Consider the following 72,089-nt stretch of genomic DNA (forward strand, 5'->3'; position numbering starts at 1 on the left):
TTGGAAAAGACCTCTAAGATCACCAAGTCTAACCATTAACCCAACACCACTCTACCAACTAAACAATGTCACAAGTGCCATGTCTACGCATTTTTTGAACACCTCCAGGGATGGTCCCTCAACCACTTCCCTGGGGAGCCTGTTCCAATGTTTCACCGCTCTTTCAACAAAGAATATTTTCCTAATATCTGTTGTATCGATACAGTAATAAATAAAACAAATGACAGACCTACAGTAACTGTTTCACTTGTGAAGAAAAACAAAACAGGTCAAAATAAAAGAAGTGTGATTTGTTGGTGTATTTACTCAGTGATAATATTTAAAGGATTTACAGTAAAGCTCTTGGAAATCAAGTGAAAACTAGTTTCTACAGAATTATAGACTTAAACCCCTCTCTTTTCTTAAAAAAGGAAAAAATTAATGGTACATTGGAAATGCTTTTGTAATACTTGGACCCTTTACAGAAAAAAAGCAGTTTCTAAACAGTGCAAGGCCATAGCTGATAATATTTTCTCCACTCCTGGCACAAATGGTTTTCCTTTGTGCTAGACAAGCGCACTTAAAAGTTATCATCATCTCATTAAAGTACTTGGAGGGAATGAAAAACATGAAGCAGCGGCTATCAAAACCCTCTAACAAATGTCAAGTGGGCAAAGGTATTCACACGTGATCACTCAGAAACTCAACCAAATATCCCTGACATCAAAAGGAAAGCTGGAAAACAGTTGTTCAAAACAGCTCCATGATACATACATGAATAGTTCTGACATATGGACAAACAGACCATATCTGTGCCCTGGTGATTCCTGGGGAGAAACCTTTGTATTTATTTATTTTAGATGGTAAAAGGTAGATGCTTTCATAGATTAGCTACCATGATCTCAATAGCCTTCAGGTAGCCCCAGGCATGTCAAATACCCAGAGAGTGGCTACGCAGATACTAACAAAAGAAAAAACACAGGGGAACATTCCCAAGCGCAAGAACACAGTTGTCAGTACCTGTATAGGCTATCCCAACCAGTGTTCTGCCAAACCTTTCCTAGGCGAAGTTGAGCAATGCAAATATGACAGTTTCTGTTATGTTTGGGGGCCAGCAGTCACCTTAGTTATAGGCAGTATCAGCAGTGCAGATGTACTCACTCTGTGGTTTGGACAGCTGGCAAAGAACCAACTGGTTTTAGCGTGTACCAGCACAAGGTAATTTAGAAAAAACCTGAGCGAGGTGCTTTGAATTTGTCCCTGGAGAAATCCCTGCCACTACATTGATTCTATAGACAATCCAAGGAGATACAAGCCCTAACTATAGTCATCTGTGTTTCAGAAGTAAATGCATGCTCTGCCTCCCCATTGTAGCTGTGGGAGTTTAATTTTAGATTTCGTATTTCTCTACTCTACATAGACTTTTAACACATGCAAGGAAAGAAAGGCAATTGAAACACAACATAATGACAGCCATCAAGCCAGGAAGCTTCCATTGTCTTAACATATCCACCAGCTGCACCAGTCTCAATTCATAGCTTAATGTTTTTAAAAATTAAAATAACACAATAATACTAATAAAGAGTTTCTCATAGTATTTCAATGTTTTCCCTCCTTTTACCCAGGAGAAGTTTGGACATGCCAAAAGTCACGCAGTAAAACTATATTAAGAATATGGCTGTTATGATTGAGTTGAAGCCTGGGCTCCAGTAAACATCTGTGTAAGAATGGTTCTGGGTTTCATTTTACCCAAGCCTGATGACCTTGAAAGCACCATATTTTTTTAATAGAGTGTAAGTTGTCTGATATTACAGAAATTTCATAACCCAGAATACCTTCTGGCAACAGATGCATCATTTTACAGAGTTTCCAAAGCTGAACTGTAAAATCAAGCCTGGTTCACTGATCGTTAGATATTAACCATCTATACAAGATCACATTGCTATACGTCCTTGAAAAAGCATACCATATAGGGATATGAATGATGTTCCAGAGAAGGCACAATACCTGTTGACTTCAAGATTCTCTGTGTTGTTGGATAAATGTAATATGTTCAGATCTAAAAGGGAGATGAACAAACTGAATTCTAAATTGACAGTAGTGCGACTCCACTTTAACCCACTCAGTGAAATTCTGTTCTTGCTTAAAACCCAGTTTACCACCAGGTCATTTATTTGATGCTGTGTGTCTTTGCTTCTGAGTAAAACTTTCCAGGGACGTGTGCTCCTGACCACTTCCATATAATTCCATGTAATTCTATATAATCCATTCCATGAATGCCTGCTGTTGACCATTCCTGTTCCTCTGTACCCTGTCCAATCCTGCAAGGAGAGATGTCCAGGTCATAGTTGTTGGCAGAAGCACAGAACCAGTTAGCTACCTCAGTTGTAATGGTCTTCAGATGGACGTCAGCCCTGTTGTGTGTAATACCATGATAAATTACTCTATATCTCAGAATCTGATACACAAACTAAGCACAAAATACACACAGAAAAGTAGAACAAATGGAAAGAAGTGGCACACTGCATAAAAGGCATCTGATACGTGGATTTTATTAGCATTTAAATTGATTCATTCACCTTTCACCTTTGTTGAACTACATCCACTACTGCCTGGTTGAATGAAAGGTCTTCAAACTTTCCAGTTACTGTGTTACAAGATTTATAGATTTTGATGAAAAAAAGAACCTCAGAAACTCGGTACACTCCACTTTTCATCATCTCCTGAACTTCCTTCGTGCTCTAAACTTTGCTATGAATTGCCCTCATTGTGCCTTTTCCTCTGTTTTGTTTCTATTCTTGTTCTAGGGCAGGAATTAAGCAGCTTGTGGGAATTTATCAGCGTGGTGATACTATTTGCCCATTTTTGTAGCATTACTAGAAACTTCTTTCCCCTCTCTCTTCTACTCCTTTACACTTCATTTTCAAGGTCCTGGGAGGACCTAACAGATAAATCTGGTTAACCTCTTCTCCTTTTAGTTTATGGTCAGTTCTCTTTTTAGAGGGTGTATCCTTACTCCTGGACAAAAACCTCGAGGTACCGTCTATGAATTCTTTTTCTATTTTTTTCAGTCATTGAAAACAAACAGAACAATGTTCCTTGGAAGCATGGGAGCCAAACAGCAACTCTTGGCAAAGAGTGGCTGTTAAGTGCAACTGCTGGAAACAGCCATATTTTTGGCTTTTTTTTCCCTCTAAGCTCAATGGAGCACTTGCAGGAAACAATCTATCCAAAAGTTGGATGTGACTATGAAAATGATAAGCTGTAGCACACATTTGATTTCCTTTGGGGATCTCCAACTTTTTCTTATTTCACCATTTCACGTTATTACTTAATCAAGAAGAACCTGGCATGAATTAAAGGGGAAAGGGGGAAATAATGGGCCTGCCCAATTTTGTATCCCATCAGCGTTGTGTGGGAAGAGAGGTCACTTGTACTGTGAATGTATATTCTGTCTTGAAGCCAGATCTGATTTATTAAAAAATGTTTTAGCATTGTTCAAGGAGTGAAAGAAGAGCTAGGTTATTTTTCTGTGTGCTGTGTTGTCATGGTAGCATAAAATGTTTATTGTGATACTAGGGAGTGGACACTAGTACTTCTATGTTTCCTGTAAGAAATCTGATCTCAGCTCTGGCTGGTCATTAGCCAGGCATGTGAGTGAATTTCAAACACTTATTTAAATCTGTGAGAGCCAGAAAGATCTGTGATATGCAAATCTGACACAACACCTCTGTGGCTAAGCAGCACTAACTTTGCTACTGCTGGTGAAGTCTGGAAAGTCATAGAAACATAGAATGGTTTGGGTTGGAAGGGACCTTAAAGACCATCCGGTTCCAACTCCCCTGCCATGGGCAGGGACACCTCCCACTGGATCAGGCTTCTCAAAGCCTCATCCAACCTGGCCTTGAACACCTGCAGGGATGGGGCATTCTCTTGGTAACCTGTGCCAGTGGGTCACCACATTCACAGGAAAACATTTCTTCCTCATATCTAATCTAAATCTTCCCTCTCTCAGCTTAAAATCATTGCCCCTCATCCTGTCCCTGCATTCCCTGATAAAGAGCCACTCCCCAACTTCCCTGCAGGCCCCCTTTAAATACTGGATGGCTGCTTTAACGTCCCCCTGGAACCTCCTCTAGGCTGAACAAGCACTATTCTCTTAGCCTGTCCTGCCAGAACTGTGCAGTATGCAGTGAAACTCTGGTTTTCATACCTTGTATTCCTTGCTAATCCATGTTAGTTCCTTTCTGTTAATTTTCAAGGTGTACTTTGATGACTCTTTCTTTGTATACTTTATTGATGAGAGAGACATGAACTTACAGACTGAGATTTATCTGCCAGAAGTCTGAAGTCTGTGTTCAGCTTTAAGTTAAATTTATTCTCATTCTTTCCATTAACAAGGCTGACAGATTGACATCTTTTTGTATTAGCCTTTGTCTGTTCAATACAGAGAAAAATGCTTTATGAATCTAGGTTCACATTTCCATTTACATGGCTTTTATGTGAAAGACTGGATGAAATGTGAAAGTTTGCTACTGAAAAAAAACCCCAAAAAATAAGACGTCTGCTCTTGGGGTTGTTAAGAAAACTCTTGCCACACACTGCTGGGGGTGTTAACCAAAGGTGGCCATAGACTATTGTACTTGGAAGAAAACCTTTTTCTCTAAGATGTTCCTTAAAACAAAACAAAGTATCCCCAAAGATCTACTCCAGATGTGGCATCAGAGTCCTGGATTAGATCCTTCTCTTCTTCACTAGCCTGACAGGATGTGCTGGAACACAAGCTGGAACCACCTGCATCACAGTTAGTTTTCTAGACTCAGACAGTCCTTTAACTCTGCTCATCACCAGAACATTTCTACTCAACTCAGGGCTACCCTATGTTCTCCCTTTCTCCTAGAGGTCCACACCTCTTCTTTCAGACCTCATCTACACTAAGAAAATTAAGAACAATGCTTTCTAACATTGACCTGATACTGCCCATGCTCTCAGTTGGTAGCAGGCACAACTTGACTCCTTTCTGTACAGTGCAGGTCAAAAGGTAAGGATGCCCCTATGTTCTTCCAAACATGCAATTTGGATGAAACCACCTTGGACTGGGAGGAGGAGAGTTTAGCTGTATTGCTGAAAACAATATCATACTACTTCTTCTAGGGCAGGTAGGCACTGGAAGGTTTTATTCAGTGATACTAACATATCCTCAAATAAACTAACGTCTTTTTAGGGCAGAATTTCTTACTCTCACCTGTCACCCACCTATATTCAGTGAGTATACAGAAATAGACTTTTAGAAAACTAAAACCTAAGAAGGTGAAAGACAGTCATTGGTCTTTGATAAGAGTCTTGGTCCTCTTGATATGGATCAAGTGTGATCTGACAATACATACTTTTAGAAAACTTACTCGGAGAAATCAGTGATTTCTGGGCTTTGAAAGGAGTGAAGTTCTGGATCTGTTTAGAACTTGAACTTTAGACTTAGAGCAATCTCAAAGACATCCTAGGCTCTGTGTAGATAATTAAGTGATCTATGTGTTCAAGTTCTGTTTATGTCCTCTTTCAATTACTTTTGCTTGTCACATGAGGACTTCTCACATAACTTTACAAGCACTTTGTGCTTCAAATGCATCTGACCTTTTGTCAAAACATCCAGAGTGGTTAATTATTATCGTTTTCACTGTATGAACAATAACCTCTTTCTTTCCTTAAACGATTGTTTGTCCAATTAGTCAGTTTTGTGCAATATTGTTTAGAAGCCTTGACTTTGGCTTCTTGATAAATAATAGCTGCTTCCTGAGTCCATTCAAACATTGAAATCATTGTTAAATTTTAATAATGGTCTCAGAAATGCTTTAGGATTTCACCAGTATGCATTTATTCCATGTATTAATCAGTGTAAACCGTTTAAATGGTGCCTAGTCCTATAAGCATAGCTTAGTAAATTCAGAGGAATGTTTTTGATGCATAAAGAAAATGGAATAGAAGTGGAAGAGGTGCAGGGTCTGTAGATTTAATTAATTGGCAATGTATGAGATTTAGTGATTGCTGAGATATGGAAAACAGTGGGATCACACTCTCTGTTGTGGTAGGCACACTGTGTCAAGCTAGATTCCTAGACTGGTGAACGACTTTCGTATGACTCAGTAAAAAGTGTGTATGTGTAAGTGTATAAACTCTAATGCATGTAGACTTACATATGGAAGAGCATTTATATAGGCCAGAGTTATATAAAATTATTCATGGGTCTCCGTGGAACGTATTTTTCCAACTCCTGTTATCCCAGGGAAAATGAAACACAGTTCTTGGGTGAGTTTTGGTGAAGACTCAGCTTGCAGTTGATATTATAATCATAGGCATAACTTGGACAGATCTTTTTTTACTGTTTTGTCTTGGTTCTGCTCTTCTTTTTTAAAATCTTGGGGGTTTTTTTCTGTGGGAGAGAAAAATATTTTCATATCGAATAATGCAAATGTTTTGAATCATGTTATTATTTTTAATATTGAGATGTAGTGTAATTCTGTTGTTCCAGAGAAGATTGTTTTGACTCACAAGCCAAGCCATATAAATTTAGATGTTGGGAAGGTCGGAATCTACATGTGAGGTAATCTTCTAAGCACCCATTAAAGTCACCACAGATCTACTGAATTCAGTTAGTGAAACATGAAGAGTTATTCATATGACAAAATTAGAGTTAGCTGAGAAAATGGAAAATTCCCTGACAATATTGATGAGGTCTTGATAAAGTCTAACAGAGATCTGTCTCCTTTGTTTATGCCTATACACACACACATGCAAAAAGAACACCAAGACAAGATCTGTAAATTTAAATAAAATATTAAAATTTCATAATATTTTGAGCAAAAATAAAAGAAATCACAATACTTCACAGTGATAATTGCAGTCCAGTTTTGAACTTACTATCTCACTTTATCATGTAAAGGATGAATATATATATTATCAAAAATAAAATATAACTCATTGCCAGCATGAATGTTAAGCACAAGAGAAGACATTTAATGTAGTCTTGTCAAGAAAGAGCGTTGGATGGGAAAGAAGAATTTTGTATTCCAATGTGTCAACTGCCTCACAATCACATCCAGATTTAGACAGAAAATCTTTGCCTGTACTGTAGCAGAAATCCAGAACACTAACATTTCGGTATATAGGTGTTTCTATACCTATTTCTATAATCTGTTTCTTAGACTGGTGGAACCAATCGTAGTGTTCTATAAAGATTTTCAGGATCTCAGTCTTTCATGAGACGTGAGGCAGGACAGATAAGGCAAATCGGACATTCCCTGGGAATGCTTGGAGCTAAAATCTGACTCTAATGGAGATTTATGTAGGAAGGGTTTATATGTAAGAGAAACTTTGAACTTGAGTATATAAAGTAATGTTTCTAGCAGGAAAGCAAGTGAGTTTTCTGAATCAACAGCTTTCTCTGTCCATATCTTCAACATTCACCTAAAGCCAAGAAATCTTTACCTGAAACTGATCTGAAAGTTCTATTTTTCTATATCTTCCCTACCCAAATTCAGCTGATAATTCACTCAGTTGGCCTAACTGCTGCCTGGTGGCTACATATTGAATTGTGAAGCCTCCCAGTCCCTCCCAAGTTGAGATTTCATAGGAATGGATTTTCTATTAAACATCCTCATTTACACAAAATCAGTCCTGCCTCTTTCTCTGTTGCTTTTCAGTTCCTCAGGATCCCAGTGATGCTAACAGGGGGCTGTGCTGCTTTATGCACTTCTGTTTAAGGCAATCCCCAGAGGAGTGGTAGCTAAAGAAAACAGTCAGCAACCTGGGGTTTTAAAAATAGAAGCAGATGGCTGGAACGCTGCAACCAGCTGGGCTGCAGTTAGCAAAGGCTCATGAAAGATTTTAAGGTCAGCCCTACACTGTGGGAACAAACAGGCCGCGATGTGTTTGAACTTCAACCTGAAAAATAAGCCACAGCGGGAGCTGTTCTCCGATTCTTTTCAGATACCTTTAGAAAAGTTGTTCTGCTTTATTCCCTTCAGCTAAGCAGACTGAAGATGGGATTATTTGCTGCAATATGAAGAACATCCCTTGTCAAAGTGATGCATCTTTTTTGCATATTGATTTTTTTCCCACACCTCATAATATTTCTATCCTTTTTTTTATCTCTGTTCTTCATGAACAACAGCATGATTTACTTTTCCTCCGCTTCATACTGGAATCTGTCATTGGATCGGTCCCATTTTTACTTAATACCCAGTCCTGCTGCTGCTGATGCATTCCACATCTTTGCTGCTCCATTAATTTGCTCTCCCAGCTCTGCAGCATCTTTCCTTGTTGACTTTCAAAGCAGATGTTCTTCATTCATCAGCATACCATACAAACAGGAACTGGGCTGCTCAGCTCCTACCCTTCTCACAGGGCTTCTGGTACCTCTGTATTTCAGGACATAACATCTCCTTTGTGCACTCTTTGTGGCCTGGACTTACTCCACACTGCATCAAACACCTTTCTGAAATTGAAGTGTTTTTCTCTTTCTTGCTCATCCTTTTTGACCTCTGTCAAAGTCAAGGATCAAATCCCAGGTGATCACTGGGATCTGCAATTCCAGCATACTCCTGCTTGGCAAAGAACTTAAGCATAGACTTCGATTTAAACCTAGACTGCTGAATGGAGACATTTGGGAGTAGGGAAAAATAGAAGTCAAACATTGGGGTAGAAAAAGAAAAGGAAGGATAAGGATGATTAGGATTTCCTGACGCTTGGCCTGAAACGCAGTCAGACTCTATGGAGGAGCCTAGTTAACATAATAAATTCAAGGCAGTTGGTGAACAACCTGACTTTGAGAGACATTTATGCTTTTTTCTCCTTCTCTCAGGTGCTTTCTTCTAATGTTTTGTCATTTGCTGGATATGACACAGCTCCAGGTTCCCAAGTCCAAATTCCCACTAATCACCTCCACAAGTGATACAAGAAGTAATATCAGAGCCTGAGGAGTTATGGGAAAGGAAAAGTTGGACTCAACAGGGGAGAAAAGTAGCAGATGGAAATGCACAGTCTAAATTTGGATTCTGCTGAGGTGTGAAAGAGCAGCATCTGGGACTAACTGGGGTGTATGGCAGTATAAATAGTTGTCTTGAATCCAGTCTGGTCCTGTTAAGCTAGTTAAAGCTTTGATGCAAATAACATATGCTGTCCTTTGAGGAACACCCGTTATTACCATATAAACGGAAGGTGCTTTCATCTTATGTTTTATCTTGCTGATTTCTTGACATTATAGTATAACTGCGTGTTATAATACGGATATTTCAGTAAGAAAAATATCCCTGCTCTCTTCCTCCTGAAAAAAAGGTAAGAGAAATTTGGTTTATTAAGTGCTATCTAACTACAGAAGGTACAAGATGCAGGGGAGATGGAGGGAGCAGATGACTAAGACGAGGAAAGTGGACAGATAGGCCACTTTGGACACAGAAGGCAAATAAACAAAAGCTTAAATTGATGAATTTCATCTGTCAGTTCCTAAAATGTTCTGAAGAACACAAGATACATGTGAATATATGTATCTGCTGCCTGTGTTCTGCTTTGCCGCAGACATTTTTTGATGGTGCTATGCATTTATTTATCCTGGATCAGCCTTCTTTCTCATTTTCTCTGCTAAGAATTTCAGTAGCATTCCCAGATATACAGCTTTGACTTGGACCTAAAAAGGATGGAGCCTTTCTTTTGTTTGTATTGTGCTCTTCATCTTGATTTTCTTTGATTTCTTTTGGCATAGAAGAAAGTATTTTTCCTTAAATACGTCAGGTTTGAAAAAGGTGCCCAAAATCATTTTATATAACTTGTTTTCCTAGCTAATTTTTATCCAGGGTTTTCCATAGCAAACTGTAGAAGTTACTAGCTGCCTCACAGCTGGCTTAAAATATCTGGATATCCTGATTTATATCTCGCCTTTACCCAGCCCTCTTGTTAGAAATTGAAGTGTGCATGAAGATTAGGCTGATATACAAATGGGAACATAGCACAACCTTAAATACAAATACTAGTCATTGGACAAGATGTAACTACAAAGCTCACATCTTGTCCGGTGACTGAAAAACATTCAATGAAATTGCAGTGGTGAAGGACATGCAAGTGATCTTCTTGGGGACGGAGGTCTGCAGGGCATTTATGTTGGACAAGCATACAGAAAAAAACACATTCCCGATCAGTTGGGGCAGGATTTGAAGCATGTGAGCCTTTTGCACATTGTTACTGATGCGATCTGCGAGCAGCAGAATGCACACCGTACAGTGGATCCATCACTCAGTCTGTTCCTTGCTGGCATTATGTCACTGGGGAACACACCTCCTCGTCTGAGCTAAAAGAAGGGTAGGAAATCTAAAATCAGAATTTACTCCAACAAATATAATCTGCAAACATTTCCTCCTTGCATTAAAGTCGTTTAAGGCCTTGTGAACCCAGTGCAGCTTTGTCAGACAGCCTAAAAACAGTCTTTGTCTGAAACAGGGCCAAAAGAAATGACGACTGCTAGACTAGGTTGCAGTTGTGACTGAAAGGTTGACAATGGTTGAGGTGGGAGAGGGAGGCTCGAAGAATGAGACCAACGGGGAAGTGTTGCTGCCCACACAGATAAGTCATTTGAAGCAAAAGCTTTGCCAAGTAAAGGCTTACTGTAGTGGAAAGTGCATTGTATTCAGACTTCACATTCTGTGAAGTCAGAGCTCTGTGAGACAATTGCTTTCCTGCATTATGGGGATTTATTACATTTATCTCCTTTGGGTCTTTCTTGCAAAGCATCCTTTTTACTCTCTGGGAAAGAAAGATGAACAAAACATACTGTGATTCAGCAGAGGAGAAATGCCCTTTGAAGGCAATCAAAAAGCAGCCTGAAGATAGTGTGAGGGGACACGATCAATAGAGCTTGCCAAGGTAAATTGCCACAATGTTGGCCTAAGTATGTTGGACACAGTGATGTTTCTCCCAGGAGTTGTCCCTCCTCCTCTCCCCAACTTTTAGCAAAGGCAATGGCTAATTCTTAATCTCCAAGTGTGAGAGAGACTGTCTGGGGATGGAGATTTCCCTCCTCCCTCTCCCAAGGCTGGCTCCGATGAGGTGCAGAGACCTTTTGATGACTTGACAAAGTGCTTTCAGTGCCATCCAAGTGCATTTCTCAGTTAAGCCCTTCTCCCTCTGAATGAGGGCAGCCAATCTACTTTACAAAGTGGTTCTGTGTTGTCCCTTTGGCACCCAGAGACACAGCTTGTTACCAACCAGTTTGAAGGGTACTGTTCTTTAAAAACAACAAAAAAAAAAGTTCTGCAAACAAGCAGAATAAGGAGACAGTGAGACACAAGTGACTTGCCAGGTTATTCAGATGGGTAGGGTGCCTGATATTTCTCCACCCCTACTTGCAAAGAGTTGGAAAATGGGGCTGCCTGCCCTTAACAAATAAAGCCAGAAAAGAAAGGAGCTTGGGAAGGAAGGGATATCACCAGAGTTGTGGCAAAATAAAAGGAAAAATAATGATTTCTAAAATTTGATTTAAAGATTTGGAGCAACTCCCTTATATGAACTCACTTAACGTTGGTCTCTGAAAGGCTTCAGTTTCCTTACGGCCACCAAGAGTAGAGACTGGTGTTTCAAACTGGATTGAATAGATTTTAGGCTTCTGTATGTCTTCTGGAGATTTTCTAGTGCCTTCTATAGCTGTCATATCTTAGTGCTTGAAATAGTGTGCTGGTGAGTGTGCGTGCACTTGTGTATATAGGAATGTTTGCATGTATGCTTAACTACAGATATAATTTCCTAGCCAAGGTCTAGAGTGCAGAGTGCCAGCTTGGCATTAAGTCAATATTGTAGTGTTCTGGGAAAGCACACATCAACAACTTGTATTTGGGTTATGATAAGACTTCAATTTAATCACAGCAGAAACCATCCCAAATTAAAGGTTAATGCAGACTGTGATAGCAATGAAGGTACAGCATGTAGTTTTAAAAGAACATGAGCTAATGTCTAGAAATGAGAATAGAGGAATGGCCCTCAATTTTGCTTCTGGCCCCGCCACCAATTCCATTTCTGGTTACTAGGCAGTATTTGCTATCCTGAAGAAAAAAAGAAACTATATCCAAGTAAGAGCTGTTGAAAAAGAAATCTTGGAGGATGTTTGCGGAACTTCAGAGTACTTTAGTGTCAAACCGTAACATGCACCTAAATATGAATGTAGAAAAACACCCATGTTTGATTGTTCTTGCCCTGAAGTGAGATTTTCAAAGACATTGGACTGAATTAGTAAGTCAACTCTCAACATTATTTTCTGAGGACTTCTGTTCCTAGTTCACTCATATTTCTGAAAACTTTGCCTGTAATTTGTCAGTGCCTCAGTTTCCCTCCCTCTGATTAGGACAGAGCTTCTATGCTGAAAGAGAGGGATGCGTGTGGAAATTAATTGTATTTACACAGCAGTTACAACAGTAGCAGCAATCTCTCTGAGTATTTTAATATTAAAACTGCAAAAGTAACTTTTTTTTACTTCACAAACATTGTTATATTTAATTACTTACTGACTTGCATGTACTCTGAAGTGTGGTTTTCAGGCTGACTTTATTGCCATTATTAAGATATAATTACATGGGATGAAGCTATAGCCAATATTTCTAGTTCAAGATCAGTCTTTTTGGCTTTGAGAGCTTAAACACGGTCCTTGTTACAGTGTAGTTCTGAGGGATTTTTTAATATTGTGGAAAGATATGGCAAAGATCAGGCAATGCCGTAGCAAGGTCTGCATTATACAATATAATGTGTAGCTCATTAAAATGATACTTTGGTGTCCTACTTAATCTGAGGGACCCAATGCTGGAGCAGGGGAAGTGAGGAGGAAGGAGTGGCAGAGACAACCTGTGATGAACTGACTGCAGCACCTGTTTTCCATCCCCCTTTAAGTCAGGCTCAGAAAGAAGGGAGGGATGGCGGAAGGTGTTTTAAGATTTAGTTTCTGTCTTCTTGTTGCCTTATTCTGATTTTGATTGGCAATATATTAAACTAATTTCACCAAGTCAAGTCTGTTTTGCCCATGATGGTAATTGCTGAGTGATCTCCCTGTCCTTATCTCAACCCATGAACATTTAGTTATATTTTCTCTCCCCCATACAGCTGAGGAAGGCGGTGACAGAGCAGCTTTCATGGACACTTGGCATCCAGCCAGCTTCAAACCACCACATTTATCTATTTTATTGTTTTATTTTTAAAAAAAGATTACTCAAAACAGTGTTCTTTGCAGTGGTGACCGGAAGAAGACCACAACATGTTATTTACTGAGTGCTGTATCAACGGTTCTCTTGAGAGGCATTATCAAGGAATACAAAAGAAGAAACAATAAAATGTTACTCTAATTTCCTATTCCAACCTAGAAGAACAGAAAAGAAATGAACACCGTATATCTGAGTTTTTAAGACTCCTGACTTTCTCTGACAGCACTGTGATCAGGTACTTCTGCCCGCTTTGAGAGTTATGAATACTTTTTAAATAACTATCTCACTCTCATCGTAAGGGCTCCAGGGCAGATGAAGATACTATTTTTATTGCTGTTATTTTTAAACACAGTTTTCAACTCACTCATGCCCTTTTACAGCTATATTGGCACTGCTCTGATCTCACCGACGGTTTACTTTAAACTGTGCTGTATAAACAGTTCTCGCTCTTCCTTCACAGCTGTTCCTCTTCACCCTTTCGAAAGAACTATTGCTTAAACTCTCATCTTTGGTCACAATTTTTCCCTGAGTTAAGTGGAATGAACATAAGACCTTTGTGAACGCCCAGAAGACAGATCCAGTACTAAGGGACACACAGACACATTCTTGTGAAACCATCAGGGCTGCAAATTTGTCACCCAACAACTAGCAATTGCCCTTGTATGTATTGCTAGTGTGAATAAGATGAATACAACAAAGAGTGAGTCACCTTGCATTCATAGCTGGTGAGAACACATCTTCCAGATTTGATCTTGCAGCAAAATCATTGAGCCTTTTGCCGCAAGGACTAGATCTTGGTTTGAAAACTGAAGTTTGAGAACCTTTTCTGCTTGAAAACCATTGGACTTCAGCTGATTATTGAGAATTCACAAAATAGTACACCTGGGGTTTTCTGAGCTATTCTCACTTATGCTGCCTTATGATGGAACTGAAGGTCAATGATATTGCTTAACAGTATATACCTGCCCTTTTTTATCAATGAAGTGATGTGAAAGCAAGAGATGTAGTTTATGGGAAGCAGCAGAAAGGTCAATCCTTGCTTTATTTTTTGGCAAATTAGATTCTAAAAAATTAATAAAAAAAAAAGCTGTTTATTGCAAGTGGAAAGTAGAGTTGGAAAAAAAAATCTGTATCAGTCACACAGTCTTGGGAAAAAGGTTCATAAAGGAATATAGCCAATGTGTCCTATGGTAACACCAAAGGAAAAACAATATTATTTCCTTAAACAAACAAGCAAGCAAAATACCAACAAACTCTCTCACTCCAAGTTAAAACTGTTTATGCGTGTATTGTGAGGGGGAGACAACCCCACACCAAAATAAAAAGCTGAACTCTTCATCTGGGTTTCCAACATTTATATTGTACATTTTACCACCTCGAGACAACTTCTTTCTCTGCTGATACTCCATATAAAGGAGCCATCTTTCTCAGGGTGGGAGGAGGATCTTTACCTGGGAATTTGCAGGGCTTGTAGAGAGGGCTTTAAACTAGATACGAAGGTGGAGGGGGTTAACACCAAGCTAGCCCTTAACAGAAGGTGGACGGATAGGTGTCAGGGGTCAGGTGTTAAGGAGGAGACTTCTCCAAAACGCCTTATAGGCAAAAGAAAGTCCACTGGGAAGGTGACGCAACCAGCAGCCCAGCTTAAATGCCTTTCCACTAATGCACGAAGCTTGGGTAACAAGCAGGAGAAGCTGAAAGCTACTGTGCTACTTGAAAGCTATGATCTGGTTGCCATCATGGAAACCTGGTGGGATGAGTCCCATGACTGGAATGTGGCTATCAATGGCTACAGGCTGTTCAGGAGAGACAGACTGGGAAGGAGGGGTGGAGGCGTTGCCCTCTATCTCGGGAAAGGGATAGAATGTGAAGAGTTGTCATTGAAGAATAGCCACGAACAGATTGAAAGCTTGTGGGTAAAAATTAAAGGTGGAAGAACCAACGAGAATCTTTGGGTTGGTGTATAGTACAGGCCACCCAGTCAAGGTAAGACAACTGATGAAGCCTTCTTCCTCCAGCTACAGTAGGCTTCTTGCTTGCAAACTGTCATCCTGCTTGGGGACTTCAACCACCCAGACATATGCTGGATAAGTAGCACGGCAAGCTGTAGGCAATCCAGGAGACTCCTGCAGTGCATCACGGATAATTTCTTAGTCCAGCTGATAGAGACTCCCACCTGAGGAGAAGCAATACTCAACCTTTTGGTCACCAATACAAGTGAACTCATCAGTGACGTTAGTATCAGTGGCAGCCTGGACTACAGTGATCATGCACTGGTGGAGTTCAAGGTCCAGAGGGATATGGGACAGGTGAGGGGTATAGTCAGGACACTAAATTTCAGGAAAGCAGACTTCCAGCTCTTCAAGGAATTACTCTGTAGGACCCCCTGGGACGTGGTCCTCTGAGACAAGGGAGTGGAGCAGAGCTGGAAAATATTTAAGGAAGCTTTGCACTGGACGCAAGAGGGCTCAGTCCCTGCATGTAGAACATCAGGCAGGAAAGGGAAGAGAGTGGCATGGCTGAGTCAAGACCTGTTGGCTGAACTTAAAAAGACTAAGAAGAAGGGCTTTTCAGGTACATCAATCAAAAGAGGAAGATCAAAGAGAACGTAATCCCACTGATGACTGGAAATGGGGATCATGTATCAACAGATGAGGAAAAGGCTGAGGTACTCAACAACTTTTTGTCTCAGTCTTCACCGATAACTGCTCTTATCTCCCCTCCTGGGTCATGGGACAGCAAGATGGTGACCAGGAGGGTAGATCCCCTCCCACAGTAGAGGAGGATCAAATTTGCAAACACCTGAGGAACCTGAACGTATATAAGTCTGTGGGGCCTGATGAGATGCATCCCAGAGTCCTGAGGGAGTTGGCAAATGTGGTTGCCAAGTCACTCTCCATGATATTTGAAAAGTCATGCAGTCACGAGAAGTCCCTGGTGATCAAAAGAATGGTAACTTTGCTCCCGTTTTTAAAAAGGGTAGAAAAGATGACCCTGAAAACTACTGGCTTGTCAGCCTCACCTCCGTGCCTGGGAAGATCATGGAACAGATCATCCTAGAAGCTATGCTAAAGCACATGGAGGGCAGGGAGGTGATTAATGGCAGCCAGCATGGCTTCACCAGGGGCAACTCCTGTCTGACCAACTTAGGGGCTTTCTATGATGGGGTAACCACAGCAGTGGTCATGGGTAAACCAACAGATGTGATCTATCTGGACTTCTCTAAAGTCTTCAACACAGTCCCACACAACATCCTTTCTCTAAATTGGAGAGATATGGATTTGATGGGTGGACGGTAAGATGGATAAGAAACTGGTTGGATGGTCGTATTAAAGAGTAGTGGTCAATGTCTCAAAGTCCAGATGGAAATATGTGACGAGTGGTGTACCTCAGGGGGACTTGCAGTACTTGAAGGGGGCCTACAGGGAAGCCGGAAGAGGGCTATTCATAAGGGCTTGTGGGGATAGGACCAGGGGGAATGGGTATTAACTGGAGAGGGGCAAATTTAAACTAGACATTAGTAAGAATTTCTTCACCATGAGAGCAGTGAGATACTGGAACAGGTTGCCCAGGAAGGTTGTGGAGGCCTCATCCCTGGAGGTGTTCAAGGCCAGGCTGGATGGGGCCTTGGGCAGCCTGATCTAGTGGGATGTCCCTGCCCATGGCAGGGGGGTTGGAACTAGATGATCTTTAAGGTCCCTTCCAACCCAAACTATACTATGATACTATGATACTCACTCACAGTTTCAGTAGCAGCATGTGAATGTGTGTGATCAGAGGCAAACAGTGATCTAAACCATGTTGAGATGCTTTTTGTCAACACCACAGTCTGCAGTTCTGGAGACACTCATTTCAGTTGAGACCAAACTTGAGATCATGTATTCATTTTGGTGTGAACATTATGTGTAGTTTTGGGGTAGGGAGAAGGTGTCAAGAATGATTCCACTACTTGGAGCTTCCCAGGAAATGAGATATGCACAATGTCATTAACAGAAATGATGAATCATTCTGGAAGGCTGATTTTTCCGTACAATTCACATAAGGGGGAAATGTGCATTTCCTTGCACTCATCAAGAGAAAGTAATGCATCTCACTGTAACTGCTAACCAATGCTGTTTATCGTTATTACACAATGAATGCTGAATCTTAAGTTACTACATGCTCATGCTGAATACTGCACCTCATTTTTATGTGTTGCTGCAAGACATATAAATAAGGAAATTTTGGAGCCTCCCTTCTCATCCTCTAAGAACATGCGAGAGGGAAATCTCTGTTGCCACAAGTTCTGGCATCCTTATAGCCTACACCACTATCTTCCCAGAAGTGGGCTAGGTTTATAAATGTTTTCCTGCTTATGACAATACTTCTCTGATAAGTTTATAACTCTGCTTTGTTTGCAGTTTATTTCTTCCTGTACAAGTCTCTCCCCCCCCCCTGGTATGGAAGTGCTAGCCTGTGGGTGTCCTGACATAGTGAGAGGAGAATGAGAGAGGGAAATTACTACACTTCCCCATTTCTGTTCAGAGAACAAATGAAGCTTGATGACTTTTGCTCTTTCAGAGGTCAATTGGTCATAGTGTCCATTCCCAGTACTATGGTTCAATCATTCTCTACCCTCTCCTTTTGTCTTTATAATGAGCAAACCCAAGAATACCACAAAATCAAGATAATGTCCTCAGTAGGCCACAACCCTCAAATGTGTTAGGGAATGAAGTGAGAGAAATTATTGTAAATGGAGGATAGAAGCTGATCAATTCTTCCCATGTATGGTCTCTTCATTCACACCTTGCCTGGAGGACTTCAACTATGTGAAGGAGGTTGTAGTGAGATGCGTGTTGGTCTCTTCTCCTGAATAACTAGCAATAGGATGAGTGGAAATGGTCCCAAGTTGTATCAGGGAAGGTTTAGATTGGATAATAGGAAAAAAATCATTACTGAAATAGTGGGGAAGCACTGGAACAAGGTGCCGAGGGAAAAGGTGGAGTCCCCATCCCTGAGAGTGTTCAAAAAACATGTAGACGTGGCACTTCAGTACGTGGTTTAGTAAGCACGATGGTATTGGGCTGGCAGTTGGGCTGGATGGTCTTAGAGGTCTTTTCCAACTTTAATGACTCTGGTTCTATGATCCCGAGTTTTTATTGGCATAACTACTAACAAAGAACATGATATTAAAAGAAATTAAAGACCTGAGGCCATATTTCACTTGTGGGTATCCTATCTGGGTATCTCACTTGTGGGTAAGCACGTGTTTCTTTGTTATTTTCTGAGACACCTCAGCTACTGCAGATTCAAGTTCAATGACTTTGCATGAATGAAGGCAGTCCTGCAGTACAGCTTAGATCCTCTCATGAACTCATATCCTCCTCATTTCTGCTGGGCAGAGTTTTAGCTGCAATTTGCCTTCTAAAAGAATTTGTGAAATTCTCCAGATTGTTTGCTGTTCTTTTAAGCCCATATTTGGATGAAGTGTCATGACTCTTGTGGTCATATCGAGTTTTTAATGGAAGAGCAACCTTTGACATGGCATTCAAGAGAATTTTTAAATTTCTGTTACTTATTGGTTTTGTTACAATATGCTTATAAATACGGCAAATTTACCACTAAATAAGAGAGATACAGCAGAGAGAGCTCAGAGAAAGTTGCTAGAAGGAATAAGCTGGGCGAGTAAGATATTAGAGACAAACCTTAAAGAACTGAGTGTGTGATTCCAGAGAGAAAGGGAGACTGATGATTAACTGGGAATGACTAGAAAAGATATTACATAAGAGACAAGCATCAGTTATTCCTTCTCATCATTATGGGCAGATGAAATGGGTTTACAAGACTGCAGGGAGGAATTAGATCAAGTATTAGGAAAAACTTCACAATTACAAGAAAAACTAGGCTGCTGGGTTGGTTGCCAAGGGAGGATGTGAATCACTGTCAATCTTTGTAGTTAAATAGCCATCTTTAACAGAAGAATTAAATCTACTTTGCTGTAGTGTTTGATTAGGGTTAAAATACTTAGTTACCTCAGATATTGCAGGTAGAGTAAGTCTTACAAAACTGATATTCATAGTTTTGGATAATCCAGGAAAGATCTGTGCTTTTTCATTTGTTTTGGAGGTTTTGCCCTGTGGCTATGAGGGACTGTGCAAAACACCAGCTGATACCTGTTGTTTTTCCTCCTATTTAACCGTCATTGAAAGCCACCAAAATATGTTAAATACAATGGAGTAGATGGAGAACATACCTTGTGATATTTTCAATAAATCTCCAAAATCTATTTGTACCCAAGTCAGTTAAGTAAGGTGATGTTTCCTTGTAAGGAATACAGGTGCAGATATGACATTTGAGTCTAAATGACAGTGGAGAGAATGGCAAGGTGCCCCTTTTTTGGGGGGACATGTCCTTAGATGTGACAGTGGAAAAGACACAAGGCTCAAAACTGGTGTTGGGGGGAGAATGTCTTGAGCTAGATTTGCAGCTATCACTATTTTGATATGTAACTATTCCTTTCTGCTGTCTTGCAAGTGTGGGTGGTTTATTACTTATTGAGGCTTTTAGTCCAGGAAGATACATATGTATGGAAGGTATCAGAAGTTTTGCGGAATAAGCAAAAAGAAAAATGTTGACAAATTCTGTGTTTTAGATTTTTAAAAATCTGAGGCTAACCCTATAGCTTGGGAATCAAGAGTGGGAGGGAAGAGATAAAGAGATGGTTATAGAACATATTCTAACCTGTCACACTGAGATGAGGCTCAACTTGATTGCTTCGCCTAGTGTGAGTGGATGCATGTTCAAATACATATACCCTTGGTGAGAAAATATCAGTGTGCAAGTGTGAGCAGTGAGTTCACATCGAGTTTCTTTTGAAATAGAAGAAACCCATGATGGAAACTTTTCATTTATTGACTAAGGCTTACAATGAAGCGATCCCAAAGACAAGTCAGTGCTGAAAAGAGCCCATTTTTTGTTGGTAGGTAGAAGGTGTGAAGGCAAAAAACAATGAAGATTCTGTGTATCAACTCCGAATGGAACTATTTTGAATGTGATTGTAGTTGAATTTCTTAATTTGTTAAATAAAAGGGTTTACAGGCACAGTCGTTTTTTTTTTTTTTTATGGTTGAAACTTGTATAGAGCTAAGGACTGGGAAAATATAGAATTTATAGGAAAAAAACATAGATTTTCACACAGAGAAAACTCTTGAGCCTGTGTAACATCCTGGTTAAACGATGGAGCTAGACAGAGCTAGATTCAGTATAACAATTTGATCATAGATACCCTGAAATCTCTGAGGATGCTGGAATGACTAAAAGAGAGAAATTAATCGGGCTGATCTCAATCACTGGTCTTTCTACTGAGCCCTGAAGATCATTTCAAAATTCTAAATATGTAATCTTCAAAATTAAAACAAAACCCTGGGCTTTCTAGAAAGGCAGTATAAACCCATATGTGAAAAAACATTGAATCTGATGACTAGTTGGAAAGCAGTCAGTCAGAATTTATCCTCCCAAGAAACTTGAAAATGTACAATGGTCATTGTAGTTTAACCCATTTACGCAGTCAACTATACTTTCCTATGCATATATTTCTTGTTTTCCTCCAAACGTTATTATGCTGATGCTTCGCTAAGGTGAACAAATTGTCTGAATTGAAAACTATCTCTATATTCTTTAGGTTTGTAAGGAGAGGTTACTTCCATGTTATTATGTCATTTCCTCAAATAAGGGCCTGTGTTGCAAGATAGAGTAGTTAATTACGGTTCTCTTTTCTCTTTAGTCATTCCTGAATTGCCATGTTGTGTAATTCCTCAGTTACTACTGTGTAATCAAAATAATAATATGTTTCTTACTTTTCTCATTACTACTGTAACCAATGCAACCAGAACCCCTACTTTTTGGCCCAGCAATTTACAGTTCTAAACTATCTGCAGAATAACCACAGGCACAGGCTTATCAGTGTTCCATGGGCCACCAAAAGCAAACACTTGACTTCACTCATCTTGTGCTGCTGCATGGTTGTAGCCATGACCACCACTTGGGTATCACTGACTTAAGTGTTTGACAGTGCTCAGGACTAGATCTTCTTCCAGATCAGCCTCCGATTCTGCTAGGCACTGTATTAATATGGCTAATTTCTAAATCTCGAGAGATTAAAGTCTCAGAGCAAGAAGGATGGGGCATTGAACTCATCCAAGGTTTGAACCATCTTCTAGAGGTGAATCACTTTCCATTTATCCTAGAAGCAGCATGTCTTTTAAGTTAGGGAGAAGACACAGGCTGACATTTGGACACTTTATTTTCAGCTTCTAAACGTATGTATGCAGGGGAAGAAATTCCTGGCCTAGGTGCTTAATTTACTTGTCCTAACATGTTGCTTATTGACATTCAAGAAACCCCATAGTACTGAAGACACCCACGTTGATGGATCTAGGGAACATCTGTACTATTCCAGACCAACTAGATGTTAAGTAGGATGAACCAGAACATCTCGAATATCAATAGCCACATATGTTCAGGTAACTGAATCCTTGCCCAGATGTCTGAACTCATGTAAAGTTCATGGAGATCTTTTCAATATGTCAAGAGGCAATTTTCCATTAAGAAGGAAAAAAAAAACCCAGCCAACGTCAAAAGAAAGATATTCAATCACCTCTAATTGGCAAGAGTCCAGTCACACTGCTGTTCACTCCAGATCAATAAAAAGAAAAAGATTTTTTTAATCAGCAGAGCAAAGTGTAAAGCAGAACCAGAGTCCTGCCTTTCTCTGCAGCCATCGTTAACTATATCCTTTTTCGTATTCATAGTACTGAGGTTCTGCCATTTGTTAGGATAAAACAACCAAATAAATAAATAATTTGGCCAATGATACAATCAAATAAACTACCAGTGACTTTCCCAAGATATAAATAGGCTTGAAAGAAATACAAGTAATTTTGTGAAAGAATGAGCTATAGTTTAGGTTATACTTTTCAATGTAGCTTTACTTGCCAAAAAGTCTTCCTGGACATGAGTAATAACAGTCTTTCACAGTGATTACAATCTGGTAAGGAAATAACTATCCACCTGTTTAATTAAATGCAAATACTCCTTCATCAATGATTTGTGCTTATTGCCTGGTCAGGACACCAGCAGTTTATTAAAGCATAGTTAGGAAAATAATACCTTACTACAAGCCTCTTTGATGAAAATATAAAGGCAAATAAAGTTTTTTTTATGTGTGGCTTTTCAGTTTGTTATGAACTTCCTACTGCTGAACGTGATTCTATCATATGTGACTGTATTTACATTTGGTCTGTTTTTTATTAGGCTACAGCATTCAATACCTAACACATCTTTTGTTTTACATTTTTCTGCCATCACTTGGTATCAGGTTTGGTGAAGAAAGTCTAACGCAATTATATTTTTCCTAAGTAAGTCTTAAATCTATGGAAATTTTTTTATTTTCCTTATTTTCTATTAATAAGGTATATAAAGAATCAATAAGCCATTTACATTAACAAAAAATTCTTCTTCCTAATGTGAGATCATATCTCTTCTACACTTTTCATATTCACTGCTATTCTCACAATTAAAAGGGAAAACGGAGGCACAGATATTTGTAATGGCTGCCTGAGACCACTACGTGAGGGTTTAGGAGCTAGCTCTCTCAGTATATTAACCTGAGCTTTAAGAAGATCTTATAAAATTCAGAGAAGTGATATTATTGTGTCCAAAAAACCAGAATTCCTCCAAGAACAACACCACATTCTATGCCTGTCAGAAATACTGTCCTACTGACCCTTTCCAACCAAGGTCCCCCTATACACATCCACTATACCTAAGAGTTTGTATGAATCCACACCAGAGGAGAACAACTCAAGGAGAGGGAACAGCTAAGGACAGGATGCTGCTGTGGTTTTTTGTGCATCAAGTACATATGGCTTTGCTCTTTACCAAGAGTGTGACTGACATTCTTTTTTCCCCTTAATAGCACTTTTTTTGCCAAGAACTCTTCCATTAATTTAGAAGAATACTGATTATATTTTATTCTCATTTTGCTCTTCAGTGAAGACATTTAGTGATTTTATAGGGTTACTAACATTTGCACAATGAAGTTCATACTGAAGTTCATCTCAAAAGCATGGGAGGAAACACCAGATTTTAAGTTGTTTCAAGACAAAAATGGGAAGGAAATGTACTCTTTTCTCCCATTAGCTTCTAGACTTCTTAAAGAAAAAAGTAGAAGAATTAAATCTATTGTTCTTGCCAGTTTGACCAGGAAATGAATTACAACTAAGGAAATGAACATATTACACTTTCATAAACTGTCTGTTTTTTCTTCTCGAATTCTCAATTATTTCAAAGGTCATTGACTTTGCCCAGCCCTGGAGACAACTCTGTTGACAGTGCACTTCAAGGATCAATCTCCTATGAAATCCATCAAATAATGGACTGGAAGTCCATCAAAGTACAGAGGACTAGGACTTGAAGAGCCTTCAAGACATCAACCAATCCATTGTCCAGCCCCAAGGCATCTCAGTCATCACTTCCATGGATGTTTGCCCCATCTTTTTTTGAAAACACTCCAAAGATGGAGACTCCGTATTTTCTTCATTTGATTTATCAAAGGCTTCACCAATTTTACTGCCAGAAAGATTTTTCCTTACATCCCATCCACAATTTTCCTCCGGCAGCTTGAGCCAGTGCCTTTCTGTCCTATCTGACATGGGGAAAATTATTCCCGTCTCCTTTCCAAAGGTCTTTTTATAAAAGAAGACATGTCATGTATCCTCTTCATCTTCTTTTCTGGCAAAGCCATAGCTTTCTTTCTGACTTTTCCCCATACGCTGCAGTTTCCTGGCCTCTCCTCAAGCTCTGCTTGCCTCTAGATTTTTTCCAGCAGATCTAAAACTTTCTTGAAAAGTGCTTCAAATGTAGTCCTCATCATTGACCAGTCAAACTGCTCTGGCGATTTGACTACTTACCATCATGGAGTATTACTTCATGTAGGAAAGTAGTAGTAGTCCCATTTATACACCCAATAATTTTGCCTTTCTACAGTACCATAACATCACTGACATTATTTACTCGCTTTGTCAGCCACCTTGACCTTCATATGCTTTCCTGGAGGCCTCCTCTGTAAAACAACATCTTCATAGATTGTATTTGTGAGCTTGATTTTTCCAGCCCAGTGTTAACTTTTGCAGTTGTTTCGATTACAATGTATACTAAAATAATTAATGTAGAAATTAGATTACATTCCTTCTCTGATGTGAGGCACTGGTGGAGCGCCACCACCAGATAATTTGAGCCTGTTTAGCTTAGAGAAGAGAAGGTTCTGCAGAGACCTTACAACAGCCTTCCAGTACTTAAAGGGGGCTACAGGAAGGCTCTTGAGGGCTCTTTATCAGGGAAAACAGGGACAGGATGGGGTGGAGTGGCTTTAAGCTGAAAGAGGGGGGATTTACATTAGATATTAGGAAGAAGGTTTTTTTTACTATAATGTACTGGAATAGACTTCTTGAGAAATCATGGTTACCCAGTCCCTGGAGATGATCTAGGCCAGGCTGGACAGGGCTTTGAGCAACCTGATCCAGAGGAAGGTGTCCCTGTCCATTGCAAATGGCTTGGAAGTGAACAATCTTTAAGGTCTCTTCCAACCCAACCATTCTGTGATTATATGATTCTGTGATAATGATAGATGACGAATCGTGTAAGGAACATTTTTAGATTTTGCAGGTTCTTAATATGAGAAACTGCTTAAATGAAAATCAAAAGACGGGGCCATTTTGGACCACACAGTAATCGTGTTTCTGTACAGCTGGGAAAAATAATCTGTTTTTTTTTTTGTTAGAAACAAATGTTCTATTTAACTGAAAAAAAATCTTTCACTTAAAAAAGAAATTGCATTTCCTCAACTGAAAAATTTTAGAACCTTTTTATTGATTCCAGATGGCAACTAGCTTTGGAGAGAGTGCTTATTGCATTCATTTATTGACGTCAAGTGCAAAAAACAAAAATGAAGAGAAACCAATAGACAATTCACAACAGATGATATCTCATGTACTATATTAGAAATTAAAAAATTATCTTCTGTAGAACTCGTAAGATACATGGAGGTGCTTCAAAGAAATTTTTTATTGACATTTTCCATTAAAAAAGTCTTTGAACATAACTTAGAATAAACTTTTTAGTAGTTTTTGTGGTATAACGGGACATTAGACAAAAGTTAACTAATCGACAAGTCAACCAAATGATCATTGAAAACCATCTCAGAGGAGAATAATATTCCCACCTCAAAGTCCAAACCCAAATCAGCATATTAAATCTGAACAATATAGCAATATATTATTTCTTTTTTTACTTATCATTACAAGATATTTTGCATTTTTCTTTTATGTTTATGTTCAAGAACTTTTTTTTAATTTAAAAAAAATTAATTTTACCTTCATCTTGGCTTTTGGTTTTGTTTTTTCTTATGTGTGTGTTTTGTTTGCTTTGTTTTGCCTTATTTTCTTTCCATTTTACTTTTTCTCTGAACTAGAAAACCACTGTCCTCCAAAATTTCTGTTCCCCATCAAAACATATAGAAAACTTTGTCCAGTGATTGTAGAAATGTCTGATATATAAATTTTATTAAATATGCTAGTACCAATGATGACTTTGACAGACTCTCTGGCAGAAAAATATAGTTCTTGTTATGTTACTCTATGAACACCAACAGCATTACCATTAAACTGCAGCCATAAGTGTGCATGAGGCAACCACTTCAATCTATACTTTTTCAGTAACAGGCTGCCAGCAAAAAAAGCTCAGTAGCTTATTTTGATCATTCATAGAGACCATGTGCATAGGTTTATATTTTCCTATTTCTGCATGCAAAAAAAATTAGATTTTTTTCCCCTTAAAAGAAGTTTAAAATACAACACCCAAATAACAAGATGTGTCTGAAAAGATCGTCTGATGGTCCCTAGGTTGCCGTGGGACATGGTTTCAGGCTTTTCAGCAGTGCATGCCCTCTCCTAAAACTGGCCCTGGTTCCTCTGCCAGGATCTGCCTTCTCTGTTATTCTGACAGCATTTATGAGACACTGTGAGGTGCGCTGTGGAATTGATTCTTCTGAGGGGAAAAAAAGTGTTTATTTCTAGTCTGGATCAGCTCCCTGCTCCAGTTCTCCACTATGCCCACAAATAGCTTTTGCGGGGGTAAGCAGCCCAAAGAAAGTTGAAAGGAGAAAGGAAAGAAGCACTGAAGCTAGCACTGTGGTCAAGTAACTGTGCCATAGCCTTACTGCCAAGCTAGAAAATGTATCCCAGTGGAAAACAAAATTGATCAAGCACACAGGTACAAACCCTTGGTGTATATATGCTAAAACAATTCTAACTCAATTTAACATAGTTGACAGCTGATGCTCCACAATTTGTGCTATGTTTAAACAGCTTTACTCAAAATCCATCTGCTCATTTCATACATGGTGCGAGGAAAATGATCACCCTTTTACACTGTATTGCAAAGAAAAGTTAATTCCACTGCATAATTATGACTCTGCATATTGCTGGTCTTCAGTGTTTAAATAATAATTCAAAGCCCCATTTATAAAACTTGTTGGAGCTCTGGATGATCTAAAACTGCACTGTTTCAAACATTCCCTTTTTCCTCAGAAACTAAACATTTATCTGTCACGTCTGCACAACAAAATTGTCTATTCTCGGAGCTGTGGTTAAATGACTTAGACCCAGCCTTCCTCCCCCCTCCCCTCCCACACCTGTCCTCTAAAATTCAATAGTTTTAAAGAATTGTCATAGCAATAAAAGCCTCTGGAGAGACAACTGTAGAGGCTGAAATTTCCCTTTATCCCACAGTAGATTTGCCTTCAGTATTACAAACTTCATCATGATGGTATGTGCCCGTAGGTCTGACCTTGGCAGATCACAGAAGCACTGCTGACTCTGTTCACACTTAGTTTTGTCCCTGCTGATAGGATTGACAAGTTCAACATAAAATGCTAACAGTAGCCCTTTTCTCAATGTTGAATTCTAATACCTTTTCCTGGGCAAATTCCTTGGGAATATGAATCTGTAGCAACGCCATCTCAGAAACCTTGAATACTTAAGTCAAAGTGTTTACTTTTGGCTTTGGAAGCTCTCTGTATTTTCAGTCTCAACAAAATAAGTTGTTACTGTCTTTTTTTTTTAGGTAAGTGGAAAGATCATGAAATATGTTTATATTATTAAGGTTTCCTCCAACTTTCCATCTTCATAAAGCAACTGGATATTATTAACTGCTGTGGAAATTTTTTCATAAATTATAGACTATATTTTGCTGGTTAATGTTTTATAGCATGGGTGAAATTTAGCCTTATCTCCACCAATTCACACCTTGTGTTCTAGGAGTCAGACAGTGTTCAGCCTTGCATATTGGTCAAAGAAGCAATTTACTCTGGCGTGTTTACATTTAACTGCAGTAACATGGTAGTTAGGATAAAAAGAGATATGAACCTGAGTCTTGCTTTGTGGCAGATCAGGCATATATGAGCACTGAATTCTCAAGGTTATGAAAAGAGGACAAGGATAGTCTAAAATCATAGAATCATAGAATCATAGAATGGTTTGGGTTGAAAGGGACTTTAAAGATCATCCAGTTCCAATCCACTTGCCATAAATACAGCCTTGCTCTTGTTGCTTAAGAGAATCCAACTCTGTTCAGTGAGGTCATCTAGCTTTGGTAAATTATTTATATTCGTTTTGTGTCCATTGACTGTAACCCTCAACAATTAAATTGCATGAAGAGGGCCCAACACATGCAGATTTCCAAAGACATTAAAAACCACATTTAAATAAAATGAAATAAATAGCCATATTTCATTTTTATAAGATTTATATCTGTGCAAATATCTGTACTTGTAGCTACAGTGGTGGAGTGAATCTTGTAGAGAGAGAAAAAGCAGTAGGAAAAGTGAGTTTTAGAGAAGTTTGAGAATGAGGAGGAGTACAGAAACGGGAGTGTTGGGGCTAGGAAGAGGCAACAAGCTGTTGTGAAATCAGCTGGTATCTTACAAATTAAAGGAGTTGGTAGCACAAACTAAAATCATTCTGCAAAGAGCAGCAAGAGAATCCTTGAGAGAGTTGAGAATGTATCACTTTCACCATGGGGAGAAGCACATTTCCTCTGCTGCGTATTCAATCTCTCCTCTGCAGCTCTGCCATCCTACAGGCAATCTGCCATCACTAGAACCAGCTTGGCAGAGGAGCTGCATGCAATAGGGAGTTTGTTGATCATGGAGGCGGTCAGTGGAGAGAAGATGTAGTAATTACTGATCTATCAAGTGTTTGCCTCTGCTTAGGATAAGTGTGGGAGCAGACTTGCAGGGGTGGTGATATTCAAGACTAAAAACTTGGATAGAACTTGTAGGAAGTGCTAACTGTCTGTGCCTGTGGACAACTAGTCCTTCAGATGTGCTTTTATGGTGAAGCTAAGCTAAAAGTTCTGTAAGTTGTTGAAGAACTTTTTTTTTGTTTAAACTAGAAAATCATTTTTAAGGAAGGACAGACCTGCAGCCCCATTACTTTCTTTTAGACATGCCCATCTGCTTAACCACATACATCTGGAAATTTGCACAGAAGAGAGACAGTAGGAAGGAACTCAGTTTAATGGAATGTCTGTGCTGCAGATTGGCAGTGTAAGGCTAAAAAGCTAGGTTTTCCAAAGTCATCCATGGTCATCAGAGTTCCTATGTGATGGATTTCAGCAGGATGCTCACTCTCTCTGAAAAATGAAAGCCTTTTCAAATTACTTACATAGGACTCTATGTGCTCTGGGACACTGAAAAGTGGTAAGCCATGCATTCTGTGTTATTTACAGGCAGGACTTTAGCGGCACTAAATAAACACATTTAATGGTTCAGGTGTAGTGGCTGAAATAGAAAATTCCACTATGTACATCAAAAGCTTACTCATAGGCAACATATTTTTCTAATACATGCGACCAAAAAAGTGTATCTCCATGAAATGTGAGGTGTTACTCATTAGAAACATGACTGCTTATGATTATTTTTTAAACATGAGTTGAAATAGCCGTAGGGTGCATGATTTATAGACCATTTGTGGGATTGCCTGAAGACTATTAATCTCAGTAGCACTGATACATTACAGGAAACCTGATGAATGTTTAGCCAAAGATTTTACTCTAATCTGGAATCAGTTTGGGGAGAGAGGGGGTGTGTCCAAGTGCTGTAACACAGACTCCGCTAGCACAAGCTTGCCATAACAGCACCAGTCAAAATGGTTATGCAAGATTTTAAAAAAATATAACAATTGTAATCATCTGTAAGACAGCTAAAACTTCCTATTGTAGTCTTACTACCGAAAGCACTTCGAATAGTGTAAATATTCAGGTTGTCTACCTCTTCAAATTATAATATGATATAACCAGGAAATCACTGCTTAAGTATTGAATGCTGTTGCCAGAAGGCATGTGGCATGGTGAATTAAGACTTGTGTGGGTTTATGTTCTCTTACCAGCTTTTTTCTTAACTTTACCAGCTGAAAAAATCAATTCAACACTGCGAGCTGATTTTTTTCCATTTTATACCTCTGTAGGGAAATCTTTCAGTTCTTGAGATTCTGTAACTTCTGACATGACATTAGGAAAAAATGAGAATTTGCCCATGATAAATACGCTTACTAAGTGTTCATTTGCAAGGTTTAGAGCTTCATCCTCTGCAACTAGATGATGAAAATTGGCAGGAACACAGCTATAATTTTGTTTCAGACTTCCCTGTGAAAGCGTGACTGATTTAGTTGAGGTATAAGGTTACGGGGAAAAAAGCAATAAAACCTCATGCACACACCGAAAAGAAAGCTTGCTAACTTCAACTCTCCGAAGACATCTTGTATTGCACATACTCCATTCTCTTGCGGTTCCAAATTACAATCAAGTCCTGAAGGTTTCATCTCCACATAAGCCTTGTGTAAGTACAACTTTAATTCGTCATGGCTGTAGTGACTCCATGAGCTAAGAGACTCCCTTCCAAGATCTCAGCATTCCCTTATCCATTCTGTGTCAATTAGCAGTAAGAGGTAATTTTATTTAACTAGAGGAAGATGAATTGTTGAAGACGGAGTAAAAGTAGTATCAGAAGTGAAAAAAGCCTTATAGGATGGAACACAGGATCTAGGGTTTGGCAGGTTGACCCTGGCTGAATGGCAGATGCCCACCAAAGCTGCTCTATCATTGTTCGTCAGCTGAATGGGAGAAAGAAATATAATGAAAAGCTCATGGGTTGAGAAAAGGAGAGGTGGATCACTCAGCAATTACTATCATTGACGAAACAAACTCAACTTGAGGAAATTAGTTTAATTTATTGTCAAAGAAATCAGATCAGTGTAACGAGAGAGAAATATAAATGTTAAAACACCTGCCCCAACACCACCTTTCTCCCTGTACTCAACTTCACTCCTGAATTTCTCTACCTCCTCCTGCTGCAGCAGTGCAGAAGGATGTGGAAAGGGGGTTGTGGTCAGTTCGCCACTTTATCTCTACCCCTCTGCCCTCCTCACTCTCTTCCCATGACCAGGATGGGGTTCCTGCCATGAGAGACAGTTCTGTGGGAACTTCTCCAATATGAGTCCTTCCCATGGGCTACAGTTCTTCATGAACTGTTCCAGCATGGATCTCTTCCATGGAGAACAGTCCTTGAGGAACAGACTGCTCTGGAGTGGGCCTCTGCAGGGCCACAGTCTTACCAAGGAGGTAAGATCTTACCTGGTGTTATTACCAGGAGGTACAAGATTCCCATAGTCTTGGGAACTCACTCAATTCATCCATTCCAGTCTTTGAGCATGCAGCAAAGTCATAAAGGTAGAAAGCAGGTTAACTGCAGCTTAGAGAATTGTTAATATTTATTGTCCACTTCACTGTACTGCTACGTCACTTCTGTGCAAGAAGATAAATGCCTCAAATCGGCAACTGATAAGAGAAAGGGAAGTCACAAATCTGGTGAAAGATGATAAGAGAGGCTAATGAAGTCTGGGTCTTGCTTTAGAACATGAACTCTAGTGCTTTATACCACTGTGTCCTGTACACCCTGAGTCTGGCAGTGCTTGTAAGTAATTGCATGAAAAAAAGCTTTTCCTTGATTGTTATTCATTAATTGTTCATTTTCTTCTTGGAGCAGATGGTCAGTTACAGCTTTACTTTTTTTGCATGAGTCTCTTTTCTCTTTATTTGCTTTGGATTCCTGTTAAACAAGGCAAAATGCTATGGAAAGTGTGAAGCAGCAGAAGAGAAACTGTAGGATCTATGTGTAAATTCATTTCACTGCTTTCTTACAAGAAATTCTCTAAGGAGAAACAACATAATTGGCAGAACCCCTCTTTTTCTGTGTGAAGGCTTTAAAAGGCAGCAACAAAGGAGAAGAAACTGGAGGAGAGCTGGTACACCAGAGCAGCTAAATTTTGATAGAGTTCTATTGCATTTCAGATTACACAACCTTATTAATTACAATTTCATCTACCTTGTTGATAACATTAATGTTATTTAATATGTGAACAGCTGCGATGCTACAGGTAACGAATTGAATCAACAGAGATGCTTACACTAGAATTCAAAATATCCGAATACATTAAAAACCCCGGAAGTCTTACTGATATTTTGCTTTTAATAATGATCAGCAAACCGATATTCAGGATCACACAGATAATCAGCAAAGTTCTTTGAATAACGGGGGAAGGATATTTTCTTTGCTTTTGAGAGTAATTAAATTGTCAGCATCTGCCTTTTGTGTTCCTTCTGCTATATCCTTTCCTCTTCCTGCAGAATCTCTTTGTTGAAGGAGTATTTCACAATGGCTGGCACAGCAGCTTGGGTTTTGTAGCTTAAGGGAAAGAAACACTGTGAAATGACTGAAAAGACTTATTACTGATGTGAAGATACAGTTTCCTTTGTATCATGCGTGACAAACTCCGCTTCTCAATAGTGTGGAGAGACAAATATGGTTGCTACAAGGAGAATAGCTAGTTCCATTGCTAACAGTTAAAAATATCAATGAAGTTCTCTGCAAGAACCTGTTCCATCTGCGCAAGAGTAACAAGACTTTCTTCTATCAAGTTGGATTGGTTGTAATACAATTGTGCACTGACCAAATACAAGTTTATTCCTCCTAGCATCTGCGAGCTATCAAGGGAAGTTCTGTAGGGAGGCTCCTGAGACAAGTGAGTTAACAAAGTGGCAGACTGAAAGATTTTGTGGAGCTCATTTTTTTAGGGATCCTACAAACCAGAAACACTTGTCTTGTTATCAGCTGAGCAACCAGGCAAAACAGCCTTAATGTAACGATTTATGCATATGCCTACATAAGGGCAGCAGTTGTAGTAAGAGGGATTCATCTGACTCAGAGTTGAAGCCCAAATTCAGAGAGTAACTGTAGATTTAAAAATCAGGGAATTCCTAGTGAACTGAGTCTAAACTACAGCTCATTCCATCCAGAAGTAAACATGAAGTAATTCAATTGATCTATGCACAAAAATGCTAGTACTGCTCTGTTATGCTCAGGCAAGGAGCCTAAGATGACTAGATCAGATAATGAGGTCTTGAAGATGTGAAGAACAAAGGTAAAATCGTGTACGCAGATATTTATGCTTGTCTTAAAGCATGGGTCATAACTCTGTGCCATTATTTCATGCTTCCAGAAGTGTGCAGAAGTGAAAGAGGTAGAAAATGAGATTAAACAAATAAATCTACAGGTGTTTTCAGAGTAGTTTCAAACCTGATTCTACACCTTGTTTGGGATAATATTCAAAGCTGCTTGGAAAGTATAAGTGGCTGCTAGAGGTATTCAAATGCTCTAGAGGGTTGGATATATCTGGAACACAGCCTGAAATGGAATATGCCTTTTTAGTTTGTTTTGCCTAAGTTACTTTTATGGCAGATCTTGCACTCAATGTTTACTCAAGCAGCAGTTAGTGCTGACTATGGTTGGACTCAATGATCCAGTGGGTCCTTTCCAACCTGGCAATTCTATGATTCTATGAATATAAACTGTGAGAACATCTCCTAAGATCAGGTCTTTTTGAAAGAAGAGGTAAAAATTCGAATAAATGACACTAGATCTTACCTTTTTATGTGAGATGCACATGGTAAAGTGTATTCATGAGTGTGGAGCCTTAAAAGAAAAACAAAAGAAAAGGTTTCCTGGATTGTTGAATAAGCCAAACAAATGTTGCGTGGAAATGCAACACCAAACAAACAACTTTATTCTTGCCATGAACATTTCAGTGAGCAAAGACATTTTTCATGGGCAAAATCTAATCCTTTTTATGCCAAGAGAAATAATTTAGGACCATGCAAATGGGTACATTTCCTGCCTTCTAACATTTTTCTGGGCACAGCTGGCCAAACCAAGAGAATATTGTGAAATAGTTTTTCAGTAAATTATATGACTTTTTTTTCTACTGACTAGTAAAACTACTTTTTGCAGTAGCTGCTGTACATGACGGGTAGTCAGCTTTTCAGCATAGATGACTTTCATTATCCAAAGTGAGTATAATAGGGGAAGAATAAATGTTGGCATGAGAGGAAATGTCAGTTGAGCCAAGACATTTGAGACAGATGCCAGTTTTCTGCCATCCTGCCCACCACTGTATATTTCAGTGGAGTTGAGGGTCTCTCCAGACTACATTTTTTTACTGATCAGGGCTGACATCACTGAGGCATCCTACACATCAACTCTCCGCCTCCTGGGGATAAGGCAATGACTGCCCTCTGCTCCATCCTCTCATAGTTATCTTTCTCTCACATATATCGGACTTCATTCAGCCTTGTCTACGGGGCCCTCTTTTTTGTTGCTGCGTTAAACTTATCCATGGCACCGCTGTCTCTCAGTTTGCCAGGAAAACCACATCCTCCGAAAAGTGCAGCAAATGGAAAGCATACTAGGTCCTTGAAGGACATACAAGTGAATAGATCCCATTTTCATTTGCCAGGGTCCAAACTCCAGAACAGCAAAGACTGTGCAATTAATTCAGTACTCTCCAGCAGGCTCAGAGCTTCAAGCCGATAGCCAATATGCAGTTCAAATGCTTTGCATAACAATAAGAGATATGACCATTAACATGGAGGGGAAACACCAGCTTATTGGAATGGATACAGTCTGCCCTCTGAATGAACTGAAAGCCAGCTATTTATTTTCCAGATTCCCTGAATATTAATATTCCCTGGGTAGAACAGAACTGAGCCATATGCCAGCCACCTGCTCACTGAGCAAATCTATCCTGAGTTTATTTTCTGTGTCTGTATCTGTGTCTATGTATCTATATATCTATATATCTATATATCTATATATCTATATATCTATATATCTATATATCTATATATCTATATATCTATATATCTATTCACATACATGGAGGACACTGACAACAGTGGCCAGGGTTTAGAGCTAAGATGAGAGTATCTCTGATGATAGCTGGCTTTCTGGGACTGGAGACAATAGTTGTGGTTGGACAAGGCACGTACTGCTTTCTTTATGAAAAATAGATGTGTGTACTTCTGCACAGTGGGTACACTCACAGCAGTTATGGTGTGCAGACTTCATCCTTTGATGGCAAAGATACTTTGGATCTCTTCTAATTCTCTTGTGGTGTCCATGTAAGCAGAAGGCTGCATAAAGACTAAAGCAACCAAAAGGTTCCTGCTGTTAAAACACTCGCTGCCACTTTTTTTCTCTACAGCAGCATGCTGACCTAAGTAATGTTTTGAAGCAGAATTTTTTTCCAACAAAAGGAGTTTTTGCCTCCCACACTTTGTAGAGAAAGGCAGATGGCAGAGGGGAGAGAACAGATTTATTCCTTTTGGACTGGAGAGCTCATTCAGAAGACAATTCTGCAGTAATTTTATGTGATTTCAAGATATTATTTCTCTGGAGATTGGCAGGGGTTGTCTATGCTGAGGAGCAAATGGGCTCTGCAGCAAAACCTGCAGTGCTGGACGTTTCACTGTTAAGAAAAGAGGCTGTCCAAGTGAACTCTGTCTCCCTGGATCCAGAGTTAGCAGGGGCTGAAGTCAGAGTGCAAATGAGTCAAACACAGGCCCGAGGAAAGAAGTCTTTCATTATGAACATAACCAGAGAAATCTCATAGGTTTTTCAGTATATAGCTGTGGCTATCACTCTCCAACAGTTATTCCACCTAAGGATTTGCCCTGATGTAAAGTAGTGCAGCTCAACTACCTTTGACAGAGCTCGGCTGGGTTCATCCACCAAAAGCACTGCAATTTCTGCAGAGATAGTGGCACCCTTTGACTGCTAAACCATAAACTAATGTTCTATGTCCTTAAAAGGCTTATTGCAAAAGTGGTCCTGGACTTAATGGCTCCATCCACTCTTACTAATCAACCAAAACTCCTTTCCCTGTAGGTTGCTGGGAATGTCCACCCAGAATGTGATTTTATGACAGAGTGGAAGCAAAAGGAGGCTGAATGTCTGGAGTATCCAGAAGAGCATGGAAATACAACACCATCAGGTATCAATGTATGAGGAACAGAAAGAGTAACAGAGAAGAAACAAACTACCCAAGTCAGGACACAGCCATGTTGCTAATGTGCGTGTTTGAGGGTTTTGCTTACTCAAAGGTCCCACATCCTTGTTCTCAAGTCAACCGTTCTTCCATCTGCTCTCTTTCCTTTCAGTTATTTTTTACACATTTTTTTCTCATTCAAATATGGATAGTCAATCTATCTGAGCGAATTCTTGCATCCTCTTCCTATTTCTTCCCCAAATGGATGCTGTCATGGCATCATGCTTGTTGTGTGAGAATGTGTTGATCTTTGAAAAGAGAGTAACCCCTTAACAAGTACAGTAATCTGGTCTTTCTTCCAGCATCACTCTCTTCCATTTGCACAACACTTTTTCATTTCTGACATTAAGTCTGAAAACCCACCGTCATCTAACACAGGGGATCTAACTAAAAGCAGATTAAATAGTCCTCTGGAGAAATCATTTCTCACTGTAGATAAAAATTGTGGTTAAATTACTTGTATAAGGCATAGAGAGTGAATGGTCAAAATTTAAAACTTTTTTTTTAATTATTTTTTGCATTGTTCAACTATAAATATTCTCAAAAAAATATTTCACTTTCTTTCTGAGGTTGCAAGAGAACTTGGGACAAATTACTGTGCTGGCCAGAGGCAAATGCTGGAGAGACTCTTGCTTTACCGTGCCCAAACATCCTCTTTCACTTCATGAAGGAGCCAGGTGATGTGCTATGGTGGTTGTACTTCTATTGTTGTGTTGCATGTCTGGAAAGAGCACTTGTGAAAATGACAGGTGAAGCTAGAACACTGCAAGTTCCTGTTCTCTAACTAGATCAGAGGACTAGTGAAAAGATTTCAGTAGGATCTGAAGGACCTTAGCAGCTCTTGCCATATTTTAGGCATTATACATAACAGGATATATTCTCACAATCTATGACGAGGCTCTGAGCCAAAGAATATTGAAATCAATTGAATGATTTCCATTGGTTTCCACAGGCCTTGAGATCAGCTTGTTGGTTCAGTTTACTACAAAGCTTGCATGGGGTTTGTCTAGGTCAGACCTTAAGCCTGGAGTTTTATGAGACTTACTCTGTGAGTAGTGTGGGCTGAAATGAAAGGCGAAGGAATGAATAGTGTGATTGTTCCTTAAGACTAAGGTTGGAGATACAAAGAAGAATTTAGTCATTGAAGTAGCATATGTTGGGTCAAATGAAAGAATGTGCAAACCAGTGCCCTTGTGACAGCTTAAAATTTGAGTAAATATGGCTAGGAAAAGACTGCAAGCCCTTAAAGAGGAAACAGTCTTCCAGGAAAGACCTAGATTTGGCAGTTCCACAAAAAAAAGAAACTGCAAAGCCCAACCTTTGCCTCACCCAACACATGCTAGTTATAAATCAGGGATAAGGAAAATCCCTTTCATCTGTGTAGATTCATTTCCTGCCCTGGGATTCTATTACTTATCCTTCATCTGCCTCGTAAATCTTTTTATGGCAACGTGCTATCCTCATAGAACAAATGTTTTCTTCCAGCCTCTGACTTGCTAAGAAGGACTAAGCCCCAAGGAAGGTGGGAGTGAGAAAGGATACATTAGAGGTTTGAACACTGAATGAGGCAGAAGTCTGAACAATGCTTCCCAATCTTCTTCGACGGATATCCTTGTCACTGATACGATTTCTTCCTTTCTGCTTCCCACCTTTATCTCTATCACATTGGTTCTCTCACTTCTTCCCATCGTTTTTTCCAAATAAAGTGAAAAATTTTGTATCTGACAACCTGGATGTACACACACAAAACGTCCTATCAACTCTGTCAGATGCTAGGGGAGATGTTCCTCTTCTCCTAGTATAACCTTCCATAAGCAGCAATCTTTTGGTACTTAGTTTTTATGTGGCTCTTTCTTCTAGAAAAGAAATGCTTCTTTTTCAGCTGGAATAGTAACAAGGAACTGCACAAAGAAAGGCTGGTCTGATCCATTCCCTCCCTACCATATTGCTTGTCCGGTAGAAGATGAGATCCCACTTGAAGAAGTAAGTTTAATTAAATAAATATACGTGAGTGTTGTACTGACGTTACAGGATTCCTTTCTATTCCTGAAGACCACTGGGGAGGGAAACTCAGCTGAAGCTGAAATTTCTTAACCAAGTATGGAATGCAATGCGAATTTTACTCTAGTCATTTATTTTGGAGAATCACTAAAGATGCTTTATTATTCAGGTATAAGATTGTAATATAGATAAATACAACTGCAAATCCCGTACAGTCGCAGAGCTCTGTTGAACTTGCTCACAGATGTAACAGCTAGAGACATATTGTGAAAAGTTCATAAAACAAGAATTAAGACACTTCAATAATATCAGTCAGCAAAGTGACTTTATAACATCACAGCACCAATACAGCAGATGTATTGGTGTATCTACTCCAAATTCAGAAATATCAAATTATAAGAATGATTTCTAGTTTCTCATCCTGCCTAGAATAAAACATCTAATTCAGCAAGGAAAAGAAAATAAATATTTCAAAATGTACTTTTTTGCAATGCAGGTCAGAATTTGAAATGGTTCTTCAGGTAGCTTTGCACAGTTGCTGATATTTGCACAGGGAAAATATGGTACTTGATATCTAATAAGCATAGAAACATATCGCATAGCTGAGTTTATCTTTCTGTAACTCTTCTTCCAGAGAAAAGAATCACTTTAAGTGATTAAAACCTAGTTTTTTAGTCTAACTTTAGATCTCTACTCTTTCTCTGTACAGGCTCCACACTACAGTTTTGTCTTTATTTATACAAATCAGGTGAATACTATTTTGAACCCTATAGAGAGAATGAAAATAATATTTATACTGTAGCTGATGAAATCCATTTGAACTACTGGAGATAATCTAGTTTATATCATCATGGGGAGATTTTCCTTGTCTTCCCACTTCTTTTTGTATCATACTTTTTAACTCAATCTTCTTTTCCAGCCTCTAAGTCACAGCGCTCGTTGGTCCTCATAAATAAACACATTGAAATGCAATCCCTCTCTTTCTTTCCTCCTTTTTCCCCCCTTTCCTTACATTTCTGATGTAAAAACAATCTTAAATGAGTCTACGGATTTTTTTTAGTAGTAATGCTTATTTCATCTCAAGGTACACTCCTCAGTTGTAGGTTTATCCACTTACAGGTTTGATTATTTTCTGTGTTTTTCATCTCTGATTTTTAAGTGTAGGTTGCCAACTATAGTCAGCCTAGCACAGCTACGGAATGTTTCTTATGGTGTAGTGCCTTCCGGAGTTACTGTCTAGCTTTGTAGCTCTGAGGAACTTCTCTGTGATGTGACTGGAATTGTGCATTTAATTTCATCAGCCTCAAAAAAATTGATGTGTAAGACTTAATTAATCACTACACGGTGGATCTATATTAATGTTTTGGTCAGAGTTAAGTGTGAGCTTTTCAAGGAAATCTTGGTTAGCCTCACTCACTGCATTTACACTGAAGGGTGCTAAAAGGATGATCTGGCTTCCTATGAATAAAACTAACCTGGAAGAGAAATGCTGGGTGCACCTGGTGTGCTCTGAACAGTAATAAAATTCCAGTCCTTGGGACTAGACTACTGTACGTCAGAAATGCACACAATAAGGATTTAAGGTCCTCAGTAACAAAGATTTCACTCTACTAAAACAGACCTGTTGACATGTACCTCTTGTTAAGGCAGGTATAAGGATAGATCCCTTTTCTTGCTGACAGAAAGTGGTAAGATCTCATCTCAGAAGGAGTCTAGGTGCCTTTTGGGGGTGTTTGTTTACCTTCATTAACTAGAAAAGAAACCGAATAAGAAGAAACAGGATTGTGTTAACAACTACACATGCTCTCACACTGCTCATTTTACTATAGATCCAGCTGCTCATACTTAGGCAGCTGATTTTTAAGCACTTAAAATAAATAAAATAAATCTTACTCAGTGTCAGCCTTGTTATTCCTCAAGTTATACTTAAGGTTTAAAACAAGTATCTGCCCTTACCCAAGGTGAACTGTAGCAAGGCACTGCACAGATGCATAGGTTTTAAGATACACCAACATTGAAATGGGACCCAAGAGGCAGATCATGTTAGATTGAAGGGAAATATCTGCAGCCTAGAGATTATTCATTCTATTTTCAGTTCCATGTGTGATAGCTGAAGTCAGTTTATCCTCACTCAGAAATCACATTGGATAGAGGTGCCATTTAAATTGAAATGGATTTGGATTGACACTCTGATTGAGTAACAATTGAGTTTGGCAGCAAGAAAGAAGAGGGGGAAAAAACAGCTCCAGAAAAACTCAGAAACATTGCAAAAAAAAATAACCAACACCCCAGCAGGCTTGTCCGACTATTGCTGTGGAGAAAACATGGTATAAAATGCAATGCTTATAAAAATGTGTAAGTTAGTGCCTTCGTGGAAGACTGGCTTAAGTTTTTATGGTTTTACAAATGAGCTTGAAATCGTTCTGATAAATCTGTGGGTTTTTATCAGATCGGGCTGCATTCACAAAGCTGTGGAATGGGTCCTCACATAAGAAATAAAATGAGCAATCGCAGTTGAATTTTGCAGAGGAATTAAAAGGGGAGAAAGGCAATCTGGGATGAGAATAGACTGAAATCACTAAACAAAGCAAAACTGTCAGAATGAGTAAAACAACTGTCATTTGACTGCAAGTTATGTGACAAACAATTTTCTTCTATAGCAGTCCTATTTTTCTACTATAAAGATCATCTACACCGTAGGATACAGTGTCTCTATCACCTCACTCATTATTGCTGTGACGGTTCTTATTGCATTCAGGTATGTAAACTTGTCCTCTGACTTTGATTCTTTAAATAGTTCTTAGTATCTCAGACTGTACGAGACAATATTAGATGTAACAAAATAACATAGATAGAAATGCAGAAGGATAGAAATAAAAATATCTGACCGAATTGGTTTAATGAACTTAAATTAAGGCTATAAATGAGAAGTGATCATAGAGAGACAGGTAGAAGAACAATCAGAACTGGCGAATAAGTTTTTACTGTGAGGGAAGGTGAGGCATTGGAACACGTTGCCCAGAGAAGTTGTGGATGCCCCATTCCTGGAATTGTTCAAGGACAGGCTGGATGAAACCTTGAACAACCTGATCCAGTGGGAGGTGTCCCTGTCCGTGGCAGGAGGGGTTGGAACTGGATGATCTTTAAAATCCCTTCCAACCCAAACCATTCTATGATTCTATTAGCAAAACTGAGTAACTCACTTTGATCCAAAATGGCCAATAGATAAATTTGCTTCCACTAGCTGGATAGTAGATAATATTTTATATACTCTGTGTGCTTGCCTTTTGTGGCTTCTGTGGATTTTATATCAAGAAGAAGAATATGAACAAAGAACTCGATTCTGAATCACTGCTCCCGTGGACTGTGTCTATCACTGTTGAAACATTTACTACTAAAGACATATTTTGAAAGTTAGGCTTGAATTTTACTTAATTGTAAGATTTCTTTCCTACTGAACTATTAGGCACTTTCAGGTATAATTTAGAACAGAGTAAACCTGATTATTTTGTCATTTAATACTGATTTGAAGTTTGCTGCCATGTAGGACTTATTTTATTAGTCTTGGTTTATTTCTTGCATTTGTGCAGGACAAAAGAGAATAGAGTTTTATTATTATGCTGTGAGAATTAGCTTTCTCTGGGGAAAGTTTCTTGACCTCTGCTGGTTCCTAACTCACATCTGGAAGTCAACAGATATGTTTATTGACATCCACTCTGACCTCAGGAAAACGAACCAGCCCAAATAAGGGGAAGGAAAGAAACAATGGACACAAAGAGATTTAGCAACAGGGAGGAAAATGTTATAGTTAACAATGGGATTGGCATTTGAGTTCATTAAGAGAAATCTACACTGTCTAAGTGAGCTTTAAGATTAGGTGGCCCTGACATTACTGAATCTGGATGGAGTTCGGCTTTTAATGGGACTTTTTACTAATTAGCTAAAGTCTACAGCTCCAAAAGAAAAAAAAGTTTAAGCTGTATAACTTTTCAGAAAGTCTGTATTTAATAACAGTAAAAAAAAAATTAATCTGAGTTAACTGCATGTGAGGGTTTAAAGCAGATGTGCAAAATTATTTTAGAGCAATTATCTGCATTCATTTAATTCATAACAGCAATTTTGGTAAGTGAAAGGAGAATCCTTTAATTCCAGATAAGGTTGTCCACACAGGGGTTTACTGCAATTTAGCTCATCCATGGCATTGGATATAGGAAATCTTGCTAAGTAATCATTACCCTGATCTTTTAAAAAACTGACTAGTTAGTCCAGAATATCTCTGCAGACTTGTTCTTGGGAGTGGTTTAGTCATAGTTAGAATTGTATCAGTAAAGATCATTCCTCAAATGCAGGTTTCTCTTAGCCCCAAAATAATGCCAACCAAACCCCTGGTTGAAGTATATGAAAAAAACCTAAAACTGAAGTTCCTGGAATTTAGCAGACTGGAAATATCGTCACGACACTACCTAAAAAGGAAGGACATTAAGATGTAGAGTGTGAGTGAGTTGCTTTACATGAGGAAGGTTTCTATCCCTGCCAGCCTGCAAAGACAGCTCAGTGGATGGAAGTGTCCTTTCTATACAAGTTTGAAAGTACCTAAGATAAAACAAGGGCTTATTGAATGTTTGCATTATTGCTGGTACAAGTCAGTTAATCATCTAAGGACCTTTCTTCTTTTCTTCCAGGAGGCTTCGCTGCCCCAGAAATTATATCCACATACAGCTCTTTTTTACTTTTATATTAAAAGCTATTGCCATTTTCATTAAGGATGCTGTTCTTTTCCAAAAGGAAGACATTGATCATTGCAGCTTCTCTACAGTAAGCACAAGAAAAGCAGCATACTGTGGTTCTTGATATTTTTTTGCATAGCATCTATAAATGATTTAACGTTTTGTTGCTCTTCTTTACTACCTACTATTTTCCCTTTCCAACCTTGTAATGAAGATTGTATAGTTCTTTTATTCAATATGTTTTATCTACATAAATGTGCACCTTACGTCCTTCTACGTTCCGATTCCATCAGTTTGTGATCCTGTAGTACTCAAATCAGACACAGACTTAGCCAAAGAAAAATGTAGTATTGTTACACTCTTATCCCTCTATAATCTGAAGGCTAAATCTGAAGATCTCAAGTACCTCTGACCACAACTTTTAAAAGATATTTCTTCTGGAATGGTAGATTTCATATTCAGATATGAAGCTCTCAATTGTAAACCACAAGACATGCAAGGTACTAGGTCCAGCCACAAATATTGGCAACATGGCAAGGATTTTCAAACAGAGGTTTATGGGACAATTCTCCTGCACTGCCCATGGTCACATGAAAAATTAAAACTGCACCTAAGTAGGAAAGTGAAATATGATGGGTCCTTAAATATACCTTCGTCCAAGGGCTATGGAGCATTTGAGTCTACTCGTATAAACTACGCTGAAGGTAGTGGATTTCTGGAAGAAATCACGTGCTTGGGAGGGCACACTATATCTCAGCATAGAGATATAAATTAAAAAACAGTAGAGAACTCAAGCTATTATGATGGTTAAAGTCTCACTATGCAGAAAGCCATGTTACATTTGAATCTTTCCCTTTAAGCATGCATGCAATTGTGACCTCAGCCAGAACTATGAATGCTTACCGCCTTTGAAGATCAAACACATGTATGCACAACCAGCACAAAAGTTTTGACTTTCCTCTTCTCTAGACTGAATGCAAGATCTCAGTTGTCTTTTGTCACTACTTCATGATGACAAATTTCATGTGGCTGCTGGTAGAGGCTCTTTACCTGAACTGTCTACTACTTTCATCCCTTTCTCATGGAAGAAGGTATTTTTGGTGGCTTGTTCTATTTGGCTGGGGTAAGTAAGGCTTTTACATGAAATAAATAAAAGGAAAAATATTACTAAAGGCTTCATCCATCCTATTAAAAATACTGGATGTAGGATTAGTCTGCCTAATTCAAGTGCCAAACTTGGGCATTGCTTTGATTTTATTTTCATATGCATACTAGTGAGGAGCAATTTAGTTTTGTAAGAGTGTGGTATTAAAATTCCTCTGAAATAAGAGGAAAATTAAATACATTTGGGATATCAGAGAGACATCCAGTCCAGTTAACTTTCTTTTCCCTATTAGAAACACAGGCACCTCTAAGGAACCACCTAAGATAGGTGTGCTTTTCTTCTGCTCATGCGGAATATAGTTACATAGTCTTCTTCTGAGAATGGTTCCATCTGGAGGCATGAGTAGATGTTCATGTAGTCCTGATGTTGCTCCAGTCCATCCCTTGTATTGGGCAATAGTGTGAATAAAGCAATTGCCCAGGAGTTCCATCCACTAAATGACAGCAGAGGTATGAGACAGGAACATCTTCACCCATTTTTGTTGTAATCTGCAATAAGCCTAATTCTTCAAAGATTTGTGGTCAATCACATTAAGTGGCTGCATGCATAAAGCTGCTGTGGAATGGAAAAAGCAGAGAAAAAGTGCGCACACCCAGCGGAATTTTGGATCAGTTCAGGGAGGTAATCCATGCATGTTGCCACAAAATATTAATGTATGCCTGACAACTAAGCAAACTGAACTGCTTTTTGTGTTTTAGGGAGATTTCAAAGGTCTTTTTAGGAAGGTTCACTATAGAACATGTCATATTCTGTGTTTGTAAATGCTAACATTAATATTATTTTAAGATCTGGTAAATGCTGTACCCTGATATTTTATCATGTAAAAAGCATATTTACTGCATAGAACTGGGTTTTAATGTGCTATCTGCATGCAAGCGCTTACTTCAAATGAGCTCACTCAGGTAAATTGTGTTCATGGTAGTAAGAGGCTGCAAGTTCAGGCCTTTGTAGGAGAGCTATATTGTGGGCAAATTGTGTCCCTTCATGTCTTGAGTGATTCATGATCACCAAATAGTCAATGCCATAACTTCTTTCATTCCTTCAAGGGTACTAGATTTTCGTTTAGATTTATACCATGAGTCTAAAGCAGTTCCTGTTACATGAACCATTCACAAAGGATAAATCCAGTTAAGAAAATGGGATCTGTATCACCACAGCAGAGTTTCAGTAGACAAGATTTGGATTAGAAAACCACAGTTTTTCTTTAACTGTCTAACAGGTTTTCCAACGATTTTCACCCTTATCTGGATATTAACAAAACTCTACTATGAAGACACAGCGTAAGTTGTTGTTTCCTATATTGTTCTAGATTCCTGGATAATATTTTTAAATTCGTAGTGATGAAGGCTTACCTAATTTCAATTACATAGGAAAATAACATCACCATAATACCTACCTTTCCCTACACTACAAAGTAGATTAGTGCCTCTGGTGGAGTTCTGCATTTCCATCCCTCTATGAATGTAGTGAATGCGAATTACAATCTCCATTAGAGTATATTATGGCAACGATATTGTAATTTTGTAGGGGGTCCTTCGCACCTGAAATATTTATTTGTGCTGCAGGAAAAAAAGAGATTATAATGAGTTAAATAAAGTAAGAAAGAAAAAAATTAAGACTTAATGATACAAAATACTTTTAGATATTTTTGAAGCTTGGAAAGCTCACTGTGTTACACCGACAGAATGTTTCATAACTTGAATGAGTCTCTTTGCTCTATCTTTGTATCAATCATGGCATTGACTGTTCAAGTCTTTTGTTGGAGTTGTTACATCCATGGCTGTCCCTTAACACTTCAAGACCTTTATTGCTTTTTGCAAAGAGTAGGATAATCTGTAAAGAGTATACCTTATTGAAAGCAGAGTTTAAATATTGGGATACTTGTGCTGTACCTGTGTCTCCATAAAAAACTCCCTCTTCAGATTTTCACTGACATTGTGAGGTGTTGTTTTGATTGCAGTGATTACATATACAGCTTTTCTAAACTTGCTGTTATTTTTTCAGATGCTGGGATATTAATCAAGGCTCTCCATACTGGTGGCTAATCAAAGGACCCATAATCATTTCTGTTGGGGTAGGTACTTCTAAATTTGCTAGAAGAAACAAGGCTTTTAAATTAAAATAAAATCTGCTTACTGTTTGCTGAAACGTTGTTTGAAATGAGGAAGAGGAATGGCAGAATTTCTAATGTAATCTTATCTATGTCCAATGCAAACTAAAAAGAGACAAAGGAAGTGTACAAATTATGTATAACTGAAGTAAAAATACAGTTTTTCATTGCAAATTTCACATTAAAACCTAACTTCCCCCCCCTAATATTTTGAACAGGTCAATTTTGTCCTATTTATCAATATCATCAGAATTTTGCTGAAAAAACTAGACCCTAGACAAATCAACTTCAATAACTCTTTTCAGTACAGGTAATGTATGGAATAATTATAAAAACATAACTATTATTTTAAATATAAAAACATATACCATCTTTTCTAAACAGAGAAACACATATCCAGTGTCATAGACAGGATCAGGTTGGTTGGCATTAAATTTCAGAAGTGCCCAACCATGTTCAGTTCCCAAGGAAACTGCTCAAGTATGACATTCACCTCACCTAATATTGACCACCTAAACATGGTGTGTTCAAATCAGTTCAGATGTCTACCTTCCGATTACAGTTAATGGGAACACTTGGAAACCATTTATTGAATCCGTATTTGATCTCTGATTTAGGGCATCTTCTGTAGAAGCTTTTCCTTTGTGTGGACTATAAAGGCAGCCTGCATATTACTTCCACCATATGTACTTAGAACTAAACATCACATTTTCAATGGCTCTCGTGGGGCAAAATATGTTATACTCCTATGTCTTTTCCTGAACTGCAATTTCATTCAGAAAGACAGAACACCAAAACGCTATAAGAAAAGCCAAGGACGTGGTTCTGCCAATAACGCAATAAACATCAGAAATCCATTTCCAGCTGGTTTCTCATTACACTTTCTGCCCAGCACTGTAATCCGAAGAGACATAAACTTCTCATGTAGGTGTTCAAATCCCCTTTATAACTTCTGTATATTACTATTGCATATTGCATGCACTAGCCTTTATTAAGGGAAACAATCTTACCTTACTTCTTCTCATGTCCTATGCTAGACGTCTCTCAAGGTCAACTCTACTTCTAATTCCATTATTTGGAACCCATTATATTGTCTTCAACTTTCTTCCGGAATATACCAGCCTGGGGATTCGGCTTTACTTAGAACTCTGCATTGGATCTTTTCAGGTAAAATGTCTGCAGAAGCTTAAGTTCCTTCACAGAAGATTTTCTAATTTAATCTAGTGTCCACACAACAACTATTATTGCTCAAAAACCCACTGAATCCTGAAGATAGTGTCTCCTTGTAGTGTTTGTTGTTCTCTGCTGAGTTATGATATCTGAAGATGTGACCTACAACCTACCTGGCTGTAGGCTAGACTGTATTTGCAAATTTTGTAAATATGAGGCTGTCTTTCAGATGTGTGGATAAATTGGATTGTGGAAGAAGCCAAACACAGAAAACCTTCCTTGCTCCCAGTGGCACCTCATAAACCTTTACTGAAAAGATGAAGCTGATTTTGGCTGATGTTAAATCATCCAGGGGCAATCAAAGCCACTTGCTGGATCTTCGATAAAGAATAAATTGATAGGCAAACAGACAAATATCACATAGTATTTGGTGCACATGCCAGTCCCATACAGACTACTGCCATGAGAAACGTTAAATTTGTTCCCCCTCCTGGATCAACCAAATGTTTGGTGTACTTGGAATGCCCTCAACTGCTCTGGATTGGCACAGGGGGCATTGACATGAACACGAGGATCTCGGTGTCAACTAGAACAGCTACTGGGGTTCCTCTGACGTACCCTCCAGGTGGTTTTGCTACCTGAGCTATAAGCAAGATGGCACCTTTACTTTCCCTGTGGGGTATCTCAGAGTCTACAAGAATCAACTGTGGGAAATCCTACCAAAGTTCACAAGGGGGTGTTCCTCCCCCTGAAAGGTTGCACAGCAGCATTTCTCAGTAAGCATCACCAAAAATCCAGCAGTTGTGCTGATTTAGTTCTCTTGCATATTTAACCTGTTGTGTCAATCCTGTCCAATAAATCCTTGCATATCCTGACCTAGAGCTGGCTTTCACTGAGTTAATTAACAGCATAAAGAATAAGTTAACTGAATAAAAGGCTGAGATGTTTAGCTGGTATCTGATGTTCCTGGGTTTGTCTCAGTTCAGAATCCTAACAGATGTATTCAGTAGGGCATAATTTGATCTCATCTGATACATACTGCAAAGACAGAGAAGCTGACCAGAAAGCCGTATGGGCTTCATACATGGATCTCTTCGCCAAGTCTATGTTTCCTTATTGATTTACACTTTGTAAAAAATTAGTTCACAGTGTGTTTGGCAGAAGAATTGAACACACTTTTTGCAAGCACCTTCTGGAAGAGCTTCAGTTGCTATGTGACTTGTTCTTGTGATTAATATTGCATTACTGACTTTGGTGAAATGCCTCGAACCGACTGATTATCTGTCTGATAGGCTTTCTTGGACATACATAAGGAATTTTCAAATATATAACAACATTCATTAATTCCCACACACAACGTTGTCATGAAATCAGGTAGCAAGTGGTGCTTTCAAACTCTTTCAACTCTTTTTTTTTGACCTTTTCAGGGGTTTATTGTAGCAGTTCTCTACTGTTTCCTGAACCAAGAGGTAAGGAAAATATATCATTTACAATATAGCTTTCACTGGTAGATATATAGAGTTAATAATCACTTTCACACAAAAAGATAATCAAATCTTTTCGTTTCTCAGGATTGTCTGTTAATATGGAAATCAATGAAGTTAAATTTCATTTCAATTATCTTTATGGGAATGAAGCCATCTAGTGGAGAAACGAACTCTTACCACTTTACTATTCAATCAAGCCTTTTTTATCTTTTCTGCATACTTTTGTACCATAACAGGGTTTAGAAAACCCATGCTAGCTCTAGACATGAAATTATAAGCTATTGCAGTGATGCAAAGAGATCTCCAGCTACCTGAAGTGTGTAGTTAAATTGGAAAGTATTTAAATTTATTCTGATTGTCCATATCAAAATATTATTTTCTAGCACTTTTAATATGGCCATGAATCTTCCCAGTGCTTCTTCATGTAGATAAATCTATTTGTACATTTAGAACTTGTAAGTTAGGGTTCTACTGTCAATGGGACATGATACATGGACATTCCACTTAGCTTTGTAGCCTTGTCCATTTTATAGTCTAGATGTTGTGACAAGGATGTGTCATAAATGAAATGTATAGACAATAGAAGAGTTTAGCTTTCTTTTATTAGAATTGACTGAAACCCTGGAATTTCATGCTCTTTTCTGAGCAAAGGGCAGCTGAGATGACTATTTTATGATAGGACTGGGATTTAGTTTCAGACGATGCTAACAATCTACAGGTTTCTACCTGCAGCTCCTAAAAAAGAAGAGTCTTCTGATTCATGTATATCACCACACAGGGCAGCTCCTAAAGTGTCAAAGTTGTGTTTAGCAGGTGAATCCAGTCCCTAGCCATCACAGTCAATAAATTATTCAAACGACTAAGTACAATTGTCTGTGTTAGAGATATTTGACTCATTTTAGACTTCCTGGGCTGTATCAAATAAATCTCCATTTTCCAAGTTTAATATCTAGAGCTAATTAAGCTTTCAACCAGTATTTAATTGTCCAACTGTGCCATAGTCCACACTCAATTATTTTTTTTTCAGAAATTTCTGAAATATTAAAGCAATTAGCATCAACTATATTAACACTTCTTAATCTTTCAGTTGTGTTTATGTCTATGAATTGCTGACTGTTCTAATGACACTTGTGTTCAGTTGAAATTCCTGTTCCCTAGTCTCTCAATAATCAAAATCTCTTCTGATGGTAGACCATAGCTTAACATTCAGTTTGCTAATATCAATATTTAATGACATCCCAGGCACACAGCAATTTAGAAATTTCCTTCCTATTAAACTACTGGGAAGGCATATTTCTAGTAAGTATCAGATGCAAAATCAACTTTAGTGGATGACCTGGACTCACTGTGTGTTTCTGCGAACGTGCCAATGCGTGGTATACATATTTGTCAACAACAGAAATCAAATCTCTCCTGTTTATTGATGGCTTAAATAGCAAAGAAGTACTGTTTCTCAGCCACAAACTGGTGAGCGTTGACTAAAAAACTTGATACGGATTATACTGTTGTAGCAGCAGATGGAAACAAGATAAGACCTCTTAGCAACTGAGGAAGAGCAGACAATGTGGAGAGAATGCATTTAATTTTGTCTGTATGACCAATATTGGAATAAAGATTCAAAGATATATTATATATATATTATATACATATTATCTATTATCTATTATCTATTATATTATTTGAAAAAAAATGGAGAAGATAATGCAAAAAGCAGAGAAAGTATTCTTATGGTGGAGAAAATATTATACATGACTAGAGTTAGAGACCTCAAGGTCTTTCATTCCTCAGAAGATGATTGAAGCAACCTGACAGTGCATAAATATATTAAAGTGCAGCTACTTTGATGAGGAGAAAGTTAGTGCTGACAAGTTTCTCAGTTCAGCAGAGGAAAGTGAGGGCCCAGTAGGAATTGAAACCAAGTATGATAAAGAAGTAAGTGGGACACTTTTCTTTTATTTAACTTTGTGACAGCTCTAATAATAAACCTCGGTTGTTGGGCCCATAGTCATTAAATAGGAAAACAGGACAGGGAGAACTCACATACAGTATTTCCTTATTTCTTGAGAGGAAGAGTGAGGTTCATTTATTCCTTTCAAAGTGTGAGAGCAGCTCTGAGATAGTCACACTAGACATTTCCATCAGTGCAGAGAGATGGGCATACTGAGACAGGCCTCTGGAGGATCTTATTTTTCTCTACTAGCTAGAAAAGAAACCTAGAGAAATTATCTTGGACAGATATGTCTAAATTTTATCCTCATCTAGCCATCATTTCTGTCTTCCTTTTTCCCCACCAGTCTCCTCCCCGGCAGTATTTGACCACAAAATAGCATTCTCCTTTTCTTTTGAGGTCCAAACGGAAATTGGCCGGAGGTGGCACGGTAAGAGATATGGACTTATGCCAGTGCGGAGGAGGACGAGATGGACTGTGCCATCTAGTTCTGGAGTAAAAATGACCACATCTGTGTGCTAAAGATGGCCTCAGGATCTGGACCAATCACGTCTAAAAGTCTGATTAGAAAATAAAACCAATAAAACAACAAAGAAGCCAAAAAACTCACCAAGCATGATGATTGCAGTTTATATTGAGTAAAGTGGAGGCAGTTCTGCCCACCAGACATCTTTTTGCTGGACAAGTATTGCAGCAACATATTAAACACTGTCTGGCTGATCAAAATGCCCCTTTCATTGATATACTATGCATCACAGCAAACACAAAAATAAACTTTTGTTGGTTTACTTCCTGTGCATTTTCATTGATGAACCAGCATAATGTGTACAGGGAGTGGACACCAGTAGTATCTTTCAGTGACAACATAGATGATCATCTCTGGAAACTGGTATTCAGTCCTCATGCAATGGGAAATGGAATCTATCCAGCTTGTGCAAGCTTTGTTCCTTGATCTGAATCAGTAGATGTGCAAAAAGGAAGTCAAATGTCTTGTTGAACTGCAAACCAATGATTTATATTGTCCTTCTATATTGTCTCTTTGGAAGCAAAAGGATTCAAAGCTCATAATAAACCCCAATACATTCTCATATTCTAGTGTTAACCCAATAGCTACAAGTTAGAAAGTTTCTGATAGTAAAGTAGCAGCAAGTAGAGGTGTTGGGAAGGACAAAGCCCCGTAACATAATCGTTAAGGAATAACTGCTCTTTGCAAGTAAATTAATAAGAAAACTAAACGTTTGCGCAAAAGAGAAAGAGACCCATGGGAGATGGATTAGGAGATCGCTAGGAGTACTGCTAAGTATTTTCTTATGTGTGACTGTTTTTGCTTTCCAGTGTTGTAAAACATTCAGAAGCTTGAAATAAACTTGCATTCCCAGTGTTTGTACTTGAGGGGTTTGGTTTGAGTGGTTTTCTTTTTTGTTTTGGGGTTGATGAATGGATTGATGAACTTCTTTGATGGGAATATCAAGACTTGAAGGAATGAAGAAAGCTAAACTGTACTGAACACTGAGGACTATCAGACAAATGCATTTTCATGCTGCTCTTCTGGACATTTCAGTGAGCAGCCAATCCCACCTAAACAATGGAAATTATAATAGAGAAAAGTGGAGCTGCCTTTGTTTTTCCTTTGCTGTATCCGTGTAATTACAACTAACATGGACAAGTGGAATGTGAGAAGAGAAGGCTCAGAGGAGATCTTACAGCGACCTTCCAGTACCTGAAGAGCGTCTACAGGAAAGCTGGAGAGGGGCTATTCATAAAGGCTTGTGGGGATAGGACCGGGTGGAATGGGTATTAATTGAAGAGGGGCAGATTTAGACTAGACAGTAGGAAGAATTTCTTCACAATGAGAGTGGTGAGACATTGGAACAGGTTGCCCAGGGAAGTTGTGGCTGCCCCGTCCCTGGAGGTGTTCAAGGCTGGGTTGGATGGGGCCTCAGGCAGCCTGATCTAGTGGGATGTTGCTGCCCATGGCAGGGGAGTTGGAACTAGATGATCTTTAAGGTCCCTTCCAACCTTAAATATTCTATGATTCTATGATTCTATGATTGTTATGCCATCTAGTTTTTTTGTAAAACCTGACTGCTTAGGAGGTGTTTTCCTTTGCCCATTAAATAAAAATTAAAAAAAGGACTTTTTCCCCTTTTTTTCTCCAGCCTGTGAAAAACACAGCAACAGCTGAATTCATATCTGAGGTTGGGGGAAGATGCTGAGGGAGCAGTGGGAGGACGCTAGTTATTTACATTTCTACAGTGACCCCTTGGAACACACAGGACAGTGTAGTGTGTATAAACAAGATATTGTTTACATCAGTTTCCTCTCCTTATTAAGAAGTATTCAAGTTGAGACAAATGGAAAGCACACGTTGAATGGCTGGTGATCTCTTCAAAGTGGAACACCAACAGAGAGATGAATTTGCATTGTTTTCAGTGCTACAATAGCATTCAGCTAATGTGAAAATGTGGCGTAATCTGTAAGCACGAGTGTCAAGGCAGTGGAATGAATCTTTTGTCCTAGAGATGGAGGTTTCTAAGCCTCCAAAAGACCATAGTCTCTATCAGTTAGAGCCCAGAGTAAAAGCTTGACTAAGAAGTCTAAATTTTACCCAACTCTACCCATACATGCTTAGATAGAAGATTTCCTACAGCTGCTGCATTTCTGTTGTATAACTGAGAATAATAACTGTGAAGACGCAAATTTACTCTGAAGACCACTGTACTCCATAACTGGATGATAAAAGAAGAGATAAAATATCCCAAATAAAATTATTTCTTCTGCTGAACCATTGTCTGATACAGCTGATTTCTGAATATGTGACAGCGTTCTCTTATCTCCATGTCTTAAGTGGTGCTATAACGTGTCATATTAAGACTCTGGTAAGTCTTGACTGTATCAATTGGATTTTCTGGATTGTAATGGTATTATCATGATGACTTGTACATTGACTGGACACATTAGTAAAAGATATGAAGCTACATGAATATGTGAACTTCTCAGGGCTCTTGTTTCTGCCTTAACAGAAGCCTGAGTTAAGGCCTTGGTTCCAAATACTTCTGAATCAAGAATACTGATACGCTGTCCAAATAATTTCCAGTGGCCTTTTATCATATATAATCTAGACAATTATTTGTATCTGTGGCATCAATTCTGACATAAATAGAATTATCAAAAACTAGGTCTTTGTCCTTTCCTAGTCATCTCTGATTTTTAAAACGTAAATAGAGGCAGAAATCTTCAGAGAGCATTTAATTCCTCCTGAAATAAATAACCACTATAGGGAGAATGTTTTCCTGTGGGATAGCTGAAACTGGAAGTGGCTAAAATCAGAATAAACTATTTAATTACAATATTATTAATTTTTATTAATTATCAGTTATGACTAGATATAGCAACGATATTAAGGTTGCATTACGTTTTCAGCAAATTCAACATTCTTTATAAATAGCAAAGTAGAACACTAAGAGATTTTCAATTTTCAGGAAGGCACCTGCATTGAATTTAAATAGCTTCACACTAACTTAGGAACATGTGCCAATTTATTGCATAAGATTATGTTTTTGCATGTTCTTGTCTGTCACATGCAAGGTTTGATAAAACAGGTATGAAAAGTGTGAATAACAGAAACTCCTTAACCTTTAAAGAATAAATTATGCTAACCATGACTTACTTTCACTTGGAGTAGAGCCAGAGCAATGAGCACTTACCCGAAGATAGAGAATAATTTACAGGGTGTGCAAATTTCTACAGGATTTATAGTGCAATGAGCAAAGATAGAAGTAAAACAGAGCTTCCAGGCGTGATGACTGAGCTGATCCTACCCGAGGCTGCAGTGGAAAAAGAATCAGCGTTTTTAGGTGCATCTGCCAGGTTTCTGCCAGCTTAGGTGCAACTTAAGTCATTTGGAATTGGCTTTTATGTTGTATCACAACCAACTGTATGACATTGATTAACTTATCTCCTTCTACCCTCAAAGACAGCTGCTGGATTTATAAAAATAAGTAATATTTTTGTCAGCATGGCATTACTAAAAACCCCATCTTACATTATTATATTTTTTTTAGAACACCAATCAGGTTTTTTTTTTTTTTTTTGCCACATATCCAGGTAGCATTTTCTGTTAGGCTCTTGTCTGTCGGTTTTGTCCTAAATTATTATCTTTTCTCAGTGAGGCAATCACCCTTTTATAAAGTGTTTCTTCTTTTCCTGACTAGCTTAGTGCCTTACACTGAGTCTTCACTCAGTATAACTGTTAATAACTTCATTGGCAATCAACAGCATTGGTACCAACTCTCTTGCTAACAGTATAAATTTTATAATTTATATTAACAAGATAAAACGGTGCATCATATAATTTCTAACAACATACACTTGTGGTTCTTCTGTGTTAATCTAAGATCAAGGCAGCCTTAATATTATTGTTTGTACAGCATGAAGTCATTATTTGAATTCAGATTCAATCTATAATACAGTAAACACTTGGTACCTCTGCTAAGGGATGTCCTGCAGAGCTAAAGGACATTTGCCCTATTGTAAGACATTGTAGAGGACAGAAAAGAGAAAAATGTTAGAAGTGGCCCAAAGTGTTCAGTGAGCTTTAGACTGATTATCTTAATAAAAACTCTGTTGGCAAAATTTGTCATCTAAATCAATTCGTACCTGAAACCCTACCATGTTTTAAGATCCCAGATCTTCTGTGTTACCTGGATGTATCTGTAGGAAAGGGAGATGTTTCTGCCTATCTGTAATAAATTGGGAGCGAGCATGAAGCACTTTTTTAATTATAATGGTACTGTTCCCTGATAATGAGAGAGAGGTCTGGAAATTGAAACTGAGATTAGACGCAGGTGATCCTCATCAGCTTCCACTGCAAGGGAGGCAATTACAACTGTACAATCACTGTCTAGCTTCACTTGTGCTCTTATATTATCAATTTAAGATATTAATACAGTATCCTTAAGGTGAATGTCTTGCAATCATCCATAAAGAATAAAACTTTTAATCAGATCTTGCCTACCGCAAAATATGTCAGAACGATGGTGAGGTTTTTGGTTAGTGAAAAGGATTTTACAACATACTATGAAAATCTTATAAATAAAGAGCTTAGAAAGTGAGCTGCAGTTTGTATGAATATTTCATTACTTTATGCTTTCAGAATATCAATAAAATAACATCACAAATAAAAATAATTCATGTTCATAATATTACAAACCCAGATATGTTTATTTCTACTATATTTCAGCTCAAAGGCTATCAATTTTTAGTATATATTGGTATTTTATAATATCAGAAAAGAAAGTGAAAAAATTATTTGTAATTTTATTTAGCAATAGGATTTTTCTGTCAATTTGTATGCACCAGCGTAAACAATAAATACCTTTGTTAAAGCAACAGAAGCACACAGAATAAATCTGCATTTATTTATTTGCTCTATTACGCTCACTAAACTTGACAGACTGTTTTATTTGTACCATAGCAGATAACGATGATTATTAGATTCCTCGCTCCAGGCTTAGAGTATACAGTTCTTTCTTCTAGACAATATACTTCCACATTGGAAGGCTGTAGGTATCCATTTCCTCTTCCCAAATTCAGCTTAGATCAGACTGACCTCTCACCACTTTTTGCATGTTTAAAATATTAGCAAAACTAGTTATTTCATAAAACAGCTACTTGTTATGCCACAGATGGAAAATATCGGCCTTGAAATTTGAATGACTTGTGCTAGAAAGTTGGGAAACATCCAGAAATGGTCCTTTTCCTTTCCTCTGATGGATGAAGCAGAAACAACTAAGCTGGATTCCCATGATCAATACAAGCAGGTAGAATCACACCATTATATTAGGAACAGAATTCACCTGTAGCTGTTGTAGCTAAAACAAAATCAGGAAATGATGGGAGGGGGAGTTAGTGCATCCCCTTCTCTGCCCAAGAACAATATTTTATTTTAGTAACTCAGATTAGTTTCCAGCCAGATAAAGCTCCTTGATCCAATTGAGTACGTCTGCATGAGTACTGATACCAGCACACAGACAACTATAGAAACAACTCTTTATGGTAACTGCATTTATTTCTCATGATTTGAAACTATTTTGTGATCTAGAGCAATACCCACACTTATTTTACATCAAATGCATTAACAAGTTAATGATTCCCTTACTGAACAAATGATAACAATGTGTAAATGAGAATACTGAGTGAGTCCAAATCAGTTTAATGGGGGAAAAAAAAAACATGTTATTTTGTTTATATTCTGTTTACTGCACCTTTGCATTCAGGGGGGCCTACAGAAACAAGGTCAAATTCTATAAGGGAACATGAAAGTACTTCAAAGGAAAAAAAACAATGTCAGCATGGAAATCAGAGGCTTTTTCCTTCAGACCTTTCCCCCAATACTGTTACGCCAAGCCTTGCCAGACATCCAAAAGTTTGTGTGGGTTCAAGATAAGTTTGGACAAATGAGTTGAACATTTGGGAAAATACAGTGCACCGAGTGGATTGGAGTCTAGGAGGTGATTTTTGTGATTCTCAGAGAAGTGGGTGTGAGTTTTGGCCCCCATCAGTGGTCAGGTACAGGCTAGACAGGTGTACGTTCTGGCCAGCTAGGAGGATGAACAAATAGTGCTGGTCAGAAAGCTGTAAAGTGAACTTCCGCTGAAAATATCTGCCACCTTTTCTAGAGAAAACAATGCAGTTGCATTGCAAAGTGCATATACTAGAAAACAAGAAGGAATGAAGGAATTAAAATACCATATGATTGCTTCAAAAAATAGTCCAGCCTTTCCTTCGTTGGGAATGAACACCCTTGTGTGTTTTTCCATAGAGGTTTGAGGGAGGACACCAGATGTTCAATAAATAGCGGTCAAGACAACCGTACTGTTCCTTTATTCCCTATTTTCTGTGATTATAATACAGTTCTGTCCTCAGATTCATTGGTGTCTGGACTACTTTATTATTGTATGATTTTTTCTCAAGTAAGTAGGCTATTTAACCTACAGATTACAGTTTAATTGCCTGTTATTCTCATCAGTACTTTTTATATGTTTATTTTAATCTAAAGATATCTCAATTACTCCACTAGATGGCAGCCAGGACCTTCACAGATTTCATCCTGCTGAAAACAGATTATATTTTTGACGGATTCCCTTGACATTTACAATTAAGACGTTCTGTTCTATGGATGAATTATTCCACTTTCTTTCTAGTGAGACCCTCAGTATTCATTCAGCATTGGGCACTGGAACAGGCTGCCCAGAGAGGTGGTTGAGTCGCCTGGAGGTGTTTAAGGGATGGGTGGATGCGGTGCTGAGGGGCATGGTTTAGGGAGTGTTAGGAATGGTTGGACTCGATGACCCAGTGGGTCCCTTCCAACCTGGTGATTATATGATTCTATGATAACGACTTTCCATGGCAGCTTACAGACATCTCCAAGCATGTAGGGAATATATTACAGTCAGTCTGGGAACTACCAAGACTTCTTGAGTTGCTGGTAGGAGCATCTGGGAGGAGGGGATCTTCTGTGAGGCTGTTCCTTCCATTTGGACAGATAACGGAGAAACAAACAGATGGTAAAGTTGACAAAACAAAGGCAGAATCATTTGCATGTATTAATCAGTGTCTCAGAGCAAGTGTTTGAGTGGAAACCATTCCTTCCAGAAGCAGAGATCAATTAGGCTGCACCCTATCAGGAAGCAAATGTGGATATGGAGTAAAAGCCTGCACCTCAGGTGCAGACAGCAGTATTGCTGTGGTTGTAAAGAGCTCAATTCAAACTTTAAAATCCACCTGTGACATCAGGGGGGAAAGAAAGAATTAAGAGCTGACCTAGGCTTGATGCTGCAGATGCTTGAGTGTTCACAGTTGTAGAAAACTTGTCCATGAATGTCCCCATGGTAACTTGGTCACTTTGTTGTGACAGCAGTCACAGATTTTGCACTTGCAAAATCTGCTTTAAAAAAATCATATACTGCCCCATTATCTAATATTGTGACAGAATCTCCATAGTTCCCTGTCTTTATTTTATTTTCCTAAAGAATTTATGGTGGTTTAATACTTTTTAATAGATATATAGAGAAAATCTTGTAGGCTTGTAGCAACCTCTGTGAGGCTTAGTTTTGCTTAAAGGGCTAGACCTGAAATGAAGATGGATTGTCACTCTGGTAGGTGGTTCTTTAATAGTAGAGATCATTTAAAAGAAAAAATAAATGACTTTTTTTAGTGTTTGTGAGTAGGTAAAACAGAAAGAATGAATAAAAAGATAATTTTATATATAGATGAATATTAATAGAATTATTTTCCACTTGTCACCATCACAGTTTACAGAGCTGTCATATTTTTTTGTAGGGGATTTAAAAATACTACTCCGTGTATGACTGAAAATAGCTTTTTTGCTTTCCTCCTGACAAGAAAACGCTGTACAATAAAGACATTGGAAACATTAACTTAATATTAATTTCATAAACAACGCTAGATGGAACATTCTGGAAAAATCAATGTTTTATTGAAAAAAATGAACATTTTTCTAATGTTTTTATAATCTCTGTAATGTTTCTGAAGTTGTTAAATCCTTGGAAAACAGTCCACATCATCTGTGGACGCCAACCCAATATACTCACGTGCTGAATGCGGTGCACGTACTCGAGTCTTTTCCTGGAAATAGGACTATATTTTCCCAAAGCATGGTTTTTTTGTACCTTTGTTAATGTGAAATTTGCTGTAGTATCTTTGAGCAGGAGATGCAGAATACTACCACCATTAAAAATCAAAATATCCTGCTTATCAGCCTAGGAAATGTATCACGGAGTTTCCTTTTCTTAACCATTTTTTTTTTTAATCCTGCTGAACTTGTGTTTTCCATAGGAACTGTGTGTCTTATGAGCTTTATAGTAGGAAAATAAACCTTTTGCCATCAGAGGTGCAGTCCCAGTGGGATCATCTGGCAAAGAGATTGGACTCATCTGACATTATTCATTTGCCTAAGAGGTAAGTGCGTAAATCCAGACCAGGCAGTCCAAGTGCTCTTTATAGTCAAAACAGAGGAATAGATCATTCTGAGATGCGATTTACCTGATCTGTTTTAGATATCTATTTTAACATGAGAAGAATTGCACTGCAGGCTCCCCTCACCAGCTTTCCATGACTTATAAAAGAAATCCACCCAGATCAGCTGCAGCTGTAGTGATGTTTAACCAGATGAATCCACCCAGCACGATCTTGTACATACAGACAAGTAGCAAAGAGTTGTGAGCATTCTCTGCCCTCCCTGTACTGATGCTGTGGAAAATTAGAGTTTCAAGACTAACCTGCACTCCTCAAAGCCCAATATCACCAGGAATAACCAGTTTTACTGTTGTCTTACGAGCCAGCATTTTTGTTTGGCATCGACAAGGTACCTCAGGAGTTTAGAAGTCCATTTGCCATCCTGCACTTAGGATGTGTCAGCACTTTACAGGATGTGTCAGGACTTGCGTTCAGGATACTCCCAGAGACCTGCACAGATATGCAGATCCATAGACACACATCAATTTGTGCACCTTGGTGCATTTGCCCTAGTGTTTCCAGCAGATATGCCTGCATGTGCTGGATCAGTTTCTGCTCGGGAACCATTGCTTGTGGCAGCCAATATTATAATGGATTAGCAAAGTGATAACCCATCTCTCTCTGTAGTCTGATCTTTAGAGAAGGATTCCTGGACATATTAAAAAATGAAATTAGAGCCCAGCCTTGGTCCTCAGTGCAGATGTTGGCGTAGTGACAGCATGAATTTACCCTACGCCTTTTCTTACGTGGATTTTTCTCGCCAAACTACCCAGAGAATCCCAAAGATTTTTCAGTACTTACATTAAGCAGGTGCTTACCTTTTCTGCTGGCATGTGCCATTTGCTTTACTGTTTCTGGCATTTGCATGGGCACGGAACAAAATACACTGAAGCAACCAGGTGCAAACGCTGTCTATCCTCATCCTTCAGCTTTTAATGCATCTCTTTTCCTGAGTGCCCTTTCAGAAACTCAGTAATAAATGGAAAGTAACTTTTAAATACTGGTTGGGTTTTGATCTTGGTCTGTGTCTGCTTTAAAAGCTTTGGAAAAAAGGATAGAATAGCTTTTAACAAAGTATCAGCTATTGGAACACCAGTAATTTTACTTCCTCCCAGAGACACAGTGGAGGTTATCATTTAATTTGATTAATTCGCAGCTCACATTTAAAATGTTAGATTCTGTTTCTTTGTCTCCCTATTTTTTTTTTCTTTTTCCCCTACTTTCCTTTTGGCACTTGCATTCATCAGCTTTTTGAAAACATTTCAGATGCTCTTAGCAGGAAATGGTTACCTCGGTACCCAGCAAGAAAAACTGCCAGAACGTTGGTACCTCGACTTCTGACATGTGATGAAGAGGAACATTTGGTGAGTCATATAATGACACACTGAGACAAAAAGGAAGCTAAATTCCTCTCATTTTCCTGCTCCTTTTCTTCATAGCTGATTGCTTAGGTTCTGGTCATGTACATTTCTATTAGTACTGCAATGGTCTTTCTTTATAGACACATATTTGAATGATGAAATAATAGAATTACAGAAAGAAAAATGAAGAATGTTTTCATTACAGCTGGCTGGTACATTCTTTTAATGATTTCTTGATTGGCTTTGGAGGCTAGAGTGTCTGTCAAAAATTGTTTCTCAATGAAAAGGATATGTTTTACACAGATTATTGATTTTGAAGAAGGATGATCAAGTTTCTCCTGAAATATTTAATCTATCTGCAAAATATCACATCTGATGATTTCAATACAGATTAATTCCATGAAATAATTTTGAATGTTTTACTTTTGCATCTTCTTTAGGGTTCCATGAGCTGTTTGAATGGGCATTTGCTTATGACATAATAGAAGAAATTTTTTCCTGTGAAGGTGGTGAAACACTGGCACAGATTGCCCAGAGAAGTCATGGATGTCCCATCCCTGGAGTTGTTCAAGGCCAGGTTGGATGAGGCTTTGAACAAACTGATCCAGTAGAAAGTGTCCCTGCCCAACACATGGGAGTTGGCACTGGATTATCTTTAAGGTCTTTTCCAACTCAAATCAATCTATAATTCTATGATTCCATGATAATGGCAATTCACAAAGACAGATTATTCTTAAGTATTTGAAATTATTTGAAAACATTGATCTGCAGCTTAATTTCAAGGAGGAGATTTTTTGAGAAATGTTAAGCTCTTAATTTCCTTTTCCTCAAAGGAAAAATATAGGATTTTAATTTTTTTTTAGCAGCATGTAAAAACGATCCAGGACACACAAACACACACAAAAGCGCACAGACACACACACTTTGAAGGTTTTTTTCCCTGTATTTTCATACAGTTCCACCTTTTCCAAAGTACTGTTCCCTTGTATGTCTGTTTACCTGAAGGTTTTTTTCCCTGTATTTTCATGCAGTTCCACCTTTTCCAAAGTACTGTTCCCTTGTATGTCTGCTTACCTGAACACTCATAAAACAGCTCCAGGAAGTATGACCGCTGGAAATTTTTCTGTAAAGAGATTGTAACCAAAGCCTGTGCCAGTGTGTGGTATCAGCAAGAGGGAATGCAGGAAACATTGGAATATAGTCTGATAGAAGATTCTAATAAAAAACATACCCCCTCGAACAGACTTTTGGGATTTGAAGTAACAAAAATCTTTTTTTTTATGAGAAAAACAGGGCTTTTATCACCAAAATTGGACAAGCAGCATCTAGCTGATTTCATATTAGGTAAATATGTGCAGAGGAAAAGGCAGCAGGAAAGCACACAGCCTCTGTGGTTGGTCTGTGTTTATGCTGCAAGTGAAGGAATTGCAGGAATTGTGCCTGGTTAAAAAAAAAATGCCAGAGCTTATTGCTATGGGGGTGTGCAATAGGGAACCCAAATAACCAAACATGGTGAGTAGTCACTAACTGCTTTGTTGTAGATGCTCAGCTGGAAAGCAGGTACTGAACTCCTGTAATTGTGGAGCACTAAGGATTTTTAGCAGGGGAGACACGTGGGCTGCACTCAATCAATTGGAAAGGGGTAGCGCTGCTGAGGAGTTCCCTTCTGCAAGGGGTGCTTACATGAAGTTCAATTCTGTCTGTGATATAAGTTACCAAATTCTCTGGGAAAAAAATCCAAGTCTGAAGAAAATTGCCTTCACATTTTCAGCAGCAGCGCGTCAGAAATCACATGAATTAAGCTCTAATGTTCAAGTTTGAGCTTTGAGCCAATGTATGAGATATAAATGAGATCAAACCAAAAAAGCAGAGTGCAACTTCACCTTTTCCTGGTAAAAGTCACCTTGATAAGGTAAATTAAAAATGCATTCTATTCTCCCTTTTGTAGGAATATAAAGCTTATAAGTTATCATCTAAGGCCTCCTGATTCATGCATTCATTTTTCTAATTCTCTTGTCAAAATATGGGAAAGCTAAACAAAAATGGTTAAGCTTTGATAGTTTTTAACAATACTGATTTTAAAAAACAAACAGTCTTGGATCAGAAATACTGTTCCATATAGTTGGGTTTCATCTGATCCAAACCAAAGTGTAAGTCATCAGCTTCCTATGCAGCCTCTGGACTATGAAGGCTCCTCCAGGAGGTATATTTTCCCTTTTCCTAGTTTCTTTACAAAGCATGTTAAACGGTGAGATGATCCACACTGCAGACATAGTATCACTCAGCAGTAACTTTAAAAGGGTTGTCTAACTTAGAAGTTTTATTTTTAGGTATCTAACTTTAAATGTATAAATTACAACACATGAATCCGAATTCAAGAATCGGAGTGGAATTCTGTCTCTACTGCATGTAAGCATCCTTTTTTTTTTTAACTGAATTTCAGTTGAAAGTGGGCTGAAGATTTTTCAATATCATATTGCTTTCTAAGGAAACAAGGTATGTAGAATCACAGAATCATAAAACCATTGAGGTCCAGTCTAGCCCTCAGCCCAACACCACTGTACCTACTAATCCACGCCACAAAGTGCAACATCTACACATTTTTTTGAACATCTGCAGGGAGAGAGACTCCACCACTTCCCTGGGCCACCTGTTCCAATGTTTCACCACTCTTTCAGTAAAAAAAATTTCCTAATATCCAATCTAAACCTCCTCTAGTGCAGTTTGAGCCCATTTCCTTTTGTCCTAGCATTTGTTACTTGGTAGAAGAGACCAGTGCTTACCTTGCTACAACCCACTTTCAGGTAGTTGTAGAGAGCGATGAGGTCTCCCCTCAGCCTCCTCTTCTCCAGGCTAAACAATCCCAACTCCCTCAGCCACTCTTCATAAGACTTATTCTTCAGATGTTTCACCAGTTTTGCCCTCCTCTGGACATGCTCCATCCCCCCAATGTCTTTCTTGCAGTGAGGGGCTTAAAACTGAACGCAAGATTCAAGGTGCAGCCTCACCAGCCCCAAGTACAGGAGCACAACCACTTCCCTGCTCCTCCTGGCCATACCACTTTTGATAGAAGCCAGGACACTATTTGTCTTCTTGGCCCCTTACGAACATTGCTGGCTCATGTTTAGCCATCTGTCAACTTGCACCCTCAGGTCCTTTACTACCAAACAGTTTTCTAGTTGCACTTCCCCAAAGATGTAGGATACCAAGAACGAGAAGGAAAGTTGAAGAAGAAAAAGAATGAAGAGCAAAAGTGCTATGGGACACACTGCAGATAACAAATGAGAAAAAAAACACTGGAAAGATTGTAAATGGATCTGCCCACAAAAGAAATCCATAAGAGACAGATCCTACACAGTAGTCAGAACTCCAGGACACTTGCTCTGCAGACAGTGGTCTTACCGAGAAGTGTCAAAGCCTGTTCAATTGCTCCTCTTGTTTGCTATGCTGCTTGCTTCACAGTCCTCTGCAGGAGACTCAGGAGACACACATGGACACTTGCAACAGGTAAAATGTTTAATTTATTCTTCTCTTTTCTCAGACATTAGGGCTTTGAAGAGGAGAATCCTGCTGCTCTATGTTCTGATTTTTTTCCAGAAAGCAAACTAAAAATATCAAATAGATCTGGACCATGGTCCTTAAAACTTTTTTTTTCTATCTGCTCTTCTGTACAACTCTGCCTGGCCAGTGGTCATGAAATGAAGTTTTACACAAACAAACAAACGAAGTCTTATAATCTTCTTTATTATTTCTTCAGGAACTCAATTTCAAAATAAGACATGAAAAAGCATTGGATTTGCAGTTCTATGGTTTCTCTCATGCTTTGCAGTGAATTTGACTTAGGGCAAGCTATTTTCATGCTAACTTTCCTATATATTTCGCATTCAAAATGTATTGACCCATAGTCAAGTAATTTCCCTATGCAATTCAAATACTTTGTGTAGGAGTTACTTAGTTCAACCCCAGAGTTCTAAATTTCCACTAGTTCTAAATTTCCACTCCCTGAGTATGTGAGGGAGAGAAGCAGGCACCTTTCAGAGAGCAGTTACTTGTGATCTTAGGTGCAGCATCCTGAAATGAAATTAATTGTCCTCTGGTGACACTTCTGTCTCTCTAAATCCATAAAGGCAGCCTAAAGGACACCTATGTCAGACTGAGACAGCAGACATTAGCTCTCAATGAACTTTCAATGTTATGTTAAAGGAGACAAATTCTTTCCTGCGTTCTAAAGCTGCAGAGAATTTTTTTCTTATTATTAATTAATATTAATATGTTGGTATTAGCACTTATATCTAGCTTCACACAAGAGCGTAGGTGTTAGATATTATCGAGAGACTGATATCAGCTAAATCTAACCTTGTAAAAATCATGCGTAAACAGCTAGATTGAATTATTCACAAATGCCTACTGCCGTTTGAGATGTTCTGAAATATCTTCTACACCTACATGAGAATGATAAATAAAATGAAATGAAGGACTGCATGAGACCTATGGTCTTCTGGTAAGAAGCGTAAGTGGAGGTTTATTTCAGAGAGGGAGCTATCTATGTAGTGTCTTTAGACATTACTGAGTTCCCCAAGCACGGTTAGTTATTACAGTGAACACTGTATGAGGTGCTCATCATACGAGTTATGTAAAGGTTTCCAGGATGGTTGTAACGGGCTGACAGGTGGGATCCAGTTCAGACAGCTGATACCTTAAAACATTTCTAGAAAATTGTTCACTTGTATAGGCAGTTAACTCAAACATTACAACCAACATACACCACGGACACTTATTTTCAAGTGCCTATATTTAAAGCTAAATCCCACCAACAGAAAAGGGATTATTAATAAGAAAAAATTGATCCAGTTGTCCATACACAGGACGTTCGTGTTGTTTGAGATGCCTTGGATTATTTAAGGTGGCAGATCTGATTGACATCCTACAGTGGACCTATATCCTCCTGAACCATCAACTAGAGGCTTAGTGGAGTAAAGCTTTGATGGAAGGTAAAGGATCAACGTACAAGATTCTTGAACTGCCCGATGTCATGATAACTTATTCTTCCAAAGCTTGCCTAGAATTATCTTAATTGTTCACTAATTTAGACATTACTTTTTATTTGGTGTCCTGGTTATTTTTGAACACAGTATCTTGAGAGAGACTGAGATTACTGATTACTTACTGGGACTACTGACCCTGACGTATGACAGAAGTACATGTTTTTATTCTCTAACCATGCTATGTGATGAGACTGAGCTCTCCCAAGCAAGCTGAATGGGATCCACAAAGACTGATCATAGCATTTACCCAGCGACATTATAGTTACCATAGCAACATGATTTTTGTTGTTGCAGTTGAGAAGAAAATGGTTTTATTTTTAATGTCTGTCTGGAGGTTAGAAGCCACAGGCAAGGCTTCATTCTATTCTCTCACTGTAGTGTCTTCTCAAGAGAATGGAAATATAAGTGTGAAGATTTCAAGCATTCAGAAGTCTCAGGAAAAACAAAGACTGAAAGGATGAAAATAGCAGAAGTTGAAGAAGCAACGTCTTCTTTTTTGAAGTATTCCTTCTAAAATTTATGCAAAGAAAATGCAGCTTTGTAAAAGGAACTGAACATAATCCCAAACACTTATGGCAATGCTCAGACAGTGAAGGCAAATCTTTTAATTAAGTATGCAAATTACTGAGGAATGAGTCAAAATTCATGGCCCCATAGAGCATTACTGCAGTGTTTAGTCTTCGTAAGTGGTAGAAGCTCTGAACGCATAACTTAGCCTTTGTATTATTACTACATGGGTGGAGAGAGAGATATTTCAAAGGTGCATAATAGATATTGATGCATAAATCTGACTACGTGGCAATTAAATCTATATGGCTAATTGCTGTGAGCAAGCTTACAATCCTTAATTTATACTGCTTTGTAACATTTAGACATTGCCTCAGAGGAGGCTGTGTGAAATAGGGACAGGAGGAGTTTATAGAGGAAGATTTCATTGAGATATAAGAGGACTTAGTGAGTGATGAAAATAAGTTAGTTCAAACAAAACAAAGGATCAGGTGAAGATCTTTTACCTTCTATTAACTATTTGGAAGTTATAAATTGAATCTAAGCTAGTTGTGTAGACTATCTTAATAGTCAATAAAGTGCAATCCAATTAAACGAAATTCAGGATTTCCCACCTCTACTTCATCTAAGGTTGTTAGTCACACCTTAAGGCAGATTGAAACATTTTGAAGTCTCTGTCCATCTCTATTGACCACTCACAAATTTAACTTGAAAAATAGAGTGGAGTAGACCAAACTAGAATATTTTCAGTTGTAAGGACCTACAATGATCGTTTAGTCCAAGTGCCTGACTACTTCAGAACAAAATACATTTAACTTCTAGAGATGAATCCAGCTTTATCTCTCTGCCCCAGACAAGATGGTTGTTCCATAATTATTGTTTATGCAGATGTGCAGTTTGTAGTGTATGAGTGGCACACACAGAGAACTTGATTCCTAGGTACCAGACAGCATGAATGCAGAGATAAAAAGATGACTTCAAGATTGCAAATTGCTTTCCCTTTAAGTTGATTGACATTTTGCTTTTGAGCTTTCACAGACCTTAAATGTCTATTTCCCTTAATACAGAAACCCTTACTCTGTATCTAGATTGAGAGTGCTTTAGAAGCTGGGAAATTCTGCCTGCAAAGGACAACTAAAGGAAGATCTATGCATAATTTATTTTCCCCTGGGTAAGGGTATGAACCAGATTAATTACTTCTCATGAGCAACTGCTGGCAGATTGACCCCAGCTATTATCATAGCCATTAAGTATCTGGGAAGAAGACAATCAATCAGTCAGTCTGCTAGACTTGTAATCTTGGCATCTGAAACAATGAAGAAGCAGCAGATCTATTCAACTGCTTACCTCTCTATTTTTCTACCTATACTAGACAGCAGTATCTATCTATCTATCTATCTATCTATCTATCTATCTATCTATCTATATCTATCTATCTATCTATATCTATCTATCTATATCTATCTATCTATCTATCTATCTATCTATCTATCTATCTTTCTATCTTATCATCTAATGATCACTGTGTTGTTAGACACATTCTCAGCTGCTAAATAGAAACCACAATTTATTATGTTTCCTCAATGTAGGACAGTTCAAACCAGTTGAGCATCAGCATTTTCCTTTCCCTAATGGGTCAGCCCAGTATTATTTCTTCTTTGAAGAGTGAAAAGTAGATGAAAATGAAAGCAATTAGCATTTGGATAACTGAATAAGGAATAGCTGAATCAAGGAAATACAAGAGAAATCCAGCATAGGAAAGGTGCTCTCTCTGTCTTTCTGTCTCCAGAGGACTTTATGTATTAAAAATAAGCACTTCATTTTTATAGTGTGATCAGGACTTAATTACAGACTCAGTCACTTGTAAATACCATTGCCAACAGCTGTTTCAGTTAATATATTGCATAAATTATCTCTCTACTAATTCATCAACTGAAAGGAGTTCTTCTCAGAAGAGACCTTTTCTACCATCTTTCTTCTGCCACTCCTTTTAGATCCAACTTCAAGAATCTTTTCTGGAATGAGATAGTCTTCAGTGTCAGGGTGGCCAAAGAGCAGAGAGAAAAACTCAATGATTGTTCATGTTCTGGAATGCCAGCAAAGCTTTTCCCCATGCTACTAATTCATGAGGGAAAGGGGGCATTTGCATACATGTTTATCTATAGCACATATTGCTCCTGTAAATCAAGCATTTCTCTGTCAAGCACTTCCAAGTAGTTTAAAAAGAACCAATTCATTTGTTCTGTGCTATTCAGTAATTGAAGAGTCTGATGGAGCATTAATAATAACAAGAGTTTGGTGGCTCATGTAAACACAAAATTTCAAGCAATAATGACCCTCCAAAATTATTATTGTGCATTTAGAGTCATGTATCAATAAGAAGTAATTCAGCTGGCTCTGTTCTGAAGCCTTCTGTGCAGCCTGTGTCCTGATTTTCTTCAATTTTCTCTCAATGAAATCCATGTCCTTGTAGACATGCTCTCTAGTTTTTCATTGCAGCTGGGCACAAAACCAAAAGATCATTGAAAATACAGCTGGAAAGGCCTGTGGAGGTTATCCAGCCCATATTCTTTCTCCAGGGGAGTCCCCTCTTATTTTACATATTTACACAATCTTCTCCTAATGAAATCCAGAAATAAAAACATTTCAACCTGCCTGCAGATGTTTCTTGCTAGAATGTTTTACAATTAGTGCCTTTATAATTAACAGGTATACCTCTTCCTGAGATTTATGTTCTTTATACTTTGTTTTAGCCATGGTAGATATAAACACAAATGTAGAAATTTTCATTTTAACAGACATATTTTACATCTTTAGAAAGCTGTTATGTGGAGAATAGAATTGCAAGGGAGTAAGTATTCTCTCTTTCACTTTATGCAGGCTTTCTACTCAAAACATAACAGCTGTATTTGGAAAATTCTACAGATTAAGATACTAAATGCCAGAGAAAGAAACTCAGCTGACACACAGACATACACAGAAAGTTGCCAAAAAAATTATTACTGAGTTATGTTGTTCCTTTTTAAATGACGAAATAAGCAATAGAAAATAAAATAACAAATCTCAAAAGTTCCACATTTTATTTTCTCTTTCTTGTCAATTGTGATGCTAAATAGAAACCACAATTTATTATGTTTCCTCAAGCTTCACAACATAATTTAGGCTGATATATTAATTGATTACAATTAATTTTATCATTAAATATCTCCATTCAGGTTAGTTATATAAAGAACATACTTAAAGTATTTTTGCCTGAGGTGGTACTTATAAAACATGCATTTCACCTCATCTAACAATGAATATTTAGAAGTTACATCTTTCATTTTATGCTAGTCTCTCATTTTTAATACTCACTGGAGAGAAATAGGCACCTAAGGAAGTAATTTTTATCTTAGAGAAATCATCCTATTGCAATTTTTGTTTCTCTCTATGATTAGTTCAAGCTCTGACAGGTAACTTCTCTATCTTACATAAATAAATCTTACAGTAGAAAGAGATATATAGACACAAAGAAAATTAAATTTCACGAGACTTCTCAACCAACCAAATATAATTAAAAGGGAATTTTCCCCAAAATATGCCACAGTTCAATGTCGGGTCAAGAACCAAACCCAGCTCTCCAGAGAGGCATCCTGTTGTGACACAGAGACCTAATGGATTGTGAATTCCTGATAGTATGCTTAGTTGTTTCTTCAGACTAAAAAAAGTGAAGCAGGATGAAGTGAGATGACAATTAGATGCTAGTGTTAAGTATAAGACTTCAAGAGCTGTTACCGAAAAGAAAACCGTCAAAACCATAAAGTGACTGGGAGAACAGGAGAAACATTATCTAAGCATCTTATTTGCCTCAAATATTTTTTCTTCTGTTACGTTGTCTTCTTGACTGCACCACTCACCTTGTAGCCCTCACTCTAATAGATTCTCAGGATAATGGGCCATCTGAAAGTCATGGTCTGGAATACACAAAGCAAGACCTTCAGTGCTCACATCATATCCCTCTTGTAGATAACAGCAGCCATTATCTCAAAATCAGATTGACCTTTCCTTTGTGTTCTGTTTGAGAAGGAAATTGTTCATTTCAATTCCAAAGTGGTTAATGGTCTGCAAATATTTTCCCAGCTGAAAGCAGACAGACTGTATTTCTGTACTCTCTCTACACAAAGAGCATTTTATCTGCATGTGTACGCCATGTGTAGGACCCCATTACTGTCAATGGAAATCTTGATTCGGTCATGATAATATAGATGGCAAGTGGAGATGCTCGAGGATTGCTGAGTCATCCATTCTGTGACTCACTGGTAGCCCCAAGGGACCAACGGTAAACGAAAAACCGCTTGCTGTGCTGAGTGCTAGAAGGTACATCCTAATGTACTGTCCTTCATCTGGTGAGCGTAACAACTCTTTACGTTCCACAGTGTTGATCAAACCTTCATTGATTATAGTGAACACTTAGATACTTCGCACATATGTAGATATCCATGGTCAGACTATTAAATATGAGTGGTTTAATCCACAAAACGAGTCCTGTTTCTAAGGAGAAATAACTAAACTTCTAAGTATACATAATGTGTCAAGGATGCCTAGAGTGCAGAGGATGAACAAATGTGTTTATTTGTAACAAGAATGTTCCCAGTTATTTGAAAGAAAGAGGCAGATCTCTCCTTGCCCAAGAAATGTTGTTTAAAACAAAATTCACTGTGAATAACATCTACATAATCTCTTTGCAGCTGGATTGCAGTCTCTAACCAGATTATTTAATTGTCACCCAGACTCAGATCATTTCTCTGTGAAATAGTTTATAAAGTGTCTAAGGGGTTGCTGACATAATCTACACTGATTATACACCAAAAGTTCATCACTTCACTAGAAAAAGGTATGTAAGGAAATGCACACGTAGATTTTACCTCTCAAAATTTCTTTCTTGCTATTTCTGGTAATGAAACTCTTTCTTTTTTGTCTCTTTCTAAGCAAGCTCAACAGGATCCAGTATTTTCCTCTATAAAAGAACAGAGATATCTCTTGAAATTACTCAGGGATTTAATCTTGTAGAGAGAGAAAACTCAGGCAAGTTTCCTTTCAGTAGTTGAGGATTCTTTGAGAGCTGGAGTCATAAAGATAAAGATACTTAACTACAAGTAACTTAGATTTCTATCACAATCAGCTTTTACTTTAAATTAGTCAAGGCTCACTCTAATTTCAATAAGCACTTTTGAATTTCTGCATGCACGCTAAATTCTGGGAAATATGATCAGGAAGCTAATTAAAGTGATTCAACGATGATATCACTCATTGTATCATTTAATGTATATGTTGATGAATGATGTCCATATGCATAAAACTAAAACCTCAGCAAGAGTTTCAGATTTGTGACAGTCATGCTCACAGCTCCTAGAGGACTAAGGAGAACAAAGGACTATGATATGTGGGACGTGTTCACTCATTGGGACGTGTCACTGTAACCAATGGCATCACTCCAACATGTATTTTTGCCTTATCAGACCCTAAAAGCTTGACTTTTTTTCCTTGTTTTTTTTTTTTCATATTCACATTGGCAAATTTATTTCTACAGGTAAAGACCTATAGTCTATAATTATTAGTAGTGTGAGGACTGCATAAAAGGAACCAAGAACCTGCCTGCTGTTCTTCTTAAAATAGATTCCAAGTCAACATCATTTGCATTGCTTTTGATTGTGCAGCAGCTGCAGGGCTGTAATGTTCTCTTCATGTTGGCAGCTCTTGAGTAGTACATGAGATCAAGATCCCAGCTTACACAGAATATGGCACAAACA

The 72,089-nt window shown here is 38.3% G+C and overlaps 1 protein-coding gene across 1 annotated transcript; it reads left to right on the top strand.

The window, feature by feature from the left end:
• The first annotated feature begins 20,111 nt into the window (after positions 1-20,111).
• On the top strand, positions 20,112-52,332 carry GHRHR (growth hormone releasing hormone receptor). Its single transcript, XM_054057901.1, has 14 exons — positions 20,112-20,163; positions 29,981-30,138; positions 35,581-35,686; positions 36,310-36,417; positions 37,623-37,723; positions 40,402-40,499; positions 42,424-42,556; positions 43,438-43,591; positions 44,853-44,913; positions 45,638-45,707; positions 45,962-46,053; positions 46,781-46,910; positions 48,341-48,382; positions 50,748-52,332. Exons 1-14 carry the CDS (start codon positions 20,112-20,114, stop codon positions 50,868-50,870), a joined length of 1,428 nt encoding a protein of 475 aa, XP_053913876.1. The 3' UTR covers positions 50,871-52,332.
• The last annotated feature ends 19,757 nt before the right edge of the window (positions 52,333-72,089 follow it).

This window comes from Cuculus canorus, chromosome 2 (genome assembly GCF_017976375.1).
Source record: "Cuculus canorus isolate bCucCan1 chromosome 2, bCucCan1.pri, whole genome shotgun sequence".
Lineage (NCBI taxonomy): Eukaryota > Metazoa > Chordata > Aves > Cuculiformes > Cuculidae > Cuculus > Cuculus canorus.

Excerpts from the sequence above, each read along its gene's own strand:
- GHRHR (XM_054057901.1), top strand. The coding sequence starts at position 20,112 with ATGAAGCGATCCCAAAGACAAGTCAGTGCTGAAAAGAGCCCATTTTTT. Across the intron at positions 30,139-35,580 it reads CATCTCCACATAAGCCTTGT|GTTGCTGGGAATGTCCACCC; the intron begins GTAAGTACAACT and ends CTTTCCCTGTAG. Across the intron at positions 45,708-45,961 it reads CCATAATCATTTCTGTTGGG|GTCAATTTTGTCCTATTTAT; the intron begins GTAGGTACTTCT and ends TATTTTGAACAG.